Source organism: Hyperolius riggenbachi, chromosome 9 (assembly GCF_040937935.1).
Source record: "Hyperolius riggenbachi isolate aHypRig1 chromosome 9, aHypRig1.pri, whole genome shotgun sequence".
Taxonomy (NCBI): domain Eukaryota; kingdom Metazoa; phylum Chordata; class Amphibia; order Anura; family Hyperoliidae; genus Hyperolius; species Hyperolius riggenbachi.
The window spans coordinates 116,835,490-116,907,578 of NC_090654.1; positions in this window are offsets into that span (position 1 = coordinate 116,835,490).

Below are 72,089 nucleotides of genomic sequence, written 5' to 3' on the forward strand. Positions count from 1 at the left end.
AGTAGCCTATGAGCAGTGACAGTCAGTGAGTGTCCTAGTACAGTTACAGTATATAACTACAATACAAAATACAATCAATCAGTACTAAAGGACAGCAGAAATACTGGTATAGATGAGAAATAAACAGAGGACAGGAGAGAACAGCTGCCCACACAGGCAAGGCCCTGAGGCCTAAAGCTGTAAGCCTGCAGCAGCTGTCTGAGTCTCTCTCTATGTAACACAAAAGCTACTAACTAAAATACAATGTCTATCTAACTAACAACAATATAGGTGTATATAGGAGGTGTATGTGAGCAAAAACGCTAGGTAAATGACCACAATAAAGCTCTTGCTAAGCCAACGCACAAAGGAGCAGATCTCTCTCTGTGCAAAGTCGGGCAAGGACGGAGAAACAGAACATGGCGGCCGCTATTTATAGGGTAGGGGCTGGCCAGGGTCCCCCTCAGTGATTGGCTGCCGTCAGAGGGCCTGGGAGCCCTCTGATTGGCTCTAAGGACATCAATCTGGGCTATGACGCTATTCGAGCTCGGTATTCGAGCTCGAATAGCGCTGTTAGCTCGAATAGCGCGAATAGTGAATGGGCTATTCGAGTGAACTCGAATAGCCCATTCGAATAGCTCCAGCTATTCGGAGCTCGAATACCGAGCTCGAATAGCTGAAAAAGAGCTCGAATATTCGAGCTACTCGAATATTCGAGCTCTGCTGAGCACCACTGGCGTCAGGTATATTGCTGAAATTGTTTTTGGTAGATCCCTAGTTAAGAGTAGTTGTTCATCGTCCATGCTAAGTGTAGGGGGAAATTTGCCAAACTATGAGGCATAGGCATGTCGGAGTTGGAGGTAGCGAAAAAAATTTGAATTTGGAAGACTGAATTGTGTTTTAAGGGAGTCAAATGGTAGGATGGGTTGTCCCTGTTGAATATGAGCCAGTGTTTAATCCCAAAACTGGCCCAAACTATCGGGTCTGGGATAGTCTGGAAGTGTTGAAGCTGCACATTGCCCCATAGTGGAGTATGGGGAGATAGCACTTGTTCCTTTGCCAGCGGGGCTCTAGCTGCCCCCCCCCCCCATGCCCTCCACGACGTTATCATAGCTTGCGTAGTCTTTGTGGAGCATTTGGGACCTCTATAAGGTAAGTTTGTTAGTTGCTCGTAGGAGCCCAGAATTGCAGCCTCCGCCGTAATTGCAGGGTTGTGATCATCTTGCGAGAACCACCAACGAGTTGTTACCAATAGGGAGGCCCAGAAGTATTTTTGAAAATGGGGCATAGCTAAACCACCTCTGTTTTTAGGTAGTTGTAGGATGTCCATAGCTATGCCTGGATGCTTACCCGCCCAAATAAATTTGAAAAGAATGGAATCCAGTTTCTTAAAAAATCTCTGTAGAAGCCAAATTGGAGAATGACGGAAGATATAAGTACATTTGGGTAAGTAAATCATCTTTATCAGATTTATTCAGCATATTAGAGTTAGTGGGAGTTTATCCCAAATCCTACATTTGGTCTCTAAGGATTGTACTATAGGATCAATATTCAAAGTCTGGTAAGTGTTAATATCCCTAGTAATCTGTACCCCCAGACAGGGACGGATCGGGGGGGGGGGGGGGGGTGTTCAGGCGGGTCTCTTGCCCCAGGCGCAGTTTGTTGAATTCTTAAAAAGGCGGCACAATTTGGATGGGGAAATAAACACTTGGCAGTTGGCAGCATTGATAGGTGGGCGCGGGAGCGTGATGCGTCGGCTTGTCTGGCTTATGTGTCGCTGGTAATGATGAGTGAGACTCGTCATTACCAGCAGGGAGATCTCTAGCTCCTCTGCGGCATTCGCCCTGTTCTATTCCCCCCCCCCCCATGTATAGCAATCACCCCCCTTCTTCTTTACTAACTCCCCCTTTGTTGCAATCCCCCCCCTTCTTCTCCTCCAAGGGTGGCAATTTACTGATCCCCAGTTTGTTGCAATCCTCCCTTTCATCCACCTCCGAGGGTGGCGATTTACTAAACCCCCCGTGTGGTGACCCCCCCCCCCCCCCCTGCAGCCAGCCCCTGTTTGGTGTAATAATACATACCGAGCCTTCGGTCCTGCGGATGGATGTCACACAAGCTCTGCGAAGCTCCATATTCCCTGCCGAGGACACAGACACTCTGCTTGGTGACGTCACTAAGCCGTATGTCTGTGTCCCGGCAGAGAAGAAGGAGCTGCGGAGCTTGTGTGACATCCACAGGATCGAAGGCTTGGTATGTAAAGTTACACCAGGCTGGGGATGGCTGCAGGGTGGTCGCCACATGGGGGAGTTCAGTAAATCGCCACCCTCGAACAGTAGGGATAATAGCATAGGCGCCAAAACCTGACCTTGCCCCAGGCGCAACTTGGTCTAGATCCGTCCCTGCCCCCAGATATTTAAATTGTGGAACTGACTTCAGTAAATAGGAAGAGGTGGAATTATTCAAGGAGGAAGGATCAAGGTGGAATAAAACTGACTTAGACCAATTAATTGTAATTCCAGAAATTTTCCCAAACATATTAAAAAGTTTAAGCGCGGCAGGCAGGGAGGAGTTGGAGTCACTGAGAAACAAAAGAACATCGTCAGCATATAGAGAAATGTTTTCCTCTAAGGTACCCAGTTTAAGGCCCTGGACAACATTGGTTTGTCTAACATAGGCAGTGATAGGCTCCATTGCAAGGGCGAAGAGCGCTGGCGATAGGGGACAGCCCTGTCTTGTACCTCTTTCCAGGTTAAAGGGCTTTGAAATGAGATCTTCCACTTTACAATTAACGTTGAACTTATTTGTAAATTATATATATATATATATATATATACTGTATATATATTTATTATTTTTTGGAGGTGGGGGTGAGTCCACACACATCTTTTCCCAGGACCAGACCCCTGATATAGATCATTTAGGTGCGATAAGCAATGATTAAGTTATGAGTGGGAAGAGTGCTAACAGGTGAAAATGGCTCTTGGTGGTAAGGGTAAAATGTGAAGTTAAGTTGTTAATGCATTTGGAAAAATATGTTTTCGCATGCATACCCATACATTTTTGCACAAATGCTTATCTATGCGAAAATGTGTTTTTGTGTATCCGTAGACGCCAAAACATGCATTGACATTTTTTCTCAGGCCCATATATGTTTTCTGAAAATTTTAATTTGTATTAAAATGTGACATTTTTTGCAAAAATTTTCCATTTTCATTCATCACTACCCACTGCACCTGCTTTTCGGCTGGCTTATCCACCGCCACTGATATGAACCCTTTCACATTCTATTATTTACTGTGGGTATTGAAGGATAAAAAAAGCCATTGACCAGCTGTCTGAGCCACAATGAGAGGCAGTATTTATGTTCGAAGGCTATCCCTCGTGAGCTCTGAATGTCCAAAAGTACACCAGCCGTCCTAGGGGATATAGGGCTAAAAATGCTCTTTGAAATGAGATCACACACCATTTTCTCTCTCCTCTCTTTTTCTCTTTTAAATATATCATATCTGCCATAGTCAGTCATGTCACCTATCTATCTCCTCAGTTTCTCAGTGTCAGAAAACAGCAGCCCCTTTTAATAAGGTTTACCAACCATAATAAGAAGAGGGACACACCATATTTATACCAACTATCACTATGTCTTTGTACCCTGGGAAAGTCTGAAGCTAATACAAAATTTCACCCAAGGTGGTCCTTATCAGCTGCCCAGCTGAGTTTAACCTAGTATGTGTACGCTGCTTTACAGGGGTTCTCTAAAGAATCTGACCTGCAATGTGACGTTGACTTCAACAAAAAAGAAAGAAAGAGTTTAAAGGAGCCTCCGGTTCATCCAAAAAAAATACAAAAAAATCTTTATTGTAGACCAGTACACAGTAATCAACTCACAATTAATATCACTTAAAACTTAAGGATCCCCAGAGTGCCCCAACCACCCCTCATACACTTCCAGTCATACACATCAGTCACGCCACCACTGAGGCAGACACACAAAAAAATTTCCTCACCGCTGAGCCCTGGGATGATGGCACTTTGGTGATGGCTGCCGACTGAGTGTGAAGTGGGGTGCCAGAATCAGAGCAGGAGGAGGAAGATATGTCACGCTTCCATGCGAAAGCTGAGGAAGATGAGGTGTTCTGTGTTAAATAGTCAACTACGTCCTGACAATATTGGGGTTTGATGGTACATGCCTCATTCTGAACACTGTACTTTGGTCGAGGGCCGCACAAAATCACGACAGCGCGACCTCGAAATGACCTGCCGGGTGGCCTGCCTCTGGTTCTGTCTCTGCCTTTTGTTTTGTCCATATTGGGGGGATGAAGTGAAAGGTATGCACTGACTTGACTAATACAATGTGCAGTCACACAGGTGCAGTGAAAGGTATACACTGACTGCTGGTATAATACAATGTGCAGTCACAGATGCAGTGAAAGGTATGCAGTGACTGTTATTATAATACAATGTGCAGTCAGTCACACAGGTACAGTGAAAAGGTTGCAGTGACTGCTGCGGGTATAACAATGTGCAGTCAGTCACACAGGTGCAGTGAAAGGTATGCACAGACAGGTATATAAAACAGCGTGCGGTCACATAGGTGCAGTGAAAGGTATGCACAGACTGGTATATAAAACAGCGTGTGGTCACTAGTGTTGGGCGAACAGTGTTCGCCACTGTTCGGGTTCTGCAGAACATCACCCTGTTCGGGTGATGTTCGAGTTCGGCCGAACACCTGATGGTGTTCGGCCAAACCGTTCGGCCACATGGCCGAACTAAGAGCGCATGGCCGAACGTTCCCCGAACGTTCGGCTAGCGCTGTGATTGGCCGAACGGGTCACGTGGTTCGGACCCGAACGCGCTCTGATTGGCCGAACGGGTCACGCGGTTCGGACCCGAATGCGCTCTGATTGGCCGAACGTGTCACGTGGTTCGGGTAAATAAATACCCGAACCACGTCATTTCTCCGCCATTTGTCTGTGGGTTTAGCTTTGGGTAGGCAGGCAGGGTAGTTCTCTCTCCAGCCGGACTAGCCAGGGTCCCCCCCAGTCATTGTGTCGCTGCTGGGAACAGTAGTACACCGCTCAGCCACTGTGATGATCCGCTCAGCTGGCTGCACAGGCAGACAGCTGTTTGTCCATTCCTCTAGTCTGTGGGCTGCAGGTCTCTGGAACAGAGACCTGTCTTTTCATTGCAAGTTTCTGTTCTGTTCTCTTGCTGGGGAATTTGCATACATTCGTTATGCAAATCCCCTACCTGCCTTCTTTGATGACTGGCACTATAAGAGCTTTATGTTTCCCAGAATGCTTTGCTGGTCATTTCCCTTCCTTGCTCAGTTCCTGATGGACACTGCTGGAGTGTCAGCCATTGCTATCTAGTATAGTTAATTCCTGGGGGTTGCTTTTGGCTTCCCTTTTAGCCCAGTCAGGTTGTATTATCTGTATTGCCTGTTCTGTCTTGTCTTGCCTGTTTGCCATTGTCCTGTCCCTATGGTGGTTGACAGGAAATGGTTCTGATCTATGTTCTTGGAGTATAGCTGGTGCAGCGGTTGCTACCAGCTATCTCTTCTGTTCCGTTTCCTGGGATCGCGCTAGCTACTTTGTGCTAGCGCTGGGGATCCTTCTGTTCTGTTTCCTGGGATCGCGCTAGCTACTTTGTGCGAGCGCTGGGGATCCTTCTGTTCTGTCTTGTCGGTCGCGATTGCGCTGTCACCAACGGCGGTTGATAGCGAATCGTTCTGTCTTGCTGAGATCGCACTAGCCGCTAGCGTTAGCGGCTGTGGATCTTTCTGATCTATGTTCCTGCTTGGATCACACTTGCTCTGGCGGAAGAGCGGTGGATCCTTCCTGCCTAGTTCTTGTTTTTCGTGTGTCTGTCTTGTCCGCTGCGCTTGCTACAGGCTCGGTGAGGTAACCGTTAAGCAAGCGCTCGCGTCCCCTGTTTCATGTTTGTCTGTTTATGGTTAGTTAGGCGTGCTTGTCTCTATTGTGCTTATCACGTGGAGATCGCGCATAACCGCGTGCACTGTTGCGAATGAGTGCGGTGTTCGCGGTTAGCTAGCGGTTGTTATTTTCCGTATCTCCTTATTGTATTTGCTGTGCCTTTGCTACCCTTGTATTCTATTCTGTTCTGCCTTGTGTCACGTCTCGCGATCGCACCTCTCGCGATCGCGTTCCTATTTCGTATCTGCTGTTGTGTGTGTGCGCGGTCGCGGAGTGGCGACTGGATTGGCGCACACACATACAACCTATCCCTTTTGCTCAATCTCATTCACAATCGCCTCTCTTGCGATTGCATTCTGCGCTTCGTACAATTCCTGTCTGGCACTTGTGGAGGTACAGAGGATTGGTTCCTCTGCACTCCCCAGCGCCATCTGCCGACAGAAATTTCCCTCTACAGGTGCGTAGCACCTTTTGCTGGGTTCCTGCAAATTATACGCTTGTGGAGGATCTCCGCCGTGTCAGCGCACGCGTTGTGCGCTGATCACGGGGAAAGTTCCACAATCGTGACAGAATGACCAGCCCAACCCAAAACCCCAGTGTAGATGGAATTTCCGATTTGTACGATTTTGTCGAATATGGCTCTTGTACCTTTAAGAGATTTAAAAAACTTGAACCTGAATCAGCAGACGAATTTTTGTCTGAGTGTACGAAACTGTTAGCGAACCCTGAATTCCAATGCACCCCAGTGTCTACCTGGCCCCCCCAAATGGTCTACATTCTGTTGGGGGGCGAAATGTCAATGTGGGGTTATGATGTGTTAGATCATACCACCCTGAGTCAAAGACCCCTGGAATTCTTGGCCTTTTTAATTCACAATTGGCTGAGATTACCTCAATTACCATACCCCCTTAATGAGTTGTTGTCAGCAGCTCAATCAGCTGTTCCATCTACTCTTTCATCCATAAAGCAGCCATCCAAAGCCTCTAAGTCTAAACGTAAAAGATCTAGGAAGGCTTCCCAGCGGAAAGATCCGTTGCCCATGGCAACCACAGATAGAGAGGTTATTTCTGTCAAGTCTGAAATGGGCAAAACCATGCATGATGATAATGATGTTTATAATGCATCTGCTGATCAGTTTCCAGGTTTTTTGCCCCAATCCAAAGCTTATGTGGATCCTGCTATAGGTAGGATCGCACACTATATTAAAGCAGTCAAAAAATCTGTGCTCGTTCCTGATCCCCACCCATATGGAGATTATTTAGATACTGGGTTGTTCGAACCGCCATTTGCCTCATGGGAAATCGGGGCCTTGGTGGAGGAATTTGATTTGGATTGGAAAGCCTTTTGCGATTTTTACATCGCAAAAAGCGCGGATGTCCTGAACGATTGTCTTGACTCTGTGTGCCTTTTGATTGATTCTGATGAATGTGACAAGAGTGTTGTGGATCTGGTGATGTATGTGTGGCAGATCATTTTGGATGAATTACACACACACCAATTAATTGATCCCAATAAAGAGGTAAAAGATTCCCGTTCTGTTCCTGCTCCAGTTCCATCTGTAGACTGTGCGCACTATGATTGTTCATCCTTTGTTAAGTGTGCATGGGAGCCCCCGTTTGAGAAATGGGAGATCGAGCTCCTGGTCTATGAATTGGAATGTGATTGGAGATCGTTTTGCAATCAATACCGTTCTAAAAACGAAGCAGTTTTGTATGCGTGCATTGAGTCTGCGTGCACTTTAATCAAAACTGGTGAATGTATCTCTGACTTTGTGACTCCGCTGTTTGACGTGTGGAGAATGATTTTGGATGAAGTACATGCGCTTCAATCTGCTAAAAACACATTGTCAGCGGACGATTGTTCCAATCCTCTGGATTTAAAGAAAGTGAGTTTTGAATGCATTCCCTTTCCCAAAGCAACTGAGTGTTTGAAGTCTGAGTGCAAGTCGTTCAGAGCAGTTGCTTGTGTGGAAGTTGAACCAGTGCGGTCTCATGTCGCCACCGCACGTATGGCTGCAAAAAGTCTGTGTGGTCCTGTGTCTAAGGAAGACAGATTTTTTCCCTCAGGATCTCTAAGATCGTCCGTTTGTGAGCCTGCCATGGGGAAAATTCCTAAGTTATGCAACTTTAAGAAAATTATTGATGTGTCTAATAAAGTTTCTCCTGTTGTTGTCGCCACTTCTTTTGCAAATGAATCTATGTCTTATTCTGTTCGCACCTGTGCAGGCCTGTTGCCTGATGACAGTTGCTCCAGTGTTTCTGTCCTAGATGCCTTGCAGTCTGCTCCGCAGATCGCGGAGGTTTGCGATATGGAAGCGTCAGTTTCGCAACCTAAAGCGATCGTGGATCCGCAAATTTTGCGTTCTGACTCCTCGGATTCGACCTTGTTAGCCGAATCTAAGAGTGAGACAGCGCTTCGGTTTTGCGAATCTGATGCTGAAGCTTCTTTGCCTTGTCCAGAGAAGCTTTCTCTGAACCTGCCCTGTACCATGAATGAAGGCATGATGTCCACTTGCATTGACATTTGCGAGTCTGATTCTGAAGAAAGTATTGACTCTCCACTCAGTACTCTGGATGAGTCAATATTGCCTTGTACAATATCTCCTGCCCTGCCCCTAGAGGCTCGTCTAGGTATTGCTGCTATTTTTACCTGTCTTTCTGCAGTTTTGGAGTTGCAAGCTAGTTTGATTACTACGCAGAGTTCTGGGTGCAGCGAGATTAAAGTTAGGGAGTCAGTGTGTGGTCCAGTGAATATTCCTGTACGTTCCACTCATGATGATGAAATTCAGTCTCAGTTTATGGTGGAACCTTCCCTGGGACATCTGCCCTGTTCTCAAAGTAAAGTTCCAGTTTTGCCCTGTAACGTGGATAGTACAGAATCCTTCTTACACAACTTGAAAAATGATGTTCCTGAGGTCTTGTTTGATGATCTGAAGGTCTCCGAGTTCCTCCCAAAGGGTGCAGAACTTGAAGGAGATGTCTCCTGCCCCCCAGGTCCTTCTGAGGTGTTGCCCACTTCAGTAGGCATTGCTGCCTTGCTGACTACTTTTGCAGCTCTTGTGGAGCTTCATTCATGTGTAGTCAATGATGATATTACAGTTACAGAAAATTCTGAATTTGAGTCTTCTTTTGAAAGACCAGTACCTGTGACCTTTACTCGTGATGATTTTCTGCCCGGTACTGGTTTTGGTCTTGTCGTGTCGGACTCTGAGGTTGGCAGTTCCCCGACATGTCCTGAGGTTTCTCCTGTACTAGTGTACCCCGATGTGCTCTGTGACCCAGAAAGCCCTAATGTGCCTCGGTTACCAGCGTACTCAGATGCTTCCTCAGTGGAGACATGTTCTGATATAGCCTGCCTGCTTGCATGCCCAGAAGTGGTCCCTGAAAGTCCTGATCTTGATGGGTGTCCTGCTAATTTTGAGTCTGGAATGATCATAGGTTCCATAGGGGTTCTTGGTGGTTCTCCATGTGAGCCTGGTGAGCGTTCTGGCTTCTTGGGATCTCTGCGGAGCTTCAAGGCGTTCTGGGAGATTCCGGGAAAGGTTTTGCTTGGTGCCCTGAATACGATCAGCAATGGCTTTGGTGTTGTAAGGGACACTTCGAACAGGTATTGCGGCAGGTTTGGTATTCTTGGACGCTCCTTGGAAGGTGGTGGGTATTGTCTGGAGGGTGTCGATGGCTTCTTCTCTGGTGTCCACAGTCCTGATGGGTGTTACGCTGAGATTTGTAGTGCTGATGGGCATGTTTCGGTGGCTTCTGCTTCCGATGAGCTCGGTTTCGGATGGACTGACTCTGGAATTGGGCCTTGTCGGGCTGTCCTGACCTTCATGAGTCTTCAGTTAGAATTTTGTGATGTTACCAGTCTTGAGGGATGTCTGGAATCCATCCCTAGAAGGGGGGGTACTGTGATGATCCGCTCAGCTGGCTGCACAGGCAGACAGCTGTTTGTCCATTCCTCTAGTCTGTGGGCTGCAGGTCTCTGGAACAGAGACCTGTCTTTTCATTGCAAGTTTCTGTTCTGTTCTCTTGCTGGGGAATTTGCATACATTCGTTATGCAAATCCCCTACCTGCCTTCTTTGATGACTGGCACTATAAGAGCTTTATGTTTCCCAGAATGCTTTGCTGGTAATTTCCCTTCCTTGCTCAGTTCCTGATGGACACTGCTGGAGTGTCAGCCATTGCTATCTAGTATAGTTAATTCCTGGGGGTTGCTTTTGGCTTCCATTTAGCCCAGTCAGGTTGTATTATCTGTATTGCCTGTTCTGTCTTGTCTTGCCTGTTTGCCATTGTCCTGTCCCTATGGTGGTTGACAGGAAATGGTTCTGATCTATGTTCTTGGAGTATAGCTGGTGCAGCGGTTGCTACCAGCTATCTCTTCTGTTCCGTTTCCTGGGATCGCGCTAGCTACTTTGTGCTAGCGCTGGGGATCCTTCTGTTCTGTTTCCTGGGATCGCGCTAGCTACTTTGTGCGAGCGCTGGGGATCCTTCTGTTCTGTCTTGTCGGTCGCGATTGCGCTGTCACCAACGGCGGTTGATAGCGAATCGTTCTGTCTTGCTGAGATCGCACTAGCCGCTAGCGTTAGCGGCTGTGGATCTTTCTGATCTATGTTCCTGCTTGGATCACACTTGCTCTGGCGGAAGAGCGGTGGATCCTTCCTGCCTAGTTCTTGTTTTTCGTGTGTCTGTCTTGTCCGCTGCACTTGCTACAGGCTCGGTGAGGTAACCGTTAAGCAAGCGCTCGCGCCCCCTGTTTCATGTTTGTCTGTTTATGGTTAGTTAGGCGTGCTTGTCTCTATTGTGCTTATCACGTGGAGATCGCGCATAACCGCGTGCACTGTTGCGAATGAGTGCGGTGTTCGCGGTTAGCTAGCGGTTGTTATTTTCCGTATCTCCTTATTGTATTTGCTGTGCCTTTGCTACCCTTGTATTCTATTCTGTTCTGCCTTGTGTCACGTCTCGCGATCGCACCTCTCGCGATCGCGTTCCTATTTCGTATCTGCTGTTGTGTGTGTGCGCGGTCGCGGAGTGGCGACTGGATTGGCGCACACACATACAACCTATCCCTTTTGCTCAATCTCATTCACAATCGCCTCTCTTGCGATTGCATTCTGCGCTTCGTACAATTCCTGTCTGGCACTTGTGGAGGTACAGAGGATTGGTTCCTCTGCACTCCCCAGCGCCATCTGCCGACAGAAATTTCCCTCTACAGGTGCGTAGCACCTTTTGCTGGGTTCCTGCAAATTATACGCTTGTGGAGGATCTCCGCCGTGTCAGCGCACGCGTTGTGCGCTGATCACGGGGAAAGTTCCACAATCGTGACAGCCACACTATATAGCATTGTGTTTACTGCCACTCTGTGTACACCGCTCAAAACCACTGTATAGCATTGTGCTCTGTGTCGCTGCTGGGAACAGTAGTACACCGCTCGCTCAGCCACACTATATAGCATTGTGTTTACTGCCACTCTGTGTCTGCTGGGAACAGTAGTACACCGCTCGCTCAGCCACACTATATAGCATTGTGTTTACTGCCACTCTGTGTCTGCTGGGAACAGTAGTACACCGCTCGCTCAGCCACACTATATAGCATTGTGTTTACTGCCACTCTGTGTCTGCTGGGAACAGTAGTACACCGCTCGCTCAGCCACACTATATAGCATTGTGTTTACTGCCACTCTGTGTACACCGCTCACCCAGCACTATATAGCATTGTGTTTACTGCCACTCTGTGTCTGCTGGGAACAGTAGTACACCGCTCACCCGCCACTGCATAGCATTGTGCTCTGTGTCGCTGCTGACAATAGTGGTACACCGCTCACCCAGCACTGTATAGCATTGTGCTCTGTGTCGCTGCTGGGAACAGTAGTACACCGCTCGCTCAGCCACACTATATAGCATTGTGTTTACTGCCACTCTGTGTACACCGCTCACCCAGCACTATATAGCATTGTGTTTACTGCCACTCTGTGTCTGCTGGAAACAGTAGTACACCGCTCACCCGCCACTGCATAGCATTGTGCTCTGTGTCGCTGCTGACAGTAGTGGTACACCGCTCACTCAGCACTGTATAGCATTGTGCTCTGTGTCGCTGCTGGGAACAGTAGTACACCGCTCGCTCAGCCACACTATATAGCATTGTGTTTACTGCCACTCTGTGTACACCGCTCACCCAGCACTATATAGCATTGTGTTTACTGCCACTCTGTGTCTGCTGGGAACAGTAGTACACCGCTCACCCGCCACTGCATAGCATTGTGCTCTGTGTCGCTGCTGACAATAGTGGTACACCGCTCACCCAGCACTGTATAGCATTGTGCTCTGTGTCGCTGCTGGGAACAGTAGTACACCGCTCGCTCAGCCACACTATATAGCATTGTGTTTACTGCCACTCTGTGTCTGCTGGGAACAGTAGTACACCGCTCACCCTGTATAGCATTGTGCTCTGTGTCGCTGCTGGGAATAGTAGTACACCACTCACCCACACTATATAGCATTGTGTTTACTGCCACTCTGTGTACACCGCTCACCCAGCACTATATATAGCATTGTGTTTACTGCCACTCTGTGTCTGCTGGGAACAGTAGTACACCGCTCGTTCAGCCACACTATATAGCATTGTATTTACTGCCACTCTGTGTCTGCTGGGAACAGTAGTACACCGCTCGCTCAGCCACACTATATAGCATTGTGTTTACTGCCACTCTGTGTCTGCTGGGAACAGTAGTACACCGCTCGCTCAGCCACACTATATAGCATTGTGTTTACTGCCACTCTGTGTCTGCTGGGAACAGTAGTACACCGCTCACCCGCCACTGTATAGCATTGTGGTCTGTGTCGCTGCTGGCAATAGTGGTACACCGCTCACCCGCCACTGTATAGCATTGTGCTCTGTGTCGCTGCTGGCAATAGTGGTACACCGCTCACCCACCACTGTATAGCATTTCTGTACTGCCACTGTACTGCTGCAAGTCAGCGTGTACTTTAAGGATAAGTGAAATGAGGAAGAAATCCGGTGAAAGAGGGAGGGGCAAGGGAAGAGGTGTTTCCCCTGACGGTTCACGTACAGGCCACAGGGGAGCACCCAAGAAAACCCACTCAATACCGCCCATGTTGTCCAGGACAACAACCCTCACAAATCCAAAAGAACAGGACCAGATAATTACTTGGATGACCTCTCAAGCGTCCAGCAGTGGGTTAAGCAGCACCAGCACATCACGCACGAGGTCCGAGTCCTCAGCCAGTTACAAGGAGCCAGTGGGCACAAAGCTGACACAACCGGCAGCGGCACCACGCACACAACTGCCAGATAACCAAGCCGATGAATTACCTCAGGACACAATGGGGTATTCGCAGGAGCTATTCCCAGCCCAACAAACTTCCACCTTTGAAAGGTCAATGGAGGAACAGCCAGAAATGTTGTGCCCGGATTCACAACCATTAACTGTGGGAAATGCACCGCGCACTGAAATACAAGGCGAGTCCGAGGACTTTGAAACCCAAATCCCAGAGCAAGTTGGGCAGGAGGGGTTGCAATTGCAGGAGGTCGGCCGAGAAGATCTGGAAGACGACGTTGGAGTGAGCTGCGCAGAGGTTATTCTGGGGAGCTCTACTCCACGGCGGCGGCCCCCCACAATGACATATGACGAGTTTGAGAAAAATTAAAAACAATGGTGCATGAGCCAGCCTGGGGCCCCGGGAACTCTCACTGCCCGGGGCCCCAGAACCAACATCTAACACCATATGTGAGCGCAGCCAAAACCTTGGAGCTGCCACCTCCAAGGCCTGTCTCCTACTGATCTAAAACTTACCAAACACACAATTGGAGAAACTCACTCCCAAACAGTTCTCTGCTGCTTTATAAAGCCTGCAGGCTGCTTATAAGCCAATGAGAAGTGCACACATAATACACCTAGCTTGCAGTGATAATCAAGCAGAAGCTGAGCAAGTCAGCCAATTAGTTGGAGAGGGCTTCAGTTGCATATAGACAATGGCTATATGACCAGCAGGGGGCACCAGCGTGCAGGATATTCCCTCTCATCTGCCCCCCTCCTAACTAAACTGCATGGGATACTACAATAATTAAAAACAATGGTGCATGAGCCAGCCTGGGGCCCCGGGAACTCTCACTGCCCGGGGCCCCAGAACCAACATCTAACACCATATGTGAGCGCAGCCAAAACCTTGGAGCTGCCACCTACAAGGCCTGTCTCCTACTGCTCTAAAACTTACCAAACACACAATTGGAGAAACTCACTCCCAAACAGTTCTCTGCTGCTTTATAAAGCCTGCAGGCTGCTTATAAGCCAATGAGAAGTGCACACATAATACACCTAGCTTGCAGTGATAATCAAGCAGAAGCTGAGCAAGTCAGCCAATTAGTTGGAGAGGGCTTCAGTTGCATATAGACAATGGCTATATGACCAGCAGGGGGCACCAGCGTGCAGGATATTCCCTCTCATCTGCCCCCCTCCTAACTAAACTGCATGGGATACTACAATATTTAAAAACAATGGTGCATGAGCCAGCCTGGGGCCCCGGGAACTCTCACTGCCCGGGGCCCCAGAACCAACATCTAACACCATATGTGAGCGCAGCCAAAACCTTGGAGCTGCCACCTCCAAGGCCTGTCTCCTACTGCTCTAAAACTTACCAAACACACAATTGGAGAAACTCACTCCCAAACAGTTCTCTGCTGCTTTATAAAGCCTGCAGGCTGCTTATAAGCCAATGAGAAGTGCACACATAATACACCTAGCTTGCAGTGATAATCAAGCAGAAGCTGAGCAAGTCAGCCAATTAGTTGGAGAGGGCTTCAGTTGCATATAGACAATGGCTATATGACCAGCAGGGGGCACCAGCGTGCAGGATATTCCCTCTCATCTGCCCCCCTCCTAACTAAACTGCATGGGATACTACAATAATTAAAAACAATGGTGCATGAGCCAGCCTGGGGCCCCGGGAACTCTCACTGCCCGGGGCCCCAGAACCAACATCTAACACCATATGTGAGCGCAGCCAAAACCTTGGAGCTGCCACCTCCAAGGCCTGTCTCCTACTGATCTAAAACTTACCAAACACACAATTGGAGAAACTCACTCCCAAACAGTTCTCTGCTGCTTTATAAAGCCTGCAGGCTGCTTATAAGCCAATGAGAAGTGCACACATAATACACCTAGCTTGCAGTGATAATCAAGCAGAAGCTGAGCAAGTCAGCCAATTAGTTGGAGAGGGCTTCAGTTGCATATAGACAATGGCTATATGACCAGCAGGGGGCACCAGCGTGCAGGATATTCCCTCTCATCTGCCCCCCTCCTAACTAAACTGCATGGGATACTACAATAATTAAAAACAATGGTGCATGAGCCAGCCTGGGGCCCCGGGAACTCTCACTGCCCGGGGCCCCAGAACCAACATCTAACACCATATGTGAGCGCAGCCAAAACCTTGGAGCTGCCACCTCCAAGGCCTGTCTCCTACTGCTCTAAAACTTACCAAACACACAATTGGAGAAACTCACTCCCAAACAGTTCTCTGCTGCTTTATAAAGCCTGCAGGCTGCTTATAAGCCAACGAGTTTGAGGAGATGGAAGAGGAGGGTATGGACAATGTGGACATAGACCCAGATTTTGTATGTGAACGACAACATCGCCGTCGTAGCAGCACAGATGAGTCTGTTGAATAACCCACTGCTGCACGAGTTCGCCTTGTGCCACAAGGTAGGCGGCGCGAAATTTCAGGCACCACAAGCGTGGAAGTTCCTTTGAGACGCAAAAGAGGCGCAAACAGAAATCGCCAGCAAGGCAGGTGCTCCAAAGTCTGGCCTTTCTTTGAAGACTGCACTGAGGATGGTACCATGGCGATTTGCAAGGTGTGCAAGACCCACCTGAGCAGGGGGAAAAGTATTAACAACCTCTCCACCACCAGCATGAGCCGCCACATGCTATCCAAACATCCCACTCTGTGGGCAAACGCGGCAGGACAGGGTACCAGCAACACTGCCTCCCTTGGGGTCACCAGACTCACCACCAGACCCGCCTCAGCAGCAGCAGTAGCCCAGCCATTGCGTGGTTCACAACATTCACAAACATCAGACGACGCTGACACTGTCACTTTCCGGAGTAGTGCTCTTGAGGTCTCCCAGTCTTTATCAAACACAACAACCAACAGCCCTTCAGTGTGCAGCCCTACGGTTCAGTTGTCTGTCTCGGAGATGTTTGAGCGCAAGAGGAAATTGCCAGCAAATGACCCCCGGGTTGTGGCAGTAACAGCCAGCATAGCCAAGCTTCTGGCCTGCGAAATGCTGCCATATCGAGTGGTGGAGACAAACAGCTTCAAGGGCATGATGTCAGTGGCCATCCCACGTTACGTGGTTCCCAGCCGCTACCACTTTGCGCGCTCTGCAGTGCCTGAGTTGCATGAGCACGTGGTCAGCAAAATAACCCGAAGCTTGAAGAATGCCGTTGCCTGCAAGGTTCACCTCACCACTGACACCTGGACGAGTGCGTTCGGCCAGGGTCGATACATCTCCCTTACCGCGCACTGGGTGAACCTTGTGGAGCCTGGCAGTGATTCCTCACCTGCTACGGCGCGGGTGTTGCCCACGCCGCAAACAGCTGCACCGCCGTCCCTCCCACTGGATAACAACAGCAGCACCTACCTCTCTGACTCCTTCTCCTCCAACGCATCGCAAAGCTGTACCTCATCCGGAAACGCTAACCCAGCACCAGCAGCAGTAGGATCGTGGAAGCAGTGCAGCACAGCTGTTGGCATGCGTCAGCACGCGTTGCTGAAGCTGATCTGCCTTGGGGATAAGCAGCACACAGGGGAGGAAATTTGGAGGGGAATAAAGGAACAGACGGATTTGTGGCTGGCACCGCTGGACCTGAAACCGGGCATGGTTGTGTGTGATAATGGGAGTAATCTCATTCGCGCTTTAAGGTTGGCTAAGCTGACACACATCCCTTGCCTGGCGCACGTGATGAACCTAGTAGTTCAGCGGTTCCTGAGGACATACCCAGGCGTGGCCGATCTTCTGTTGAAGGTGCGACGAGTGGCCAAGCATTGTAGAAATTCCAGTACTGCTTCGGGGGCACTCGCCAAGATGCAGGAGCGCTTCAATCTCCCCCACCATCGCTTGCTGTGTGATGTCCCTACGCGCTGGAATTCTACGCTGCACATGCTAGCCCGCTTTTGCGAGCAGAAGAGTGCAGTGGTCCAGTACATGACGGCGCAGTACCGAGGCGCATCCGGACAGCTGCCAAGCTTCTGTGGATCCGATTGGGCCAACATGTTGGACCTCTGCCAAGTCCTCCAAAATTTTGAGCAATCCACGTTGCTTGTGAGCAGTGACAACTCTTCAGTCAGCATTACCATACCACTGCTGTGTTTACTGAAGAGGTCAATGTTGAAAATCAAGGAAACAGCTGTCATGATGCAACAGGGGGAATCAGAAGGAGAAAACGATCAGCGTGATGGTACCAACATCAGGCCATTTGCCACAGGAAACGCTGGCCCCAGCAGCTATGACGAAGAAGAGGAGAAGGAACAGCTGGAGTTGGAGCAGGAATTTCATGCCACCACTGACGAGGGCCAGAGCGGTGCACGTTGGACTTCCACAATTCAGCGCGAAAGGTCAGCAGAAGCAGACCAGGAAGAAGGTGACGACTATGATGCATCACAACAATCACAACGCCCACAAGAGGATGATGATGGTTCTGGCAGGACTCTGGCACACATGGCTCAATTCATGCTAGACTGCATTGAACGCGACCCACGCATTGTGCGCATTCAGGACAACACCAATTACTGGGTTTATACCCTTCTGGATCCACGGTACAAACACAATGTTCCAAAACTGCTTGAAGAATCAGACAGGTCAAAATGGAAGAATACCAGCAGGCCCTTGTGGAGACTTTAGAGAGGAGATTGACATCCTCCCCCTCCTCTAGCCAGTTGTACGCCAACAGACTGACTTCCGCAAACCCAGGACGACCAGGAGGGCAGCAAACAACACAAGCCGCAGCTAGTGCACAAAAGGGAATGGTATCGGCAGTGTCCTTGGAGTGGGAACATTTTCTGACACCTATGCAGCAGCCCACAGAACAGCAAGCGTGCAGATCCACCTCCAACACCGATCACCTGGAGAAGATGGTCAAGGACTACATGTCAGATGGCGTAGCTGTGTTGAACAATCCATCTGCGCCCTTCAACTATTGGGTATCGAAGCTAGACACCTGGCACGAACTGGCAATGTACGCAATAGAGGTGCTGGCTTGCCCGGCAGCCAGCGTTATGTCGGAACGCTGTTTCAGTGCTGCCCGAGGCATCGTCACAGATCGGCGTATCCGCCTCTCCACAGAAAATGCAGACCGTCTGACTCAAATTAAAATGAATCAATCCTGGATTGGAAACGACTACGCAACACTCCAGGACCCCAACCAGTTAACATGAACAATGAACATCTGTGATGGGTTAGCGTTGCCGGACCCTTGTTACGGAACCTCTCATCTGTATTACATTTATGACTGCATGGCGGCAAAAAGCATTGCTATATCCGCACGCTTTTTGTCCTCATGCAAGGCCTGGGTTGTTGTGTCTCAAAAAGCGTGGCCTTCTCCTCCTGTGCCTGCTCCTGTTTCATCACGTGTGCTGCTGCTGCTGGGTTAGCGTTTCCGGTCCCTGTTTATGGAACCTCTTATCTTTATTACATTTATGACTGCATGGCGGTAAAAAGCATGCTATCCGCACGCTTCTTGTCCTCATGCAAGGCCTGGGTTGTTGTGTCTCAAAGCGTGGCCTTCTCCTCCTGCGCCTGCTCCTGTTCCATCACGTGTGCTGCTGCTGCTGGGTTAGCGTTGCCGGTCCCTGTTTATGGAACCTCTTATCTTTATTACATTTATGACTACATGGCGGTAAAAAGCATGCTATCCGCACGCTTCTTGTCCTCATGCAAGGCCTGGGTTGTTGTGTCTCAAAGCGTGGCCTTCTCCTCTTGCGCCTCCTCCTGTTCCATCACGTGTGCTGCTGTTGCTGGGTTAGCGTTGTCGGTCCCTGTTTATGGAACCTCTTATCTTTATTACATTTATGACTGCATGGCGGTAAAAAGCATGCTATCCGCACGCTTTTTGTTCTCATGCAAGGCCTGGGTTGTTGTGTCTCAAAAAGCGTGGCCTTCTCCTCCTGCGCCTGCTCCTGTTCCATCACGTGTGCTGCTGCTGCTGGGTTAGCGTTTCCGGTCCCTGTTTATGGAACCTCTTATCTTTATTACATTTATGACTGCATGGCGGTAAAAAGCATGCTATCCGCACGCTTCTTGTCCTCATGCAAGGCCTGGGTTGTTGTGTCTCAAAAAGCGTGGCCTTCTCCTCCTGCGCCTGCTCCTGTTCCATCACGTGTGCTGCTGCTGCTGGGTTAGCGTTTCCGGTCCCTGTTTATGGAACCTCTTATCTTTATTACATTTATGACTGCATGGCGGTAAAAAGCATGCTATCCGCACGCTTCTTGTCCTCATGCAAGGCCTGGGTTGTTGTGTTTCAAAGCGTTGCCTTCTCCTCCTGCGCCTGCTCCTGTGCCATCACGTGTGCTGCTGCTGCTGGGTTAGCGTTGCCGGTCCCTGTTTATGGAACCTCTTATCTTTATTACATTTATGACTACATGGCGGTAAAAAGCATGCTATCCGCACGCTTCTTGTCCTCATGCAAGGCCTGGGTTGTTGTGTCTCAAAGCGTGGCCTTCTCCTCCTGCGCCTCCTCCTGTTCCATCACGTGTGCTGCTGCTGCTGGGTTAGCGTTGCCGGTCCCTGTTTATGGAACCTCTTATTTTTATTACATTTATGTCTGCATGGCGGTAAAAAGCATGCTATCCGCACGCTTCTTGTCCTCATGCAAGGCCTGGGTTGTTGTGTCTCAAAAAGCGTGGCCTTCTCCTCCTGCGCCTGCTCCTGTTCCATCACGTGTGCTGCTGCTGCTGGGTTAGCGTTTCCGGTCCCTGTTTATGGAACCTCTTATCTTTATTACATTTATGACTGCATGGCGGTAAAAAGCATGCTATCCGCACGCTTCTTGTCCTCATGCAAGGCCTGGGTTGTTGTGTCTCAAAGCGTGGCCTTCTCCTCCTGCGCCTCCTCCTGTTCCATCACGTGTGCTGCTGCTGCTGGGTTAGCGTTGCCGGTCCCTGTTTATGGAACCTCTTATCTTTATTACATTTATGACTGCATGGCGGTAAAAAGCATGCTATCCGCACGCTTCTTGTCCTCATGCAAGGCCTGGGTTGTTGTGTCTCAAAGCGTGGCCTTCTCCTCCTGCGCCTCCTCCTGTTCCATCACGTGTGCTGCTGCTGCTGGGTTAGCGTTGCCGGTCCCTGTTTATGGAACCTCTTATCTTTATTACATTTATGACTGCATGGCGGTAAAAAGCATGCTATCCGCACGCTTCTTGTCCTCATGCAAGGCCTGGGTTGTTGTGTCTCAAAGCGTGGCCTTCTCCTCCTGCGCCTCCTCCTGTTCCTTCACGTGTGCTGCTGCTGATGGGTTAGCGTTGCCGGTCCCTGTTTATGGAACCTCTTATCTTTATTACATTTATGACTGCATGGCGGTAAAAAGGAGGCTATCCGCACGCTTCTTGTCCTCATGCAAGGCCTGGGTTGTTGTGTCTCAAAGCGTGGCCTTCTCCTCCTGCACCTCCTCCTGTTCCATCACGTGTGCTGCTGCTGCTGGGTTAGCGTTGCCGGACCCTGTTTATGGAACCTCTTATCTTTATTACATTTATGACTGCATGGCGGTAAAAAGCATGCTATCCGCACGCTTCTTGTCCTCATGCAAGGCCTGGGTTGTTGTGTCTCAAAGCGTGGCCTTCTCCTCCTGCGCCTCCTCCTGTTCCATCACGTGTGCTGCTGCTGCTGGGTTAGCGTTGCCGGTCCCTGTTTATGGAACCTCTTATCTTTATTACATTTATGACTGCATGGCGGTAAAAAGCATGCTATCCGCACGCTTCTTGTCCTCATGCAAGGCCTGGGTTGTTGTGTCTCAAAAGGCGTGGCCTTCTCCTCCTGCGCCTGCTCCTGTTCCATCACGTGTGCTGCTGCTGCTGGGTTAGCGTTGCCGGTCCCTGTTTATGGAACCTCTTATCTTTATTACATTTAAGACTGCATGGCAGTAAAAAGCATGCTATCCGCACGCTTCTTGTCCTCATGCAAGGCCTGGGTTGTTGTGTCTCAAAGCGTGGCCTTCTCCTCCTGCGCCTCCTCCTGTTCCATCACGTGTGCTGCTGCTGCTGGGTTAGCGTTTCCGGTCCCTGTTTATGGAACCTCTTATCTTTATTACATTTATGACTGCATGGCGGTAAAAAGCATGCTATCCGCACGCTTCTTGTCCTCATGCAAGGCCTGGGTTGTTGTGTCTCAAAGCGCGGCCTTCTCCTCCTGCGCCTCCTCCTGTTCCATCACGTGTGCTGCTGCTGCTGGGTTAGCGTTGCCGGTCCCTGTTTATGGAACCTCTTGTCTTTATTACATTTATGACTGCATGGCGGTAAAAAGCATTGCTATCCGCACGCTTCTTGTCCTCATGCAAGGCCTGGGTTGTTGTGTCTCAAAGCGTGGCCTTCTCCTCCTGCGCCTCCTCCTGTTCCGTAACGTGTGCTGCTGCTGCTGGGTTAGCATTGCCGGTCCCTGTTTATGGAACCTCTTATCTTTATTACATTTATGACTGCATGGCGGTAAAAAGCATGCTATCCGCACGCTTCTTGTCCTCATGCAAGGCCTGGGTTGTTGTGTCTCAAAAAGAGTGGCCTTCTCCTCCTGCGCCTGCTCCTGTTCCATCACGTGTGCTGCTGCTGCTGGGTTAGCGTTTCCGGTCCCTGTTTATGGAACCTCTTATCTTTATTACATTTATGACTGCATGGCGGTAAAAAGCATGCTATCCGCACGCTTCTTGTCCTCATGCAAGGCCTGGGTTGTTGTGTCTCAAAGCGCGGCCTTCTCCTCCTGCGCCTCCTCCTGTTCCATCACGTGTGCTGCTGCTGCTGGGTTAGCGTTGCCGGTCCCTGTTTATGGAACCTCTTGTCTTTATTACATTTATGACTGCATGGCGGTAAAAAGCATGCTATCCGCACGCTTCTTGTGCTCATGCAAGGCCTGGGTTGTTGTGTCTCAAAGCGTGGCCTTCTCCTCCTGCGCCTCCTCCTGTTCCATCACGTGTGCTGCTGCTGCTGGGTTAGCGTTGCCGGTCCCTGTTTATGGAACCTCTTATCTTTATTACATTTATGACTGCATGGCGGTAAAAAGCTTGCTATCCGCACGCTTCTTGTCCTCATGCAAGGCCTGGGTTGTTGTGTCTCAAAAAGCGTGGCCTTCTCCTCCTGCGCCTCCTCCTGTTCCATCACGTGTGCTGCTGCTGCTGGGTTAGCGTTTCCGGTCCCTGTTTATGGAACCTCTTATCTTTATTACATTTATGACTGCATGGCGGTAAAAAGCATGCTATCCGCACGCTTCTTGTCCTCATGCAAGGCCTGGGTTGTTGTGTCTCAAAGCGTGGCCTTCTCCTCCTGCGCCTCCTCCTGTTCCATCACGTGTGCTGCTGCTGCTGGGTTAGCGTTGCCGGTCCCTGTTTATGGAACCTCTTATCTTTATTACATTTATGACTGCATGGCGGTAAAAAGCATGCTATCCGCACGCTTCTTGTCCTCATGCAAGGCCTGGGTTGTTGTGTCTCAAAGCGTGGCCTTCTCCTCCTGCGCCTCCTCCTGTTCCATCACGTGTGCTGCTGCTGCTGGGTTAGCGTTGCCGGTCCCTGTTTATGGAACCTCTTATCTTTATTACATTTATGACTGCATGGCGGTAAAAAGCATGCTATCCGCACGCTTCTTGTCCTCATGCAAGGCCTGGGTTGTTGTGTCTCAAAAAGCGTGGCCTTCTCCTCCTGCGCCTCCTCCTGTTCCATCATGTGTGCTGCTGCTGCTGGGTTAACGTTGCCGGTCCCTGTTTATGGAACCTCTTATCTTTATTACATTTATGACTGCATGGCGGTAAAAAGCATGCTATCCGCACGCTTCTTGTCCTCATGCAAGGCCTGGGTTGTTGTGTCTCAAAGCGTGGCCTTCTCCTCCTGCGCCTCCTCCTGTTCCATCACGTGTGCTGCTGCTGCTGGGTTAGCGTTGCCGGTCCCTGTTTATGGAACCTCTTATCTTTATTACATTTATGACTGCATGGCGGTAAAAAGCATGCTATCCGCACGCTTCTTGTCCTCATGCAAGGCCTGGGTTGTTGTGTCTCAAAAAGCGTGGCCTTCTCCTCCTGCGCCTCCTCCTGTTCCATCACGTGTGCTGCTGCTGCTGGGTTAGCGTTTCCGGTCCCTGTTTATGGAACCTCTTATCTTTATTACATTTATGACTGCATGGCGGTAAAAAGCATGCTATCCGCACGCTTCTTGTCCTCATGCAAGGCCTGGGTTGTTGTGTCTCAAAGCGCGGCCTTCTCCTCCTGCGCCTCCTCCTGTTCCATCACGTGTGCTGCTGCTGCTGGGTTAGCGTTGCCGGTCCCTGTTTATGGAACCTCTTGTCTTTATTACATTTATGACTGCATGGCGGTAAAAAGCATGCTATCCGCACGCTTCTTGTCCTCATGCAAGGCCTGGGTTGTTGTGTCTCAAAGCGTGACCTTCTCCGCCTGCGCCTCCTCCTGTTCCATCACGTGTGCTGCTGCTGCTGGGTTAGCGTTGCCGGTCCCTGTTTATGGAACCTCTTATCTTTATTACATTTATGACTGCATGGCGGTAAAAAGCATGCTATCCGCACGCTTCTTGTCCTCATGCAAGGCCTGGGTTGTTGTGTCTCAAAAAGCGTGACCTTCTCCTCCTGCGCCTGCTCCTGTTCCATCACGTGTGCTGCTGCTGCTGGGTTAGCGTTTCCGGTCCCTGTTTATGGAACCTCTTATCTTTATTACATTTATGACTGCATGGCGGTAAAAAGCATGCTATCCGCACGCTTCTTGTCCTCATGCAAGGCCTGGGTTGTTGTGTCTCAAAGCGCGGCCTTCTCCTCCTGCGCCTCCTCCTGTTCCATCATGTGTGCTGCTGCTGCTGGGTTAGCGTTGCCGGTCCCTGTTTATGGAACCTCTTGTCTTTATTACATTTATGACTGCATGGCGGTAAAAAGCATGCTATCCGCACGCTTCTTGTCCTCATGCAAGGCCTGGGTTGTTGTGTCTCAAAAGCGTGGCCTTCTCCTCCTGCGCCTCCTCCTGTTCCATCACATGTGCTGCTGCTGCTGGGTTAGCGTTTCCGGTCCCTGTTTATGGAACCTCTTATCTTTATTACATTTATGACTGCATGGCGGTAAAAAGCATGCTATCCGCACGCTTCTTGTCCTCATGCAAGGCCTGGGTTGTTCTGTCTCAAAGCGTGGCCTTCTCCTCCTGCGCCTCCTCCTGTTCCATCACGTGTGCTGCTGCTGCTGGGTTAGCGTTGCCGGTCCCTGTTTATGGAACCTCTTATCTTTATTACATTTATGACTGCATGGCGGTAAAAAGCATGCTATCCGCACGCTTCTTGTCCTCATGCAAGGCCTGGGTTGTTGTGTCTCAAAAAGCGTGGCCTTCTCCTCCTGCGCCTGCTCCTGTTCCATCACGTGTGCCGCTGCTGCTGGGTTAGCGTTTCCGGTCCCTGTTTATGGAACCTCTTATCTTTATTACATTTATGACTGCATGGCGGTAAAAAGCATGCTATCCGCACGCTTCTTGTCCTCATGCAAGGCCTGGGTTGTTGTGTCTCAAAGCGTGGCCTTCTCCTCCTGCGCCTCCTCCTGTTCCATCACGTGTGCTGCTGCTGCTGGGTTAGCGTTGCCGGTCCCTGTTTATGGAACCTCTTATCTTTATTACATTTATGACTGCATGGCGGTAAAAAGCATGCTATCCGCACGCTTCTTGTCCTCATGCAAGGCCTGGGTTGTTGTGTCTCAAAAAGCGTGGCCTTCTCCTCCTGTGCCTCCTCCTGTTCCATCATGTGTGCTGCTGCTGCTGGGTTAACGTTGCCGGTCCCTGTTTATGGAACCTCTTATCTTTATTACATTTATGACTGCATGGCGGTAAAAAGCATGCTATCCGCACGCTTCTTGTCCTCATGCAAGGCCTGGGTTGTTGTGTCTCAAAGCGTGGCCTTCTCCTCCTGCGCCTCCTCCTGTTCCATCACGTGTGCTGCTGCTGCTGGGTTAGCGTTGCCGGTCCCTGTTTATGAAACCTCTTATCTTTATTACATTTATGACTGCATGGCGGTAAAAAGCATGCTATCCGCACGCTTCTTGTCCTCATGCAAGGCCTGGGTTGTTGTGTCTCAAAAAGCGTGGCCTTCTCCTCCTGCACCTCCTCCTGTTCCATCACGTGTGCTGCTGCTGCTGGGTTAGCGTTTCCGGTCCCTGTTTATGGAACCTCTTATCTTTATTACATTTATGACTGCATGGCGGTAAAAAGCATGCTATCCGCACGCTTCTTGTCCTCATGCAAGGCCTGGGTTGTTGTGTCTCAAAGCGTGGCCTTCTCCTCCTGCGCCTGCTCCTGTTCCATCACGTGTGCTGCTGCTGCTGGGTTAACGTTGCCGGTCCCTGTTTATGGAACCTCTTATCTTTATTACATTTATGACTGCATGGCGGTAAAAAGCATGCTATCCGCACGCTTCTTGTCCTCATGCAAGGCCGGGGTTGTTGTGTCTCAAAAAGCATGGCCTTCTCCTCCTGCGCCTGCTCCTGTTCCATCACGTGTGCTGCTGCTGCTGGGTTAGCGTTTCCGGTCCCTGTTTATGGAACCTCTTATCTTTATTACATTTATGACTGCATGGCGGTAAAAAGCATGCTATCCGCACGCTTCTTGTCCTCATGCAAGGCCTGGGTTGTTGTGTCTCAAAGCGTGGCCTTCTCCTCCTGCGCCTCCTCCTGTTCCATCACGTGTGCTGCTGCTGCTGGGTTAGCGTTGCCGGTCCCTGTTTATGGAACCTCTTATCTTTATTACATTTATGACTGCATGGCGGTAAAAAGCATGCTATCCGCACGCTTCTTGTCCTCATGCAAGGCCTGGGTTGTTGTGTCTCAAAAAGCGTGGCCTTCTCCTCCTGTGCCTCCTCCTGTTCCATCATGTGTGCTGCTGCTGCTGGGTTAACGTTGCCGGTCCCTGTTTATGGAACCTCTTATCTTTATTACATTTATGACTGCATGGCGGTAAAAAGCATGCTATCCGCACGCTTCTTGACCTCATGCAAGGCCTGGGTTGTTGTGTCTCAAAGCGTGGCCTTCTCCTCCTGCGCCTCCTCCTGTTCCATCACGTGTGCTGCTGCTGCTGGGTTAGCGTTGCCGGTCCCTGTTTATGAAACCTCTTATCTTTATTACATTTATGACTGCATGGCGGTAAAAAGCATGCTATCCGCACGCTTCTTGTCCTCATGCAAGGCCTGGGTTGTTGTGTCTCAAAAAGCGTGGCCTTCTCCTCCTGCGCCTCCTCCTGTTCCATCACGTGTGCTGCTGCTGCTGGGTTAGCGTTTCCGGTCCCTGTTTATGGAACCTCTTATCTTTATTACATTTATGACTGCATGGCGGTAAAAAGCATGCTATCCGCACGCTTCTTGTCCTCATGCAAGGCCTGGGTTGTTGTGTCTCAAAGCGTGGCCTTCTCCTCCTGCGCCTGCTCCTGTTCCATCACGTGTGCTGCTGCTGCTGGGTTAACGTTGCCGGTCCCTGTTTATGGAATCTCTTATCTTTATTACATTTATGACTGCATGGCGGTAAAAAGCATGCTATCCGCACGCTTCTTGTCCTCATGCAAGGCCGGGGTTGTTGTGTCTCAAAAAGCATGGCCTTCTCCTCCTGCGCCTGCTCCTGTTCCATCACGTGTGCTGCTGCTGCTGGGTTAGCGTTTCCGGTCCCTGTTTATGGAACCTCTTATCTTTATTACATTTATGACTGCATGGCGGTAAAAAGCATGCTATCCGCACGCTTCTTGTCCTCATGCAAGGCCTGGGTTGTTGTGTCTCAAAGCGTGGCCTTCTCCTCCTGCGCCTCCTCCTCTTCCATCACGTGTGCTGCTGCTGCTGGGTTAGCGTTGCCGGTCCCTGTTTATGGAACCTCTTATCTTTATTACATTTATGACTGCATGGCGGTAAAAAGCATGCTATCCGCACGCTTCTTGTCCTCATGCAAGGCCTGGGTTGTTGTGTCTCAAAGCATGGCCTTCTCCTCCTGCGCCTCCTCCTGTTCCATCACGTGTGCTGCTGCTGCTGGGTTAGCGTTGCCGGTCCCTGTTTATGGAACCTCTTATCTTTATTACATTTATGACTGCATGGCGGTAAAAAGCATGCTATCCGCACGCTTCTTGTCCTCATGCAAGGCCTGGGTTGTTGTGTCTCAAAAAGCGTGGCCTTCTCCTCCTGCGCCTCCTCCTGTTCCATCACGTGTGCTGCTGCTGCTGGGTTAGCGTTGCCGGTCCCTGTTTATGGAACCTCTTATCTTTATTACATTTATGACTGCATGGTGGTAAAAAGCATGCTATCCGCACGCTTCTTGTCCTCATGCAAGGCCTGGGTTGTTGTGTCTCAAAGCGTGGCCTTCTCCTCCTGCGCCTCCTCCTGTTCCATCACGTGTGCTGCTGCTGCTGGGTTAGCGTTGCCGGTCCCTGTTTATGGAACCTCTTATCTTTATTACATTTATGACTGCATGGCGGTAAAAAGCATGCTATCCGCACGCTTCTTGTCCTCATGCAAGGCCTGGGTTGTTGTGTCTCAAAAAGCGTGGCCTTCTCCTCCTGCACCTGCTCCTGTTCCATCACGTGTGCTGCTGCTGCTGGGTTAGCGTTTCCGGTCCCTGCTTATGGAACCTCTTATCTTTATTACATTTATGACTGCATGTCGGTAAAAAGCATGCTATCCGCACGCTTCTTGTCCTCATGCAAGGCCTGGGTTGTTGTGTCTCAAAAGCGTGGCCTTCTCCTCCTGTGCCTGCTCCTGTTCCATCACGTGTGCTGCTGCTGCTGGGTTAGCGTTTCCGGTCCCTGTTTATGGAACCTCTTATCTTTATTACATTTATGACTGCATGGCGGTAAAAAGCATGCTATCCGCACGCTTCTTGTCCTCATGCAAGGCCTGGGTTGTTGTGTCTCAAAGCGTGGCCTTCTCCTCCTGCGCCTGCTCCTGTTCCATCACGTGTGCTGCTGCTGCTGGGTTAGCGTTGCCGGTCCCTGTTTATGGAACCTCTTATCTTTATTACATTTATGACTACATGGCGGTAAAAAGCATGCTATCCGCACGCTTCTTGTCCTCATGCAAGGCCTGGGTTGTTGTGTCTCAAAGCGTGGCCTTCTCCTCCTGCGCCTCCTCCTGTTCCATCACGTGTGCTGCTGCTGCTGGGTTAGCGTTGCCGGTCCCTGTTTATGGAACCTCTTATCTTTATTACATTTATGTCTGCATGGCGGTAAAAAGCATGCTATCCGCATGCTTCTTGTCCTCATGCAAGGCCTGGGTTGTTGTGTCTCAAAAAGCGTGGCCTTCTCCTCCTGCGCCTCCTCCTGTTCCATCACGTGTGCTGCTGCTGCTGGGTTAGCGTTTCCGGTCCCTGTTTATGAAACCTCTTATCTTTATTACATTTATGACTGCATGGCGGTAAAAAGCATGCTATCCGCACGCTTCTTGTCCTCATGCAAGGCCTGGGTTGTTGTGTCTCAAAGCGTGGCCTTCTCCTCCTGCGCCTGCTCCTGTTCCATCACGTGTGCTGCTGCTGCTGGGTTAGCGTTGCCGGTCCCTGTTTATGGAACCTCTTATCTTCATTACATTTATGACTGCATGGCGGTAAAAAGCATGCTATCCGCACGCTTCTTGTCCTCATGCAAGGCCTGGGTTGTTGTGTCTCAAAGCGTGGCCTTCTCCTCCTGCGCCTCCTCCTGTTCCATCACGTGTGCTGCTGCTGCTGGGTTAGCGTTGCCGGTCCCTGTTTATGGAACCTCATATCTTTATTACATTTATGACTGCATGGCGGTAAAAAGCATGCTATCCGCACGCTTCTTGTCCTCATGCAAGGCCTGGGTTGTTGTGTCTCAAAAAGCGTGGCCTTCTCCTCCTGCGCCTGCTCCTGTTCCATCACGTGTGCTGCTGCTGCTGGGTTAGCGTTTCCGGTCCCTGTTTATGAAACCTCTTATCTTTATTACATTTATGACTGCATGGCGGTAAAAAGCATGCTATCCGCATGCTTCTTGTCCTCATGCAAGGCCTGGGTTGTTGTGTCTCAAAGCGTGGCCTTCTCCTCCTGCGCCTGCTCCTGTTCCATCACGTGTGCTGCTGCTGCTGGGTTAGCGTTTCCGGTCCCTGTTTATGGAACCTCTTATCTTTATTACATTTATGACTGCATGGCGGTAAAAAGCATGCTATCCGCACGCTTCTTGTCCTCATGCAAGGCCTGGGTTGTTGTGTCTCAAAGCGTGGCCTTCTCCTCCTGCGCCTCCTCCTGTTCCATCACGTGTGCTGCTGCTGCTGGGTTAGCGTTGCCGGTCCCTGTTTATGGAACCTCATATCTTTATTACATTTATGACTGCATGGCGGTAAAAAGCATGCTATCCGCACGCTTCTTGTCCTCATGCAAGGCCTGGGTTGTTGTGTCTCAAAGCGTGTCCTTCTCCTCCTGCGCCTCCTCCTGTTCCATCACGTGTGCTGCTGCTGCTGGGTTAGCGTTGCCGGTCCCTGTTTATGGAACCTCATATCTTTATTACATTTATGACTGCATGGCGGTAAAAAGCATGCTATCCGCACGCTTCTTGTCCTCATGCAAGGCCTGGGTTGTTGTGTCTCAAAGCGTGTCCTTCTCCTCCTGCGCCTCCTCCTGTTCCATCACGTGTGCTGCTGCTGCTGGGTTGGCGTTGCCGGTCCCTGTTTATGGAACCTCTTATCTTTATTACATTTATGACTGCATGGCGGTAAAAAGCATGCTATCCGCACGCTTCTTGTCCTCATGCAAGGCCTGGGTTGTTGTGTCTCAAAGCGTGGCCTTCTCCTCCTGCGCCTCCTCCTGTTCCATCACGTGTGCTGCTGCTGCTGGGTAGTGTTGGGCGAACAGTGTTCGCCACTGTTCGGGTTCTGCAGAACATCACCCTGTTCGGGTGATGTTCGAGTTCGGCCGAACACCTGACGGTGCTCGGCCAAACCGTTCGGCCATATGGCCGAACTAAGAGCGCATGGCCGAACGTTCCCCGAACGTTCGGCTAGCGCTGTGATTGGCCGAACGGGTCACGTGGTTCGGACCCGAACGCGCTCTGATTGGCCGAACGGTCACGTGGTTCGGGTAAATAAATACCCGAACCACGTCATATCTCCGCCATTTGTCTGTGGGTTTAGCTTTGGGTAGGCAGGCAGGGTAGTTCGCGCTCCAGCCACGCTAGCCAGGGTCCCCCCTGTCATTGTGTCACTGCTGGGAACAGTAGTACACCGCTTGCTCAGCCACACTATATAGCATTCTGTTTACTGCCACTCTGTGTACCTCGCTCAGCCACACTATATAGCATTCTGTTTACTGCCACTCTGTGTCTGCTGGGAATAGTAGTACACCGCTTGCTCAGCCACACTATATAGCATTCTGTTTACTGCCACTCTGTGTACCTCGCTCAGCTACACTATATAGCATTCTGTTTACTGCCACTCTGTGTCTGCTGGGAATAGTGGTACACCGCTCGCTCAGCCACACTATATAGCATTCTGTTCACTGTTCTGTGTCTGCTTGGAATAGTGGTACACCGCTCGCTCAGCCACACTATATAGCATTCTGTTTACTGTTCTGTGTCTGCTGGGAATAGTGGTACACCGCTCGCTCAGCCACACTATATAGCATTCTGTTTACTGTTCTGTGTCTGCTGGGAATAGTGGTACACCGCTCGCTCAGCCACACTATATAGCATTCTGTGCACTGTTCTGTGTCTGCTGGGAATAGTGGTACACCGCTCGCTCAGCCACACTATATAGCATTCTGTTCACTGTTCTGTGTCTGCTGGGAATAGTGGTACACCGCTCGCTCAGCCACACTATATAGCATTCTGTTTACTGTTCTGTGTCTGCTGGGAATAGTGGTACACCGCTCGCTCATCCACACTATATAGCATTCTGTTCACTGTTCTGTGTCTGCTGGGAATAGTGGTACACCGCCCGCTCAGCCACACTATATAGCATTCTGTTCACTGTTCTGTGTCTGCTGGGAATAGTGGTACACCGCTCGCTCAGCCACACTATATAGCATTCTGTTCACTGTTCTGTGTCTGCTGGGAACAGTAGTACACCGCTCGCTCAGCCAGAGTATATAGCATTGTGTTTACTGCCACTCTGTGTACACCGCTCAGCCAGACTATATACCATTGTTTACTGACACTCTGTGTACACCGCTCAGCCAGACTATATACCATTGTTTACTGACACTCTGTGTACACCGCTCAGCCAGACTATATACCATTGTTTACTGCCACTCTGATTCTGCTGGGAACAGTAGTACACCGCTCGCTCAGCCAGACTATATAGCATTGTGTTTACTGCCACTCTGTGTACACCGCTCAGCCAGACTATATACCATTGTTTACTGACACTCTGTGTACACCGCTCAGCCAGACTATATACCATTGTTTACTGAAACTCTGTGTACACCGCTCAGCCAGACTATATACCATTGTTTACTGCCACTCTGATTCTGCTGGGAACAGTAGTACACCGCTCGCTCAGCCAGACTATATACCATTGTTTACTGACACTATATAGCAGACTATATAGCATTGTGTGTACACCGCTCAGCCAGACTATATACCATTGTTTACTGACACTCTGTGTACACCGCTCAGCCAGACTATATACCATTGTTTACTGCCACTCTGATTCTGCTGGGAACAGTAGTACACCGCTCGCTCAGCCAGACTATATACCATTGTTTACTGACACTCTGTGTACACCGCTCAGCCAGACTATATACCATTGTTTACTGCCACTCTGATTCTGCTGGGAACAGTAGTACACCGCTCGCTCAGCCAGACTATATACCATTGTTTACTGACACTCTGTGTACACCGCTCAGCCAGACTATATACCATTGTTTACTGCCACTCTGATTCTGCTGGGAACAGTAGTACACCGCTCGCTCAGCCAGACTATATACCATTGTTTACTGACACTATATAGCAGACTATATAGCATTGTGTGTACACCGCTCAGCCAGACTATATACCATTGTTTACTGACACTCTGTGTACACCGCTCAGCCAGACTATATACCATTGTTTACTGCCACTCTGATTCTGCTGGGAACAGTAGTACACCGCTCGCTCAGCCAGACTATATACCATTGTTTACTGACACTCTGTGTACACCGCTCAGCCAGACTATATACCATTGTTTACTGCCACTCTGATTCTGCTGGGAACAGTAGTACACCGCTCGCTCAGCCAGACTATATAGCATTGTGTTTACTGCCACTCTGTGTACACCGCTCAGCCACACTATATAGCATTGCGTACTCTGCCAGTCAGTGTGTATATTGCTGGGATCAGTAATACTTCACTCACCGTCAACCACTATATGAGCTCAACATGAGTTCCCCAGAGACCTCCGCTGTGAGCAGCACTCCCAACAACAGCAACAGCCAACGCCCCACGCAAGCTATAACATCCACCCCAGCAGCCAGTGGTCAGCAGCAGCCCTCCCCGGAGGAGAACGTTGTGTCCATCAGTCCGTCGCCAGAGCGATTAATGAGGGCTGCCATTGAGGAGATGATGGGGCCTGATGTGGAGGAGGAGGTCTGGCTCAGGCCAGCATCCCAAGTTAATGTTGAGGACGATGAGGGGTCTGTGTCTGGGGATGTTGGGGTGGCAGAGGTGGTGGGTGGGTCAGACTCAGGAGAAGAGTTGTATGATGAGGATGATGATCGGGACCATCTGTATGTGCCTCAGAGTCCGACCCCGGAAAACATGTTGTATCGTGTGTTTAGGTACTAAAATCTGCGTTCCCTCCCAGTAGTGTTGGGCGAACAGTGTTTGCCACTGTTCGGGTTCTGCAGAACATCACCCTGTTCGGGGTGACTATATAGCAGACTATATAGCATTGTGTTTAATGCCACTCTGTGTACACGGCTCAGCCACACTATATAGCATTGTGTTTACTTCCACTCTGTGTCTGCTGGGAACAGTAGTACACCGCTCACCCGCCACTGTATAGCATTGTGCTCTGTGTCACTGCTGACAATAGTGGTACACCGCTCACCCACCACTGTATAGCATTTCTGTACTGCCACTGTACTGCTGCCAGTCAGCGTGTACTTTAAGGATAAGTGAAATGAGGAAGAAATCCGGTGAAAGAGGGAGGGGCAAGGGAAGAGGTGTTTCCCCTGACGGTTCACGTACAGGCCACAGGGGAGCACCCAAGAAAACCCACTCAATACTGCCCATGTTGTCCAGGACAACAACCCTCACAGATCCAAAAGAACAGGACCAGATAATTACTTGGATGACCTCTCAAGCGTCCAGCAGTGGGTTAAGCAGCACCAGCACATCACGCACGAGGTCCGAGTCCTCAGCCAGTTAAAGTCTGGGCTTTCTTTGAAGACTGCACTGAGGATGTTACCATGGCGATTTGCAAGGTGTGCAAGACCCGCCTGAGCAGGGGGAAAAGTATTAACAACCTCTCCACCACCAGCATGAGCCGCCACATTCTATCCAAACATCCCACTCTGTGGGCAAACGCGGCAGGACAGGGTACCACCAGCAACACTGCCTCCCTTGGGTTCACCAGACTCACCACCAGACCCGCCTCAGCAGCAGCAGTAGCCCAGCCATTGCGTGGTTCACAACATTCACAAACATCAGACGATGCTGACACTGTCACTTTCCGGACTAGTGCTCTTGAGGTCTCCCAGTGTTCATCAAACACAACAACCAACAGCCCTTCGGTGTGCAGCGCTACGGTTGAGTTGTCTGTCTCTGAGATGTTTGAGCACAAGAGGAAATTGCCAGCAAATGACCCCCGGGCCGTGGCAGTAACAGCCAGCCAGCATAGCCAAGCTTCTGGCCTGCGAAATGCTGCCATATCGAGTGGTGGAGACAAACAGCTTCAAGGGCATGATGTCAGTGGCCATCCCACGTTACGTTGTTCCCAGCCGCTACCACTTTGCGCGCTCTGCAGTGCCTGAGTTGCATGAGCACGTGGTCAGCTAAATAGCCCGAAGCTTGAAGAATGCCGTTGCCTGCAAGGTTCACCTCACCACTGACACCTGGACGAGTGCGTTCGGCCAGGGTCGATACATCTCCCTTACCGCGCACTGGGTGAACCTTGTGGAGCCTGGCAGCGATTCCTCACCTGCTACGGCGCGGGTGTTGCCCACGCCGCAAACAGCTGGATAACAACAGCAGCACCTACCTCTCTGACTCCTTCTCCTCCAACGCATCTCAAAGCTGTACCTCATCCGGAAATGCTAACCCAGCACCAGCAGCAGTAGGATCGTGGAAGCAGTGCAGCACAGCTGTTGGCATGCGTCAGCAAGCGTTGCTGAAGCTGATCTGCCTTGGGGATAAGCAGCACACAGGGGAGGAAATTTGGAGGGGAATAAAGGAACAGACGGATTTGTGGCTGGCACCGCTGGACCTGAAACCGGGCATGAAGCTAGACACCTGGCACGAACTGGCAATGTACGCAATAGAGGTGCTGGCTTGCCCGGCAGCCAGCGTTATGTCGGAACGCTGTTTCAGTGCTGCCGGAGGCATCATCACAGATCGGCGTATCCGCCTCTCCACAGAAAATGCAGACCGTCTGACTCAAATTAAAATGAATCAATCCTGGATTGGAAACGACTACGCAACACTCCTGGACCCCAACCAAGTAACATGACCGATGAACATCTGGGATGGTTTAGCGTTTCCGGTCCCTGTTTATTGAACCTCTCATCTGTATTACATTTATGACTGCATGGCGGCAAAAAGCATTGCTGCTATATCCGCACGCTTTTTGTCCTCATGCAAGGCCTGGGTTGTTGTGTCTCACAAAGCGTGGCCTTCTCCTCCTGCGCCTCCTCCTGTTCCATCACGTGTGCTGCTGCTGCTGCTGCTGCTGCTGCTGCTGGGTTACCGTTGCCGGTCCCTGTTTATGGAACCTCTTATCTTTATTACATTTATGACTACATGGCGGTACAAAGCATGCTATCCGCACGCTTTTTGTCCTCATGCAAGGCCTGGGTTGTTGTGTCTCACAAAGCGTGGCCTTCTCCTCCTGCGCCTCCTCCTGTTCCATCACGTGTGCTGCTGCTGCTGCTGCTGCTGCTGGGTTACCGTTGCCGCGTGGTCCCTGTTTATGGAACCTCTTATCTTTATTACATTTATGACTACATGGCGGTACAAAGCATGCTATCCGCACGCTTTTTGTCCTCATGCAAGGCCTGGGTTGTTGTGTCTCACAAAGCGTGGCCTTCTCCTCCTGCGCCTCCTGCTGTTCCATCACGTGTGCTGCTGCTGCTGCTGCTGCTGCTGGGTTACCGTTGCCGCGTGGTCCCTGTTTATTGAACCTCTTATCTTTATTACATTTATGACTACATGGCGGTACAAAGCATGCTATCCGCACGCTTTTTGTCCTCATGCAAGGCCTGGGTTGTTGTGTCTCACAAAGCGTGGCCTTCTCCTCCTGCGCCTCCTCCTGTTCCATCACGTGTGCTGCTGCTGCTGCTGCTGCTGGGTTAGCGTTGCCGCGTGGTCCCTGTTTATTGAACCTCTTATCTTTATTACATTTATGACTACATGGCGGTACAAAGCATGCTATCCGCACGCTTTTTGTCCTCATGCAAGGCCTGGGTTGTTGTGTCTCACAAAGCGTGGCCTTCTCCTCCTGCGCCTCCTCCTGTTCCATCACGTGTGCTGCTGCTGGGTTAGCGTTGCCGCGTGGTCCCTGTTTATTGAACCACTTATCTTTATTACATTTATGACTGCATGGTGGTACAAAGCATGCTATCCGCACGCTTCTTGTCCTCATGCAAGGCCTGGGTTGTTGTGTCTCAAAGCGTGGCCTTCTCCTCCTGCGCCACCCTCCTCCTGTTCCATCACGTGTGCTGCTGCTGGGTTAGCATTACCGGTCCCTTTTCCTGGAACCTCTTATATGTATTACATTTATGACTGCATGCCGACAAAAAGCATGTTACCTGTGCAAAGAAAACAGACATTTCCCGCATTTAAAAGACAGTTTTCCCTTTGAAACTTTAAAATCGATTTTCTCAAAAACTATAAGCTCTTTTTGCTAAATTTTTTTTCCTCTTGTACCCACTCCCAAGGTGCACATACCCTGTAAATTTGGGGTATGTAGCATGTAAGGAGGCTTTACAAACCACAAAAGTTCGGGTCCCCATTGACTTCCATTATGTTCGGAGTTCGGGTCGAACACCCGAACATCGCGGCCATGTTCGGCCTGTTCGGCCCGAACCCGAACATCTAGATGTTCGCCCAACACTACTGCTGGGTTAGCGTTGCCGGTCCCTGTTTATGGAACCTCTTATCTTTATTACATTTATGACTGCATGGCGGTAAAAAGCATGCTATCCGCACGCTTCTTGTCCTCATGCAAGGCCTGGGTTGTTGTGTCTCAAAGCGTGGCCTTCTCCTCCTGCGCCTCCTCCTGTTCCATCACGTGTGCTGCTGCTGCTGGGTTAGCGTTGCCGGTCCCTGTTTATGGAACCTCTTATCTTTATTACATTTATGACTGCATGGCGGTAAAAAGCATGCTATCCGCACGCTTCTTGTCCTCATGCAAGGCCTGGGTTGTTGTGTCTCAAAAAGCGTGGCCTTCTCCTCCTGTGCCTCCTCCTGTTCCATCATGTGTGCTGCTGCTGCTGGGTTAACGTTGCCGGTCCCTGTTTATGGAACCTCTTATCTTTATTACATTTATGACTGCATGGCGGTAAAAAGCATGCTATCCGCACGCTTCTTGACCTCATGCAAGGCCTGGGTTGTTGTGTCTCAAAGCGTGGCCTTCTCCTCCTGCGCCTGCTCCTGTTCCATCACGTGTGCTGCTGCTGCTGGGTTAACGTTGCCGGTCCCTGTTTATGGAACCTCTTATCTTTATTACATTTATGACTGCATGGCGGTAAAAAGCATGCTATCCGCACGCTTCTTGTCCTCATGCAAGGCCGGGGTTGTTGTGTCTCAAAAAGCATGGCCTTCTCCTCCTGCGCCTGCTCCTGTTCCATCACGTGTGCTGCTGCTGCTGGGTTAGCGTTTCCGGTCCCTGTTTATGGAACCTCTTATCTTTATTACATTTATGACTGCATGGCGGTAAAAAGCATGCTATCCGCACGCTTCTTGTCCTCATGCAAGGCCTGGGTTGTTGTGTCTCAAAGCGTGGCCTTCTCCTCCTGCGCCTCCTCCTGTTCCATCACGTGTGCTGCTGCTGCTGGGTTAGCGTTGCCGGTCCCTGTTTATGGAACCTCTTATCTTTATTACATTTATGACTGCATGGCGGTAAAAAGCATGCTATCCGCACGCTTCTTGTCCTCATGCAAGGCCTGGGTTGTTGTGTCTCAAAAAGCGTGGCCTTCTCCTCCTGTGCCTCCTCCTGTTCCATCATGTGTGCTGCTGCTGCTGGGTTAACGTTGCCGGTCCCTGTTTATGGAACCTCTTATCTTTATTACATTTATGACTGCATGGCGGTAAAAAGCATGCTATCCGCACGCTTCTTGACCTCATGCAAGGCCTGGGTTGTTGTGTCTCAAAGCGTGGCCTTCTCCTCCTGCGCCTCCTCCTGTTCCATCACGTGTGCTGCTGCTGCTGGGTTAGCGTTGCCGGTCCCTGTTTATGAAACCTCTTATCTTTATTACATTTATGACTGCATGGCGGTAAAAAGCATGCTATCCGCACGCTTCTTGTCCTCATGCAAGGCCTGGGTTGTTGTGTCTCAAAAAGCGTGGCCTTCTCCTCCTGCGCCTCCTCCTTTTCCATCACGTGTGCTGCTGCTGCTGGGTTAGCGTTTCCGGTCCCTGTTTATGGAACCTCTTATCTTTATTACATTTATGACTGCATGGCGGTAAAAAGCATGCTATCCGCACGCTTCTTGTCCTCATGCAAGGCCTGGGTTGTTGTGTCTCAAAGCGTGGCCTTCTCCTCCTGCGCCTGCTCCTGTTCCATCACGTGTGCTGCTGCTGCTGGGTTAACGTTGCCGGTCCCTGTTTATGGAACCTCTTATCTTTATTACATTTATGACTGCATGGCGGTAAAAAGCATGCTATCCGCACGCTTCTTGTCCTCATGCAAGGCCGGGGTTGTTGTGTCTCAAAAAGCATGGCCTTCTCCTCCTGCGCCTGCTCCTGTTCCATCACGTGTGCTGCTGCTGCTGGGTTAGCGTTTCCGGTCCCTGTTTATGGAACCTCTTATCTTTATTACATTTATGACTGCATGGCGGTAAAAAGCATGCTATCCGCACGCTTCTTGTCCTCATGCAAGGCCTGGGTTGTTGTGTCTCAAAGCGTGGCCTTCTCCTCCTGCGCCTCCTCCTCTTCCATCACGTGTGCTGCTGCTGCTGGGTTAGCGTTGCCGGTCCCTGTTTATGGAACCTCTTATCTTTATTACATTTATGACTGCATGGCGGTAAAAAGCATGCTATCCGCACGCTTCTTGTCCTCATGCAAGGCCTGGGTTGTTGTGTCTCAAAGCATGGCCTTCTCCTCCTGCGCCTCCTCCTGTTCCATCACGTGTGCTGCTGCTGCTGGGTTAGCGTTGCCGGTCCCTGTTTATGGAACCTCTTATCTTTATTACATTTATGACTGCATGGCGGTAAAAAGCATGCTATCCGCACGCTTCTTGTCCTCATGCAAGGCCTGGGTTGTTGTGTCTCAAAAAGCGTGGCCTTCTCCTCCTGCGCCTCCTCCTGTTCCATCACGTGTGCTGCTGCTGCTGGGTTAGCGTTGCCGGTCCCTGTTTATGGAACCTCTTATCTTTATTACATTTATGACTGCATGGTGGTAAAAAGCATGCTATCCGCACGCTTCTTGTCCTCATGCAAGGCCTGGGTTGTTGTGTCTCAAAGCGTGGCCTTCTCCTCCTGCGCCTCCTCCTGTTCCATCACGTGTGCTGCTGCTGCTGGGTTAGCGTTGCCGGTCCCTGTTTATGGAACCTCTTATCTTTATTACATTTATGACTGCATGGCGGTAAAAAGCATGCTATCCGCACGCTTCTTGTCCTCATGCAAGGCCTGGGTTGTTGTGTCTCAAAAAGCGTGGCCTTCTCCTCCTGCACCTGCTCCTGTTCCATCACGTGTGCTGCTGCTGCTGGGTTAGCGTTTCCGGTCCCTGCTTATGGAACCTCTTATCTTTATTACATTTATGACTGCATGTCGGTAAAAAGCATGCTATCCGCACGCTTCTTGTCCTCATGCAAGGCCTGGGTTGTTGTGTCTCAAAAGCGTGGCCTTCTCCTCCTGTGCCTGCTCCTGTTCCATCACGTGTGCTGCTGCTGCTGGGTTAGCGTTTCCGGTCCCTGTTTATGGAACCTCTTATCTTTATTACATTTATGACTGCATGGCGGTAAAAAGCATGCTATCCGCACGCTTCTTGTCCTCATGCAAGGCCTGGGTTGTTGTGTCTCAAAGCGTGGCCTTCTCCTCCTGCGCCTGCTCCTGTTCCATCACGTGTGCTGCTGCTGCTGGGTTAGCGTTGCCGGTCCCTGTTTATGGAACCTCTTATCTTTATTACATTTATGACTACATGGCGGTAAAAAGCATGCTATCCGCACGCTTCTTGTCCTCATGCAAGGCCTGGGTTGTTGTGTCTCAAAGCGTGGCCTTCTCCTCCTGCGCCTCCTCCTGTTCCATCACGTGTGCTGCTGCTGCTGGGTTAGCGTTGCCGGTCCCTGTTTATGGAACCTCTTATCTTTATTACATTTATGTCTGCATGGCGGTAAAAAGCATGCTATCCGCATGCTTCTTGTCCTCATGCAAGGCCTGGGTTGTTGTGTCTCAAAAAGCGTGGCCTTCTCCTCCTGCGCCTCCTCCTGTTCCATCACGTGTGCTGCTGCTGCTGGGTTAGCGTTTCCGGTCCCTGTTTATGAAACCTCTTATCTTTATTACATTTATGACTGCATGGCGGTAAAAAGCATGCTATCCGCACGCTTCTTGTCCTCATGCAAGGCCTGGGTTGTTGTGTCTCAAAGCGTGGCCTTCTCCTCCTGCGCCTGCTCCTGTTCCATCACGTGTGCTGCTGCTGCTGGGTTAGCGTTGCCGGTCCCTGTTTATGGAACCTCTTATCTTGATTACATTTATGACTGCATGGCGGTAAAAAGCATGCTATCCGCACGCTTCTTGTCCTCATGCAAGGCCTGGGTTGTTGTGTCTCAAAGCGTGGCCTTCTCCTCCTGCGCCTCCTCCTGTTCCATCACGTGTGCTGCTTCTGCTGGGTTAGCGTTGCCGGTCCCTGTTTATGGAACCTCATATCTTTATTACATTTATGACTGCATGGCGGTAAAAAGCATGCTATCCGCACGCTTCTTGTCCTCATGCAAGGCCTGGGTTGTTGTGTCTCAAAAAGCGTGGCCTTCTCCTCCTGCGCCTGCTCCTGTTCCATCACGTGTGCTGCTGCTGCTGGGTTAGCGTTTCCGGTCCCTGTTTATGAAACCTCTTATCTTTATTACATTTATGACTGCATGGCGGTAAAAAGCATGCTATCCGCATGCTTCTTGTCCTCATGCAAGGCCTGGGTTGTTGTGTCTCAAAGCGTGGCCTTCTCCTCCTGCGCCTGCTCCTGTTCCATCACGTGTGCTGCTGCTGCTGGGTTAGCGTTTCCGGTCCCTGTTTATGGAACCTCTTATCTTTATTACATTTATGACTGCATGGCGGTAAAAAGCATGCTATCCGCACGCTTCTTGTCCTCATGCAAGGCCTGGGTTGTTGTGTCTCAAAGCGTGGCCTTCTCCTCCTGCGCCTCCTCCTGTTCCATCACGTGTGCTGCTGCTGCTGGGTTAGCGTTGCCGGTCCCTGTTTATGGAACCTCATATCTTTATTACATTTATGACTGCATGGCGGTAAAAAGCATGCTATCCGCACGCTTCTTGTCCTCATGCAAGGCCTGGGTTGTTGTGTCTCAAAGCGTGTCCTTCTCCTCCTGCGCCTCCTCCTGTTCCATCACGTGTGCTGCTGCTGCTGGGTTGGCGTTGCCGGTCCCTGTTTATGGAACCTCTTATCTTTATTACATTTATGACTGCATGGCGGTAAAAAGCATGCTATCCGCACGCTTCTTGTCCTCATGCAAGGCCTGGGTTGTTGTGTCTCAAAGCGTGGCCTTCTCCTCCTGCGCCTCCTCCTGTTCCATCACGTGTGCTGCTGCTGCTGGGTAGTGTTGGGCGAACAGTGTTCGCCACTGTTCGGGTTCTGCAGAACATCACCCTGTTCGGGTGATGTTCGAGTTCGGCCGAACACCTGACGGTGCTCGGCCAAACCGTTCGGCCATATGGCCGAACTAAGAGCGCATGGCCGAACGTTCCCCGAACGTTCGGCTAGCGCTGTGATTGGCCGAACGGGTCACGTGGTTCGGACCCGAACGCGCTCTGATTGGCCGAACGGTCACGTGGTTCGGGTAAATAAATACCCGAACCACGTCATATCTCCGCCATTTGTCTGTGGGTTTAGCTTTGGGTAGGCAGGCAGGGTAGTTCGCGCTCCAGCCACGCTAGCCAGGGTCCCCCCTGTCATTGTGTCACTGCTGGGAACAGTAGTACACCGCTTGCTCAGCCACACTATATAGCATTCTGTTTACTGCCACTCTGTGTACCTCGCTCAGCCACACTATATAGCATTCTGTTTACTGCCACTCTGTGTCTGCTGGGAATAGTAGTACACCGCTTGCTCAGCCACACTATATAGCATTCTGTTTACTGCCACTCTGTGTACCTCGCTCAGCCACACTATATAGCATTCTGTTTACTGCCACTCTGTGTCTGCTGGGAATAGTGGTACACCGCTCGCTCAGCCACACTATATAGCATTCTGTTCACTGTTCTGTGTCTGCTTGGAATAGTGGTACACCGCTCGCTCAGCCACACTATATAGCATTCTGTTTACTGTTCTGTGTCTGCTGGGAATAGTGGTACACCGCTCGCTCAGCCACACTATATAGCATTCTGTTTACTGTTCTGTGTCTGCTGGGAATAGTGGTACACCGCTCGCTCAGCCACACTATATAGCATTCTGTGCACTGTTCTGTGTCTGCTGGGAATAGTGGTACACCGCTCGCTCAGCCACACTATATAGCATTCTGTTCACTGTTCTGTGTCTGCTGGGAATAGTGGTACACCGCTCGCTCAGCCACACTATATAGCATTCTGTTTACTGTTCTGTGTCTGCTGGGAATAGTGGTACACCGCTCGCTCATCCACACTATATAGCATTCTGTTCACTGTTCTGTGTCTGCTGGGAATAGTGGTACACCGCCCGCTCAGCCACACTATATAGCATTCTGTTCACTGTTCTGTGTCTGCTGGGAATAGTGGTACACCGCTCGCTCAGCCACACTATATAGCATTCTGTTCACTGTTCTGTGTCTGCTGGGAACAGTAGTACACCGCTCGCTCAGCCAGAGTATATAGCATTGTGTTTACTGCCACTCTGTGTACACCGCTCAGCCAGACTATATACCATTGTTTACTGACACTCTGTGTACACCGCTCAGCCAGACTATATACCATTGTTTACTGACACTCTGTGTACACCGCTCAGCCAGACTATATACCATTGTTTACTGCCACTCTGATTCTGCTGGGAACAGTAGTACACCGCTCGCTCAGCCAGACTATATAGCATTGTGTTTACTGCCACTCTGTGTACACCGCTCAGCCAGACTATATACCATTGTTTACTGACACTCTGTGTACACCGCTCAGCCAGACTATATACCATTGTTTACTGAAACTCTGTGTACACCGCTCAGCCAGACTATATACCATTGTTTACTGCCACTCTGATTCTGCTGGGAACAGTAGTACACCGCTCGCTCAGCCAGACTATATACCATTGTTTACTGACACTATATAGCAGACTATATAGCATTGTGTGTACACCGCTCAGCCAGACTATATACCATTGTTTACTGACACTCTGTGTACACCGCTCAGCCAGACTATATACCATTGTTTACTGCCACTCTGATTCTGCTGGGAACAGTAGTACACCGCTCGCTCAGCCAGACTATATACCATTGTTTACTGACACTCTGTGTACACCGCTCAGCCAGACTATATACCATTGTTTACTGCCACTCTGATTCTGCTGGGAACAGTAGTACACCGCTCGCTCAGCCAGACTATATACCATTGTTTACTGACACTCTGTGTACACCGCTCAGCCAGACTATATACCATTGTTTACTGCCACTCTGATTCTGCTGGGAACAGTAGTACACCGCTCGCTCAGCCAGACTATATACCATTGTTTACTGACACTATATAGCAGACTATATAGCATTGTGTGTACACCGCTCAGCCAGACTATATACCATTGTTTACTGACACTCTGTGTACACCGCTCAGCCAGACTATATACCATTGTTTACTGCCACTCTGATTCTGCTGGGAACAGTAGTACACCGCTCGCTCAGCCAGACTATATACCATTGTTTACTGACACTCTGTGTACACCGCTCAGCCAGACTATATACCATTGTTTACTGCCACTCTGATTCTGCTGGGAACAGTAGTACACCGCTCGCTCAGCCAGACTATATAGCATTGTGTTTACTGCCACTCTGTGTACACCGCTCAGCCACACTATATAGCATTGCGTACTCTGCCAGTCAGTGTGTATATTGCTGGGATCAGTAATACTCCACTCACCGTCAACCACTATATGAGCTCAACATGAGTTCCCCAGAGACCTCCGCTGTGAGCAGCACTCCCAACAACAGCAACAGCCAACGCCCCACGCAAGCTATAACATCCACCCCAGCAGCCAGTGGTCAGCAGCAGCCCTCCCCGGAGGAGAACGTTGTGTCCATCAGTCCGTCGCCAGAGCGATTAATGAGGGCTGCCATTGAGGAGATGATGGGGCCTGATGTGGAGGAGGAGGTCTGGCTCAGGCCAGCATCCCAAGTTAATGTTGAGGACGATGAGGGGTCTGTGTCTGGGGATGTTGGGGTGGCAGAGGTGGTGGGTGGGTCAGACTCAGGAGAAGAGTTGTATGATGAGGATGATGATCGGGACCATCTGTATGTGCCTCAGAGTCCGACCCCGGAAAACATGTTGTATCGTGTGTTTAGGTACTAAAATCTGCGTTCCCTCCCAGTAGTGTTGGGCGAACAGTGTTTGCCACTGTTCGGGTTCTGCAGAACATCACCCTGTTCGGGGTGACTATATAGCAGACTATATAGCATTGTGTTTAATGCCACTCTGTGTACACGGCTCAGCCACACTATATAGCATTGTGTTTACTTCCACTCTGTGTCTGCTGGGAACAGTAGTACACCGCTCACCCGCCACTGTATAGCATTGTGCTCTGTGTCACTGCTGACAATAGTGGTACACCGCTCACCCACCACTGTATAGCATTTCTGTACTGCCACTGTACTGCTGCCAGTCAGCGTGTACTTTAAGGATAAGTGAAATGAGGAAGAAATCCGGTGAAAGAGGGAGGGGCAAGGGAAGAGGTGTTTCCCCTGACGGTTCACGTACAGGCCACAGGGGAGCACCCAAGAAAACCCACTCAATACTGCCCATGTTGTCCAGGACAACAACCCTCACAGATCCAAAAGAACAGGACCAGATAATTACTTGGATGACCTCTCAAGCGTCCAGCAGTGGGTTAAGCAGCACCAGCACATCACGCACGAGGTCCGAGTCCTCAGCCAGTTAAAGTCTGGGCTTTCTTTGAAGACTGCACTGAGGATGTTACCATGGCGATTTGCAAGGTGTGCAAGACCCGCCTGAGCAGGGGGAAAAGTATTAACAACCTCTCCACCACCAGCATGAGCCGCCACATTCTATCCAAACATCCCACTCTGTGGGCAAACGCGGCAGGACAGGGTACCACCAGCAACACTGCCTCCCTTGGGTTCACCAGACTCACCACCAGACCCGCCTCAGCAGCAGCAGTAGCCCAGCCATTGCGTGGTTCACAACATTCACAAACATCAGACGATGCTGACACTGTCACTTTCCGGACTAGTGCTCTTGAGGTCTCCCAGTGTTCATCAAACACAACAACCAACAGCCCTTCGGTGTGCAGCGCTACGGTTGAGTTGTCTGTCTCTGAGATGTTTGAGCACAAGAGGAAATTGCCAGCAAATGACCCCCGGGCCGTGGCAGTAACAGCCAGCCAGCATAGCCAAGCTTCTGGCCTGCGAAATGCTGCCATATCGAGTGGTGGAGACAAACAGCTTCAAGGGCATGATGTCAGTGGCCATCCCACGTTACGTTGTTCCCAGCCGCTACCACTTTGCGCGCTCTGCAGTGCCTGAGTTGCATGAGCACGTGGTCAGCTAAATAACCCGAAGCTTGAAGAATGCCGTTGCCTGCAAGGTTCACCTCACCACTGACACCTGGACGAGTGCGTTCGGCCAGGGTCGATACATCTCCCTTACCGCGCACTGGGTGAACCTTGTGGAGCCTGGCAGCGATTCCTCACCTGCTACGGCGCGGGTGTTGCCCACGCCGCAAACAGCTGGATAACAACAGCAGCACCTACCTCTCTGACTCCTTCTCCTCCAACGCATCTCAAAGCTGTACCTCATCCGGAAATGCTAACCCAGCACCAGCAGCAGTAGGATCGTGGAAGCAGTGCAGCACAGCTGTTGGCATGCGTCAGCAAGCGTTGCTGAAGCTGATCTGCCTTGGGGATAAGCAGCACACAGGGGAGGAAATTTGGAGGGGAATAAAGGAACAGACGGATTTGTGGCTGGCACCGCTGGACCTGAAACCGGGCATGAAGCTAGACACCTGGCACGAACTGGCAATGTACGCAATAGAGGTGCTGGCTTGCCCGGCAGCCAGCGTTATGTCGGAACGCTGTTTCAGTGCTGCCGGAGGCATCATCACAGATCGGCGTATCCGCCTCTCCACAGAAAATGCAGACCGTCTGACTCAAATTAAAATGAATCAATCCTGGATTGGAAACGACTACGCAACACTCCTGGACCCCAACCAAGTAACATGACCGATGAACATCTGGGATGGTTTAGCGTTTCCGGTCCCTGTTTATTGAACCTCTCATCTGTATTACATTTATGACTGCATGGCGGCAAAAAGCATTGCTGCTATATCCGCACGCTTTTTGTCCTCATGCAAGGCCTGGGTTGTTGTGTCTCACAAAGCGTGGCCTTCTCCTCCTGCGCCTCCTCCTGTTCCATCACGTGTGCTGCTGCTGCTGCTGCTGCTGCTGCTGCTGGGTTACCGTTGCCGGTCCCTGTTTATGGAACCTCTTATCTTTATTACATTTATGACTACATGGCGGTACAAAGCATGCTATCCGCACGCTTTTTGTCCTCATGCAAGGCCTGGGTTGTTGTGTCTCACAAAGCGTGGCCTTCTCCTCCTGCGCCTCCTCCTGTTCCATCACGTGTGCTGCTGCTGCTGCTGCTGGGTTACCGTTGCCGCGTGGTCCCTGTTTATGGAACCTCTTATCTTTATTACATTTATGACTACATGGCGGTACAAAGCATGCTATCCGCACGCTTTTTGTCCTCATGCAAGGCCTGGGTTGTTGTGTCTCACAAAGCGTGGCCTTCTCCTCCTGCGCCTCCTCCTGTTCCATCACGTGTGCAGCTGCTGCTGCTGCTGCTGCTGCTGGGTTACCGTTGCCGCGTGGTCCCTGTTTATTGAACCTCTTATCTTTATTACATTTATGACTACATGGCGGTACAAAGCATGCTATCCGCACGCTTTTTGTCCTCATGCAAGGCCTGGGTTGTTGTGTCTCACAAAGCGTGGCCTTCTCCTCCTGCGCCTCCTCCTGTTCCATCACGTGTGCTGCTGCTGCTGCTGCTGCTGGGTTAGCGTTGCCGCGTGGTCCCTGTTTATTGAACCTCTTATCTTTATTACATTTATGACTACATGGCGGTACAAAGCATGCTATCCGCACGCTTTTTGTCCTCATGCAAGGCCTGGGTTGTTGTGTCTCACAAAGCGTGGCCTTCTCCTCCTGCGCCTCCTCCTGTTCCATCACGTGTGCTGCTGCTGGGTTAGCGTTGCCGCGTGGTCCCTGTTTATTGAACCACTTATCTTTATTACATTTATGACTGCATGGTGGTACAAAGCATGCTATCCGCACGCTTCTTGTCCTCATGCAAGGCCTGGGTTGTTGTGTCTCAAAGCGTGGCCTTCTCCTCCTGCGCCACCCTCCTCCTGTTCCATCACGTGTGCTGCTGCTGGGTTAGCATTACCGGTCCCTTTTCCTGGAACCTCTTATATGTATTACATTTATGACTGCATGCCGACAAAAAGCATGTTACCTGTGCAAAGAAAACAGACATTTCCCGCATTTAAAAGACAGTTTTCCCTTTGAAACTTTAAAATCGATTTTCTCAAAAACTATAAGCTCTTTTTGCTAAATTTTTTTTTCCTCTTGTACCCACTCCCAAGGTGCACATACCCTGTAAATTTGGGGTATGTAGCATGTAAGGAGGCTTTACAAACCACAAAAGTTCGGGTCCCCATTGACTTCCATTATGTTCGGAGTTCGGGTCGAACACCCGAACATCGCGGCCATGTTCGGCCTGTTCGGCCCGAACCCGAACATCTAGATGTTCGCCCAACACTACTGCTGGGTTAGCGTTGCCGGTCCCTGTTTATGGAACCTCTTATCTTTATTACATTTATGACTGCATGGCGGTAAAAAGCATGCTATCCGCACGCTTCTTGTCCTCATGCAAGGCCTGGGTTGTTGTGTCTCAAAGCGTGGCCTTCTCCTCCTGCGCCTCCTCCTGTTCCATCACGTGTGCTGCTGCTGCTGGGTTAGCGTTGCCGGTCCCTGTTTATGGAACCTCTTATCTTTATTACATTTATGACTGCATGGCGGTAAAAAGCATGCTATCCGCACGCTTCTTGTCCTCATGCAAGGCCTGGGTTGTTGTGTCTCAAAGCGTGGCCTTCTCCTCCTGCGCCTCCTCCTGTTCCTTCACGTGTGCTGCTGCTGATGGGTTAGCGTTGCCGGTCCCTGTTTATGGAACCTCTTATCTTTATTACATTTATGACTGCATGGCGGTAAAAAGCATGCTATCCGCACGCTTCTTGTCCTCATGCAAGGCCTGGGTTGTTGTGTCTCAAAGCGTGGCCTTCTCCTCCTGCACCTCCTCCTGTTCCATCACGTGTGCTGCTGCTGCTGGGTTAGCGTTGCCGTACCCTGTTTATGGAACTTCTTATCTTTATTACATTTATGACTGCATGGCGGTAAAAAGCATGCTATCCGCACGCTTCTTGTCCTCATGCAAGGCCTGGGTTGTTGTGTCTCAAAGCGTGGCCTTCTCCTCCTGCGCCTCCTCCTGTTCCATCACGTGTGCTGCTGCTGCTGGGTTAGCGTTGCCGGTCCCTGTTTATGGAACCTCTTATCTTTATTACATTTATGACTGCATGGCGGTAAAAAGCATGCTATCCGCACGCTTCTTGTCCTCATGCAAGGCCTGGGTTGTTGTGTCTCAAAAGGCGTGGCCTTCTCCTCCTGCGCCTGCTCCTGTTCCATCACGTGTGCTGCTGCTGCTGGGTTAGCGTTGCCGGTCCCTGTTTATGGAACCTCTTATCTTTATTACATTTAAGACTGCATGGCAGTAAAAAGCATGCTATCCGCACGCTTCTTGTCCTCATGCAAGGCCTGGGTTGTTGTGTCTAAAAGCTTGGCCTTCTCCTCCTGCACCTCCTCCTGTTCCATCACGTGTGCTGCTGCTGCTGGGTTAGCGTTGCCGGTCCCTGTTTATGGAACCTCTTATCTTTATTACATTTATGACTGCATGGCGGTAAAAAGCATGCTATCCGCACGCTTCTTGTCCTCATGCAAGGCCTGGGTTGTTGTGTCTCAAAAAGCGTGGCCTTCTCCTCCTGCGCCTGCTCCGGTTCCATCACGTGTGCTGCTGCTGCTGGGTTAGCGTTTCCGGTCCCTGTTTATGGAACCTCTTATCTTTATTACATTTATGACTGCATGGCGGTAAAAAGCATGCTATCCGCATGCTTCTTGTCCTCATGCAAGGCCTGGGTTGTTGTGTCTCAAAAAGCGTGGCCTTCTCCTCCTGCGCCTGCTCCTGTTCCATCACGTGTGCTGCTGCTGCTGGGTTAGCGTTTCCGGTCCCTGTTTATGGAACCTCTTATCTTTATTACATTTATGACTGCATGGCGGTAAAAAGCATGCTATCCGCACGCTTCTTGTCCTCATGCAAGGCCTGGGTTGTTGTGTCTCAAAGCGCGGCCTTCTCCTCCTGCGCCTCCTCCTGTTCCATCACGTGTGCTGCTGCTGCTGGGTTAGCGTTGCCGGTCCCTGTTTATGGAACCTCTTGTCTTTATTACATTTATGACTGCATGGCGGTAAAAAGCATTGCTATCCGCACGCTTCTTGTCCTCATGCAAGGCCTGGGTTGTTGTGTCTCAAAGCGTGGCCTTCTCCTCCTGCGCCTCCTCCTGTTCCATCACGTGTGCTGCTGCTGCTGGGTTAGCGTTGCCGGTCCCTGTTTATGGAACCTCTTATCTTTATTATATTTATAACTGCATGGCGGTAAAAAGCATGCTATCCGCACGCTTCTTGTCCTCATGCAAGGCCTGGGTTGTTGTGTCTCAAAAAGCGTGGCCTTCTCCTCCTGCGCCTGCTCCTGTTCCATCACGTGTGCTGCTGCTGCTGGGTTAGCGTTTCCGGTCCCTGTTTATGGAACCTCTTATCTTTATTACATTTATGACTGCATGGCGGTAAAAAGCATGCTATCCGCACGCTTCTTGTCCTCATGCAAGGCCTGGGTTGTTGTGTCTCAAAGCGCGGCCTTCTCCTCCTGCGCCTCCTCCTGTTCCATCACGTGTGCTGCTGCTGCTGGGTTAGCGTTGCCGGTCCCTGTTTATGGAACCTCTTGTCTTTATTACATTTATGACTGCATGGCGGTAAAAAGCATGCTATCCGCACGCTTCTTGTCCTCATGCAAGGCCTGGGTTGTTGTGTCTCAAAGCGTGGCCTTCTCCTCCTGCGCCTCCTCCTGTTCCATCACGTGTGCTGCTGCTGCTGGGTTAGCGTTGCCGGTCCCTGTTTATGGAACCTCTTATCTTTATTACATTTAAGACTGCATGGCGGTAAAAAGCTTGCTATCCGCACGCTTCTTGTCCTCATGCAAGGCCTGGGTTGTTGTGTCTCAAAAAGCGTGGCCTTCTCCTCCTGCGCCTCCTCCTGTTCCATCACGTGTGCTGCTGCTGCTGGGTTAGCGTTTCCGGTCCCTGTTTATGGAACCTCTTATCTTTATTACATTTATGACTGCATGGCGGTAAAAAGCATGCTATCCGCACGCTTCTTGTCCTCATGCAAGGCCTGGGTTGTTGTGTCTCAAAGCGTGGCCTTCTCCTCCTGCGCCTCCTCCTGTTCCATCACGTGTGCTGCTGCTGCTGGGTTAGCGTTGCCGGTCCCTGTTTATGGAACCTCTTATCTTTATTACATTTATGACTGCATGGCGGTAAAAAGCATGCTATCCGCACGCTTCTTGTCCTCATGCAAGGCCTGGGTTGTTGTGTCTCAAAGCGTGGCCTTCTCCTCCTGCGCCTCCTCCTGTTCCATCACGTGTGCTGCTGCTGCTGGGTTAGCGTTGCCGGTCCCTGTTTATGGAACCTCTTATCTTTATTACATTTATGACTGCATGGCGGTAAAAAGCATGCTATCCGCACGCTTCTTGTCCTCATGCAAGGCCTGGGTTGTTGTGTCTCAAAAAGCGTGGCCTTCTCCTCCTGCACCTCCTCCTGTTCCATCATGTGTGCTGCTGCTGCTGGGTTAACGTTGCCGGTCCCTGTTTATGGAACCTCTTATCTTTATTACATTTATGACTGCATGGCGGTAAAAAGCATGCTATCCGCACGCTTCTTGTCCTCATGCAAGGCCTGGGTTGTTGTGTCTCAAAGCGTGGCCTTCTCCTCCTGCGCCTCCTCCTGTTCCATCACGTGTGCTGCTGCTGCTGGGTTAGCGTTGCCGGTCCCTGTTTATGGAACCTCTTATCTTTATTACATTTATGACTGCATGGCGGTAAAAAGCATGCTATCCGCACGCTTCTTGTCCTCATGCAAGGCCTGGGTTGTTGTGTCTCAAAAAGCGTGGCCTTCTCCTCCTGCGCCTGCTCCTGTTCCATCACGTGTGCTGCTGCTGCTGGGTTAGCGTTTCCGGTCCCTGTTTATGGAACCTCTTATCTTTATTACATTTATGACTGCATGGCGGTAAAAAGCATGCTATCCGCACGCTTCTTGTCCTCATGCAAGGCCTGGGTTGTTGTGTCTCAAAAGCGTGGCCTTCTCCTCCTGTGCCTGCTCCTGTTCCATCACGTGTGCTGCTGCTGCTGGGTTAGCGTTTCCGGTCCCTGTTTATGGAACCTCTTATCTTTATTACATTTATGACTGCATGGCGGTAAAAAGCATGCTATCCGCACGCTTCTTGTCCTCATGCAAGGCCTGGGTTGTTGTGTCTCAAAGCGTGGCCTTCTCCTCCTGCGCCTGCTCCTGTTCCATCACGTGTGCTGCTGCTGCTGGGTTAGCGTTGCCGGTCCCTGTTTATGGAACCTCTTATCTTGATTACATTTATGACTGCATGGCGGTAAAAAGCATGCTATCCGCACGCTTCTTGTCCTCATGCAAGGCCTGGGTTGTTGTGTCTCAAAGCGTGGCCTTCTCCTCCTGCGCCTCCTCCTGTTCCATCACGTGTGCTGCTGCTGCTGGGTTAGCGTTGCCGGTCCCTGTTTATGGAACCTCATATCTTTATTACATTTATGACTGCATGGCGGTAAAAAGCATGCTATCCGCACGCTTCTTGTCCTCATGCAAGGCCTGGGTTGTTGTGTCTCAAAAAGCGTGGCCTTCTCCTCCTGCGCCTGCTCCTGTTCCATCACGTGTGCTGCTGCTGCTGGGTTAGCGTTTCCGGTCCCTGTTTATGAAACCTCTTATCTTTATTACATTTATGACTGCATGGCGGTAAAAAGCATGCTATCCGCATGCTTCTTGTCCTCATGCAAGGCCTGGGTTGTTGTGTCTCAAAGCGTGGCCTTCTCCTCCTGCGCCTGCTCCTGTTCCATCACGTGTGCTGCTGCTGCTGGGTTAGCGTTTCCGGTCCCTGTTTATGGAACCTCTTATCTTTATTACATTTATGACTGCATGGCGGTAAAAAGCATGCTATCCGCACGCTTCTTGTCCTCATGCAAGGCCTGGGTTGTTGTGTCTCAAAGCGTGGCCTTCTCCTCCTGCGCCTCCTCCTGTTCCATCACGTGTGCTGCTGCTGCTGGGTTAGCGTTGCCGGTCCCTGTTTATGGAACCTCATATCTTTATTACATTTATGACTGCATGGCGGTAAAAAGCATGCTATCCGCACGCTTCTTGTCCTCATGCAAGGCCTGGGTTGTTGTGTCTCAAAGCGTGTCCTTCTCCTCCTGCGCCTCCTCCTGTTCCATCACGTGTGCTGCTGCTGCTGGGTTAGCGTTGCCGGTCCCTGTTTATGGAACCTCATATCTTTATTACATTTATGACTGCATGGCGGTAAAAAGCATGCTCTCCGCACGCTTCTTGTCCTCATGCAAGGCCTGGGTTGTTGTGTCTCAAAGCGTGTCCTTCTCCTCCTGCGCCTCCTCCTGTTCCATCACGTGTGCTGCTGCTGCTGGGTTGGCGTTGCCGGTCCCTGTTTATGGAACCTCTTATCTTTATTACATTTATGACTGCATGGCGGTAAAAAGCATGCTATCCGCACGCTTCTTGTGCTCATGCAAGGCCTGGGTTGTTGTGTCTCAAAGCGTGGCCTTCTCCTCCTGCGCCTCCTCCTGTTCCATCACGTGTGCTGCTGCTGCTGGGTTAGCGTTGCCGGTCCCTGTTTATGGAACCTCTTATCTTTATTACATTTATGACTGCATGGCAGTAAAAAGCATGCTATCCGCACGCTTCTTGTCCTCATGCAAGGCCTGGGTTGTTGTGTCTCAAAAAGCGTGGCCTTCTCCTCCTGCGCCTCCTCCTGTTCCATCACGTGTGCTGCTGCTGCTGGGTTAGCGTTTCCGGTCCCTGTTTATGGAACCTCTTATCTTTATTACATTTATGACTGCATGGCGGTAAAAAGCATGCTATCCGCACGCTTCTTGTCCTCATGCAAGGCCTGGGTTGTTGTGTCTCAAAGCGTGGCCTTCTCCTCCTGCGCCTCCTCCTGTTCCATCACGTGTGCTGCTGCTGCTGGGTTAACGTTGCCGGTCCCTGTTTATGGAACCTCTTATCTTTATTACATTTATGACTGCATGGCGGTAAAAAGCATGCTATCCGCACGCTTCTTGTCCTCATGCAAGGCCTGGGTTGTTGTGTCTCAAAGCGTGGCCTTCTCCTCCTGCGCCTCCTCCTGTTCCATCACGTGTGCCTGCTGCTGCTGGGTTAGCGTTGCCGGTCCCTGTTTATGGAACCTCTTATCTTTATTACATTTATGACTGCATGGCGGTAAAAAGCATGCTATCCGCACGCTTCTTGTCCTCATGCAAGGCCTGGGTTGTTGTGTCTCAAAGCGTGGCCTTCTCCTCCTGCGCCTCCTCCTGTTCCATCACGTGTGCCTGCTGCTGCTGGGTTAGCGTTGCCGGTCCCTGTTTATGGAACCTCTTATCTTTATTACATTTATGACTGCATGGCAGTAAAAAGCATGCTATCCGCACGCTTCTTGTCCTCATGCAAGGCCTGGGTTGTTGTGTCTCAAAAAGCGTGGCCTTCTCCTCCTGCGCCTCCTCCTGTTCCATCACGTGTGCTGCTGCTGCTGGGTTAGCGTTTCCGGTCCCTGTTTATGGAACCTCTTATCTTTATTACATTTATGACTGCATGGCGGTAAAAAGCATGCTATCCGCACGCTTCTTGTCCTCATGCAAGGCCTGGGTTGTTGTGTCTCAAAGCGTGGCCTTCTCCTCCTGCGCCTCCTCCTGTTCCATCACGTGTGCCTGCTGCTGCTGGGTTAGCGTTGCCGGTCCCTGTTTATGGAACCTCTTATCTTTATTACATTTATGACTGCATGGCGGTAAAAAGCATGCTATCCGCACGCTTCTTGTCCTCATGCAAGGCCTGGGTTGTTGTGTCTCAAAAAGCGTGGCCTTCTCCTCCTGCGCCTGCTCCTGTTCCATCACGTGTGCTGCTGCTGCTGGGTTAGCGTTTCCGGTCCCTGTTTATGGAACCTCTTATCTTTATTACATTTATGACTGCATGGCGGTAAAAAGCATGCTATCCGCACGCTTCTTGTCCTCATGCAAGGCCTGGGTTGTTGTGTCTCAAAGCGTGGCCTTTTCCTCCTGCGCCTCCATCTGTTCCATCACGTGTGCTGCTGCTGCTGGGTTAGCGTTGCCGGTCCCTGTTTATGGAACCTCTTATCTTTATTACATTTATGACTGCATGGCGGTAAAAAGCATGCTATCCGCACGCTTCTTGTCCTCATGCAAGGCCTGGGTTGTTGTGTCTCAAAAAGCATGGCCTTCTCCTCCTGCGCCTGCTCCTGTTCCATCACGTGTGCTGCTGCTGCTGGGTTAGCGTTTCCGGTCCCTGTTTATGGAACCTCTTATCTTTATTACATTTATGACTGCATGGCGGTAAAAAGCATGCTATCCGCACGCTTCTTGTCCTCATGCAAGGCCTGGGTTGTTGTGTCTCAAAGCGTGGCCTTCTCCTCCTGCGCCTCCTCCTGTTCCATCACGTGTGCTGCTGCTGCTGGGTTAGCATTGCCGGTCCCTGTTTATGGAACCTCTTATCTTTATTACATTTATGACTGCATGGCGGTAAAAAGCATGCTATCCGCACGCTTCTTGTCCTCATGCAAGGCCTGGGTTGTTGTGTCTCAAAGCGTGGCCTTCTCCTCCTGCGCCTCCTCCTGTTCCATCACGTGTGCTGCTGCTGCTGGGTTAGCGTTGCCGGTCCCTGTTTATGGAACCTCTTATCTTTATTACATTTATGACTGCCTGGTGGTAAAAAGCATGCTATCCGCACGCTTCTTGTCCTCATGCAAGGCCTGGGTTGTTGTGTCTCAAAACGTGGCCTTCTCCTCCTGCGCCTCCTCCTGTTCCATCACGTGTGCTGCTGCTGCTGGGTTAGCGTTGCCGGTCCCTGTTTATGGAACCTCTTATCTTTATTACATTTATGACTGCATGGCGGTAAAAAGCATGCTATCCGCACGCTTCTTGTCCTCATGCAAGGCCTGGGTTGTTGTGTCTCAAAAAGCGTGGCCTTCTCCTCCTGCGCCTGCTCCTGTTCCATCACGTGTGCTGCTGCTGCTGGGTTAGCGTTTCCGGTCCCTGTTTATGGAACCTCTTATCTTTATTACATTTATGACTGCATGGCGGTAAAAAGCATGCTATCCGCACGCTTCTTGTCCTCATGCAAGGCCTGGGTTGTTGTGTCTCAAAAAGCATGGCCTTCTCCTCCTGCGCCTGCTCCTGTTCCATCACGTGTGCTGCTGCTGCTGGGTTAGCGTTTCCGGTCCCTGTTTATGGAACCTCATATCTTTATTACATTTATGACTGCATGGCGGTAAAAAGCATGCTATCCGCACGCTTCTTGTCCTCATGCAAGGCCTGGGTTGTTGTGTCTCAAAGCGTGTCCTTCTCCTCCTGCGCCTCCTCCTGTTCCATCACGTGTGCTGCTGCTGCTGGGTTGGCGTTGCCGGTCCCTGTTTATGGAACCTCTTATCTTTATTACATTTATGACTGCATGGCGGTAAAAAGCATGCTATCCGCACGCTTCTTGTCCTCATGCAAGGCCTGGGTTGTTGTGTCTCAAAGCGTGGCCTTCTCCTCCTGCGCCTCCTCCTGTTCCATCACGTGTGCTGCTGCTGCTGGGTTAGCGTTGCCGGTCCCTGTTTATGGAACCTCTTATCTTTATTACATTTATGACTGCATGGCGGTAAAAAGCATGCTATCCGCACGCTTCTTGTCCTCATGCAAGGCCTGGGTTGTTGTGTCTCAAAGCGTGGCCTTCTCCTCCTGCGCCTCCTCCTGTTCCATCACGTGTGCTGCTGCTGCTGGGTTAGCGTTGCCGGTCCCTGTTTATGGAACCTCTTATCTTTATTACATTTATGACTGCATGGCGGTAAAAAGCATGCTATCCGCACGCTTCTTGTCCTCATGCAAGGCCTGGGTTGTTGTGTCTCAAAAAGCGTGGCCTTCTCCTCCTGCGCCTGCTCCTGTTCCATCACGTGTGCTGCTGCTGCTGGGTTAGCGTTTCCGGTCCCTGTTTATGAAACCTCTTATCTTTATTACATTTATGACTGCATGGCGGTAAAAAGCATGCTATCCGCACGCTTCTTGTCTTTCATGCAAGGCCTGGGTTGTTGTGTCTCAAAGCGTGGCCTTCTCCTCCTGCGCCTCCTCCTGTTCCATCACGTGTGCTGCTGCTGCTGGGTTAGCGTTGCCGGTCCCTGTTTATGGAACCTCTTATCTTTATTACATTTATGACTGCATGGCAGTAAAAAGCATGCTATCCGCACGCTTCTTGTCCTCATGCAAGGCCTGGGTTGTTGTGTCTCAAAGCGTGGCCTTCTCCTCCTGCGCCTCCTCCTGTTCTATCACGTGTGCTGCTGCTGCTGGGTTAGCGTTGCCGGTCCCTGTTTATGGAACCTCTTATCTTTATTACATTTATGACTGCATGGCGGTAAAAAGCATGCTATCCGCACGCTTCTTGTCCTCATGCAAGGCCTGGGTTGTTGTGTCTCAAAAAGCGTGGCCTTCTCCTCCTGCGCCTGCTCCTGTTCCATCACGTGTGCTGCTGCTGCTGGGTTAGCGTTTCCAGTCCCTGTTTATGGAACCTCTTATCTTTATTACATTTATGACTGCATGGCGGTAAAAAGCATGCTATCCGCACGCTTCTTGTCCTCATGCAAGGCCTGGGTTGTTGTGTCTCAAAGCGTGGCCTTCTCCTCCTGCGCCTGCTCCTGTTCCATCACGTGTGCTGCTGCTGCTGGGTTAGCGTTTCCGGTCCCTGTTTATGGAACCTCTTATCTTTATTACATTTATGACTGCATGGCGGTAAAAAGCATGCTATCCGCACGCTTCTTGTCCTCATGCAAAGCCTGGGTTGTTGTGTCTCAAAGCGTGGCCTTCTCCTCCTGCGCCTCCTCCTGTTCCATCACGTGTGCTGCTGCTGCTGGGTTAGCGTTTCCGGTCCCTGTTTATGGAACCTCTTATCTTTATTACATTTATGACTGCATGGCGGTAAAAAGCATGCTATCCGCACGCTTCTTGTCCTCATGCAAGGCCTGGGTTGTTGTGTCTCAAAGCGTGGCCTTCTCCTCCTGCACCTCCTCCTGTTCCATCACGTGTGCTGCTGCTGCTGGGTTAGCGTTGCCGGTCCCTGTTTATGGAACCTCTTATCTTTATTACATTTATGACTGCATGGCGGCAAAATGCATGCTATCCGCACGCTTCTTGTCCTCATGCAAGGCCTGGGTTGTTGTGTCTCAAAGCGTGGCCTTCTCCTCCTGCGCCTGCTCCTGTTCCATCACGTGTGCTGCTGCTGGGTTAGCGTTTCCGGTCCCTGTTTATGGAACCTCTTATCTTTAGTACATTTATGACTGCATGGCAGTAAAAAGCATGCTATCCGCACGCTTCTTGTCCTCATGCAAGGCCTGGGTTGTTGTGTCTCAAAGCGTGGCCTTCTCCTCCTGCGCCTCCTCCTGTTCTATCACGTGTGCTGCTGCTGCTGGGTTAGCGTTGCAGGTCCCTGTTTATGGAACCTCTTATCTTTATTACATTTATGACTGCATGGCGGTAAAAAGCATGCTATCCGCACGCTTCTTGTCCTCATGCAAGGCCTGGGTTGTTGTGTCTCAAAAAGCGTGGCCTTCTCCTCCTGCGCCTGCTCCTGTTCCATCACGTGTGCTGCTGCTGCTGGGTTAGCGTTTCCGGTCCCTGTTTATGGAACCTCTTATCTTTATTACATTTATGACTGCATGGCGGTAAAAAGCATGCTATCCGCACGCTTCTTGTCCTCATGCAAGGCCTGGGTTGTTGTGTCTCAAAGCGTGGCCTTCTCCTCCTGCGCCTGCTCCTGTTCCATCACGTGTGCTGCTGCTGCTGGGTTAGCGTTTCCGGTCCCTGTTTATGGAACCTCTTATCTTTATTACATTTATGACTGCATGGCGGTAAAAAGCATGCTATCCGCACGCTTCTTGTCCTCATGCAAGGCCTGGGTTGTTGTGTCTCAAAGCGTGGCCTTCTCCTCCTGCACCTCCTCCTGTTCCATCACGTGTGCTGCTGCTGCTGGGTTAGCGTTGCCGGTCCCTGTTTATGGAACCTCTTATCTTTATTACATTTATGACTGCATGGCGGCAAAATTCATGCTATCCGCACGCTTCTTGTCCTCATGCAAGGCCTGGGTTGTTGTGTCTCAAAGCGTGGCCTTCTCCTCCTGCGCCTGCTCCTGTTCCATCACGTGTGCTGCTGCTGGGTTAGCGTTTCCGGTCCCTGTTTATGGAACCTCTTATCTTTATTACATTTATGACTGCATGGCGGTAAAAAGCATGCTATCCGCACGCTTCTTGTCCTCATGTAAGGCCTGGGTTGTTGTGTCTCAAAAAGCGTGGCCTTCTCCTCCTGCGCCTGCTCCTGTTCCATCACGTGTGCTGCTGCTGCTGGGTTAGCGTTTCCGGTCCCTGTTTATGGAACCTCTTATCTTTATTACATTTATGACTGCATGGCGGTAAAAAGCATGCTATCCGCACGCTTCTTGTCCTCATGCAAGGCCTGGGTTGTTGTGTCTCAAAGCGTGGCCTTCTCCTCCTGCGCCTGCTCCTGTTCCATCACGTGTGCTGCTGCTGCTGGGTTAGCGTTTCCGGTCCCTGTTTATGGAACCTCTTATCTTTATTACATTTATGACTGCATGGCGGTAAAAAGCATGCTATCCGCACGCATCTTGTCCTCATGCAAGGCCTGGGTTGTTGTGTCTCAAAGCGTGGCCTTCTCCTCCTGCGCCTCCTCCTGTTCCATCACGTGTGCTGCTGCTGCTGGGTTAGCGTTGCCGGTCCCTATTTATGGAACCTCTTATCTTTATTACATTTATGACTGCATGGCGGTAAAAAGCATGCTATCCGCACGCTTCTTGTCCTCATGCAAGGCCTGGGTTGTTGTGTCTCAAAGCGTTGCCTTCTCCTCCTGCGCCTCCTCCTGTTCCATCACGTGTGCTGCTGCTGCTGGGTTAGCGTTGCCGGTCCCTGTTAATGGAACCTCTTATCTTTATTAAATTTATGACTGTATGGCGGTAAAAAGCATGCTATCCGCACGCTTCTTGTCCTCATGCAAGGCCTGGGTTGTTGTGTCTCAAAGCGTGGCCTTCTCCTCCTGCGCCTCCTCCTGTTCCATCACGTGTGCTGCTGGTGCTGGGTTAGCGTTGCCGGTCCCTGTTTATGGAACCTCTTATCTTTATTACATTTATGTCTGCATGGCGGTAAAAAGCATGCTATCCGCACGCTTCTTGTCCTCATGCAAGGCCTGGGTTGTTGTGTCTCAAAGCGTGGCCTTCTCCTCCTGCGCCTCCTCCTGTTCCATCACGTGTGCTGCTGCTGCTGGGTTAGCGTTGCCGGTCCCTGTTTATGGAACCTCTTATCTTTATTACATTTATGACTGCATGGCGGTAAAAAGCATGCTATCCGCACGCTTCTTGTCCTCATGCAAGGCCTGGGTTGTTGTGTCTCAAAGCGTGGCCTTCTCCTCCTGCGCCTCCTCCTGTTCCATCACGTGTGCTGCTGCTGCTGGGTTAGCGTTGCCAGTCCCTGTTTATGGAACCTCTTATCTTTATTACATTTATGACTGCATGGCGGTAAAAAGCATGCTATCCGCACGCTTCTTGTCCTCATGCAAGGCCTGGGTTGTTGTGTCTCAAAAAGCGTGGCCTTCTCCTCCTGCGCCTCCTCCTGTTCCATCTCGTGTGCTGCTGCTGCTGGGTTAGCGTTTCCGGTCCCTGTTTATGGAACCTCTTATCTTTATTACATTTATGACTGCATGGCGGTAAAAAGCATGCTATCCGCACGCTTCTTGTCCTCATGCAAGGCCTGGGTTGTTGTGTCTCAAAGCGTGGCCTTCTCCTCCTGCGCCTTCTCCTGTTCCATCACGTGTGCTGCTGCTGCTGGGTTAGCGTTGCCGGTCCCTGTTTATGGAACCTCTTATCTTTATTACATTTATGACTGCATGGCGGTAAAAAGCATGCTATCCGCACGCTTCTTGTCCTCATGCAAGGCCTGGGTTGTTGTGTTTCAAAAAGCATGGCCTTCTCCTCCTGCGCCTGCTCCTGTTCCATCACGTGTGCTGCTGCTGCTGGATTAGCGTTTCCGGTCCCTGTTTATGGAACCTCTTATCTTTATTACATTTATGACTGCATGGCGGTAAAAAGCATGCTATCCGCACGCTTCTTGTCCTCATGCAAGGCCTGGGTTGTTGTTTCTCAAAGCATGGCCTTCTCCTCCTTCGCCTCCTCCTGTTCCATCACGTGTGCTGCTGCTGCTGGGTTAGCGTTGCCGGTCCCTGTTTATGGAACCTCTTATCTTTATTACATTTATGACTGCATGGCGGTAAAAAGCATGCTATCCGCACGCTTCTTGTCCTCATGCAAGGCCTGGGTTGTTGTGTCTCAAAAAGCGTGGCCTTCTCCTCCTGCGCCTGCTCCTGTTCCATCACGTGTGCTGCTGCTGCTGGGTTAGCGTTTCCGGTCCCTGTTTATGGAACCTCTTATCTTTATTACATTTATGACTGCATGGCGGTAAAAAGCATGCTATCCGCACGCTTCTTGTCCTCATGCAAGGCCTGGGTTGTTGTGTCTCAAAGCGTGGCCTTCTCCTCCTGCGCCTCCTCCTGTTCCATCACGTGTGCTGCTGCTGCTGGGTTAGCGTTGCCGGTCCCTATTTATGGAACCTCTTATCTTTATTACATTTATGACTGCATGGCGGTAAAAAGCATGCTATCCGCACGCTTCTTGTCCTCATGCAAGGCCTGGGTTGTTGTGTCTCAAAGCGTTGCCTTCTCCTCCTGCGCCTCCTCCTGTTCCATCACGTGTGCTGCTGCTGCTGGGTTAGCGTTGCCGGTCCCTGTTAATGGAACCTCTTATCTTTATTAAATTTATGACTGTATGGCGGTAAAAAGCATGCTATCCGCACGCTTCTTGTCCTCATGCAAGGCCTGGGTTGTTGTGTCTCAAAGCGTGGCCTTCTCCTCCTGCGCCTCCTCCTGTTCCATCACGTGTGCTGCTGGTGCTGGGTTAGCGTTGCCGGTCCCTGTTTATGGAACCTCTTATCTTTATTACATTTATGTCTGCATGGCGGTAAAAAGCATGCTATCCGCACGCTTCTTGTCCTCATGCAAGGCCTGGGTTGTTGTGTCTCAAAGCGTGGCCTTCTCCTCCTGCGCCTCCTCCTGTTCCATCACGTGTGCTGCTGCTGCTGGGTTAGCGTTGCCGGTCCCTGTTTATGGAACCTCTTATCTTTATTACATTTATGACTGCATGGCGGTAAAAAGCATGCTATCCGCACGCTTCTTGTCCTCATGCAAGGCCTGGGTTGTTGTGTCTCAAAGCGTGGCCTTCTCCTCCTGCGCCTCCTCCTGTTCCATCACGTGTGCTGCTGCTGCTGGGTTAGCGTTGCCAGTCCCTGTTTATGGAACCTCTTATCTTTATTACATTTATGACTGCATGGCGGTAAAAAGCATGCTATCCGCACGCTTCTTGTCCTCATGCAAGGCCTGGGTTGTTGTGTCTCAAAAAGCGTGGCCTTCTCCTCCTGCGCCTCCTCCTGTTCCATCTCGTGTGCTGCTGCTGCTGGGTTAGCGTTTCCGGTCCCTGTTTATGGAACCTCTTATCTTTATTACATTTATGACTGCATGGCGGTAAAAAGCATGCTATCCGCACGCTTCTTGTCCTCATGCAAGGCCTGGGTTGTTGTGTCTCAAAGCGTGGCCTTCTCCTCCTGCGCCTCCTCCTGTTCCATCACGTGTGCTGCTGCTGCTGGGTTAGCGTTGCCGGTCCCTGTTTATGGAACCTCTTATCTTTATTACATTTATGACTGCATGGCGGTAAAAAGCATGCTATCCGCACGCTTCTTGTCCTCATGCAAGGCCTGGGTTGTTGTGTTTCAAAAAGCATGGCCTTCTCCTCCTGCGCCTGCTCCTGTTCCATCACGTGTGCTGCTGCTGCTGGATTAGCGTTTCCGGTCCCTGTTTATGGAACCTCTTATCTTTATTACATTTATGACTGCATGGCGGTAAAAAGCATGCTATCCGCACGCTTCTTGTCCTCATGCAAGGCCTGGGTTGTTGTTTCTCAAAGCATGGCCTTCTCCTCCTTCGCCTCCTCCTGTTCCATCACGTGTGCTGCTGCTGCTGGGTTAGCGTTGCTGGTCCCTGTTTATGGAACCTCTTATCTTTATTACATTTATGACTGCATGGCGGTAAAAAGCATGCTATCCGCACGCTTCTTGTCCTCATGCAAGGCCTGGGTTGTTGTGTCTCAAAAAGCGTGGCCTTCTCCTCCTGCGCCTGCTCCTGTTCCATCACGTGTGCTGCTGCTGCTGGGTTAGCGTTTCCGGTCCCTGTTTATGGAACCTCTTATCTTTATTACATTTATGACTGCATGGCGGTAAAAAGCATGCTATCCGCACGCTTCTTGTCCTCATGCAAGGCCTGGGTTGTTGTGTCTCAAAAAGCGTGGCCTTCTCCTCCTGCGCCTGCTCCTGTTCCATCACGTGTGCTGCTGCTGCTGGGTTAGCGTTTCCGGTCCCTGTTTATGGAACCTCTTATCTTTATTACATTTATGACTGCATGGCGGTAAAAAGCATGCTTTCCGCACGCTTCTTGTCCTCATGCAAGGCCTGGGTTGTTGTGTCTCAAAGCGTGGCCTTCTCCTCCTGCGCCTCCTCCTGTTCCATCACGTGTGCTGCTGCTGCTGGGTTAGCGTTGCCGGTCCCTGTTTATGGAACCTCTTATCTTTATTACATTTATGACTGCATGGCAGTAAAAAGCATGCTATCCGCACGCTTCTTGTCCTCATGCAAGGCCTGGGTTGTTGTGTCTCAAAAAGCGTGGCCTTCTCCTCCTGCGCCTGCTCCTGTTCCATCACGTGTGCTGCTGCTGCTGGATTAGCGTTTCCGGTCCCTGTTTATGGAACCTCTTATCTTTATTACATTTATGACTGCATGGCGGTAAAAAGCATGCTATCCGCACGCTTCTTGTCCTCATGCAAGGCCTGGGTTGTTGTTTCTCAAAGCATGGCCTTCTCCTCCTGCGCCTCCTCCTGTTCCATCACGTGTGCTGCTGCTGCTGGGTTAGCGTTGCCGGTCCCTGTTTATGGAACCTCTTATCTTTATTACATTTATGACTGCATGGCGGTAAAAAGCATGCTATCCGCACGCTTCTTGTCCTCATGCAAGGCCTGGGTTGTTGTGTCTCAAAAAGCGTGGCCTTGGGGCGTGGCTTGACGCTCAACCGTGATGGCTGCTTAAACCAGAGCTCCTGATCCACACCCGCCTTCAGCTTATATTTCAGCGTGATATAACCACTCCACGATGAGCCAAAGATCCACCAGGAAACAACAAAACAACGGGGCAGAGACCAAGGCTTCAAACACCTTAATCGGCAAGACAGTCCCCGAGATATTCAAACCGCAGAAGCAGGGAACGCAGACTCCCAAGATGGCGCCGACTGCAGAACGGGCTGCCTCCCATCCTCCCTCCCCGGAATCAGATCCACGCTCAGGTACCCAAAAGACGGGCTCTCCATGTCAATCCCCGTCCCTTGCGACCCTCGCAGACATGAAAGCCATGGCCGAGGATATCAAACACTCCTTTCAGACAGCCATAGCAGACGTAAGAGCAGACATGGCGTCTTTCCACTCCAGGCTTAAGGCCCTAGAGACCGCAGAATCTAAGAGAGATACACAGATCGCGGCGATACAAAAATCTTCCAAACAACATGACATGAGACTTACCGAGCATGCAAGGCACCTAGAGGACCTCGATAACCGAGGCAGGCGCTGCAATATCCGGATCAAGGGTCTCCCAGAGACTGTCGGATCTGACCAGATCACGCAGGCCTTGGCGGCCATCTTTAACAACTTACTACAGCGCCCGGCAGATACACAAATCACCTTCGTCCGAGCTCACAGAGCCCTTAAACCCAGAGGCTCCGACCTGGACCAAATCAGAGATGTGATATGCTGCCTGGAATCATTTAAGCTCAAAGAGGACATAATGCGGATGGCGAGAACACAGGACGAAATCAAGTTTAATGATAATACGATCCAACTGTTCCAGGACCTCTCATTAATCACCCTCACCAAGCGAAGAGTTCTGAAGCCATTACTGCAGGCTATACGAACAAAAGGCCTCACTTATAGATGGCGCTTCCCGTTCGCACTCACTGTAACTACAAATGGGAAACTTTTCTCTCTACGATCGTATGATGGACTCTCAGGTTTCTGCACTGATCTAGACTTGGACCAAATTGATGTTCCAAACTGGGATTTCGTATCACCAAACGCAAAATTGGATTCTCTCCCCGCTAAACAGATCCGGGGCGACACAATGAGCTCCCGTACGCGTCACAGATCCAATAGCGAAGACAGCAACAGAGAAAGCAGGAAGAAATCCTCTCCTAACCCGGCAGACACGGACTCATCTGGAGAAGAGTGATGGTGATGTATTAGCAGACTAACTGTTGTTTCTTGCTCCCTCTCTCTACGTGCTCGATAACCCCTACATTACCTATGTCAATGAGACTGAACTTGCCTCTTTAAGCGGATTTAGACTTCCCTTCCTTGATTTTTACTAGCACACCTGTAATACACTTTGATCCCATGGTGCCCCCCCCCCCCCCGGAGATGTGCCTCTCTCACCCTCACCAGGTGACATTAGCTACCCTCTACATCCTGGAACATATACACAGCTCTGGTGGCACCTACGGCTACACGGCAAATCCATCTAATGCTATGCCACTACCTAAGCTTTGGTATTTCCTTGTCGTTTATACTGTTGTTCTCATGATATATGCTGTTTTTGATATATTATTGTTTTTCTAGATAGATAAGAATCGTTATATATATTGCTAAGATATTACTAATGGAGTACAAAACTCTTATCTGTACCAGAGTTACGGGAGGGGTGCTGGTGGGGGGGGGGAGGGGGGGGGGGAGAGAAGCAAAACTTGTTTGAGCCACCTGGGGGACAGCAGACTCCTAGACCCTATATATCACATTGTGGGGGTGGCTTGGCGTGGACCTGCTAGAACATTGTCTCGGCGGATCCGCGAGAAGCCCATCCATACATTCCTTACCCCTAAATTTTAACTAGGTCCTGGACTCGCTGCAACCCTACGTGATCCAACTGTAGGGAGGAAAGGCTATAACTATAATGAATAATAATACATATAGAGGGTCAAAAATTACACTTTAGGCTACACAATTTCAAACTAGATACTCGTCTAGTCACTTAAAGATTAAATTGGTTATACACTAATTTCTGTTACTCAATGGCGGGTGTTGGACCGCAACCTCTCTGGCTAAATATATCTTTTTACATTCTCTCTCTGCAAGCTATCCGGCTTATCGGAGATAGAATTGATTGCACTATCAGGACTAGCAATCAGGTTGGTCGTTGTCCTATCCCCACACAGTGTTTCTTTTATAAACACTGACCTCAGATCCCACGACAGTGTTAGGTGTGACTTTATAAGCCTCACCTACGTAGGGAATTTTCTCTATTCCTAGATAAACTTTTGGAGTTCACTACAGATCTGACCAATCACCCCGATCGAGATTACCCACTCGAGGAGACCGCACGACACAAACGTAAACTCACCTCTTCTTGACAGAATACTGATCTGGACATACAGTACATCCATCTGTACCCCGAATCTCACTTATGTCCTATTTAATATTGATAAACTTCTTCCTATACATATTACTTCGATACATATCTACCTCTCTACTTACTTGGCCTCTTGAAGGAGAGACTGTCCTCGAAGTAAACGACAAAATGTCTGACGCTACAAACACAAACCAAAGTCAGCTAACTTGGAAATTCCTATCTCTTAATGTTAATGGATTAAATACTCCACACAAAAGGACGTTGGTTTTTGACTTTCTTAAAAAAGAAAAAACTCAATTTGCATTTCTGCAAGAGACCCACTTCAGAGAGTCCCATACACCGAAATACTTTGGTAAGGAATACCCGACTGCATATCATGCCACCGCACCCTCCTCCAAAACTAAAGGTGTTTCCTTATTCATCCACAGAACTATCCCTTTTGAGGCAGAAGAAACTCTCAGTGACCCTGAAGGGAGATTTCTGTTTGTAAGGGGGAAAGCAAACAATAGCCTCCTCACACTAGCTTCCATCTATGCCCCAAACAGGCAGCAGCCTTCATTCATCGCCACCACCTTACACAAATTATCACTCTTCTCCTCGGGTATACTAATTCTGGGAGGGGACTTCAACATCCCACTTCATCCCCTAACAGACTGCTCCAATGGAACTTCCACACTATCCTATAGAGCTTTGAAATCTATTAAAACCAGTCTACAAAAACTGACACTCATGGATCCCTGGCGGATACAACATCCGAAAGAAAAAGATTTTACTTTTTTCTCGCCCCTACACCAGAAATATTCACGCATTGATTACTTTTTCATAGCGCAAAGAGATTTGACACTGGTCTCCGATGCAACGATAGGAAACAAGACCATTTCAGACCACTCTCCCATCTCCCTAACATTGACATTTCCAGAAAGAATAACTAAAACATGGTGTTGGAGACTAAATCCATACCTACTTGCAGACAAATCTAGATTGGCAAAAATTTCGTCAAATCTAGAAACCTTTTTCACCGATCATACTAACTCTGACACTTCTAAACTGACAATCTGGGAAGCACACAAACCTGTCATAAGAGGCCAGTTAATACAAATGGGAGCTAAATTAAAAAGAGAGAAAGAAGAGGGTATCATTAAACTATCCAACGAGATTAATAAACTAGAAAAAACACATAAACTCACGCTGGCCTCCCAAACCCTAGTAGAACTTACTAACTGCAGATCCAATCTGGCTAAACTCCTATCTGTTGAAGCTAAAAGAAAAGTAATGGCTAGCAAGAAGATATTTTACGAAATGGGGAACAAGAGTGGGAAATATCTAGCGAGGTCCCTGAGACAAAAAACGCTTCAATCCCACATATCCTCCATTATTGACACCAAAAAGCAACCTCTCTACAGATCGGAGGATATAGTAGAGGAATTCCGCACTTTCTACCACTCCCTATATAACCTCCAAAACACCCACCCAGATAAAAGACCTCACCCCAAAAGATCAGCCAAAATAATAGACTATCTTACAACACACTCCACACCACTTCCCCTATCTGAAGATGATCTTAAAGAATTGGAAGCTCCCATCACTACAGATGAATTCCTCACTGCAGTCAGATCATTAAAACCAGGCAAGGCACCTGGGCCAGATGGGTTTACTGCCCAATACTACAAGGCCTTTGCTCCCATTTTGGCACCTGCCTTCACAGAAGCCTTCAACTCACTGGCTCCTTCGACTACTCCCTCCCCCCAATTCCTCGAGGCACACATCACTGTGATCCCCAAGCCTGGGAAGGATGCCAAGTCTTGCTCAAATTACAGACCGATCTCCTTGCTGAATGTGGACGCCAAACTGCTGGCAAAAATTCTGTCGCTTAGACTGCTGCCTTTCATTGCAGACTACATTAAACCAGACCAAACAGGCTTTGTTCCTGGGCGAGAAGCTAAGGATAACGTGATGAGGGCAGTAGGAGCGATAGCCCTAGCTAGAAAACGTGCTATCAAAACCTTTTTCCTATCAACAGATGCCGAAAAGGCGTTTGACAGGGTGGCCTGGGATTTCTCCCAGGCCGCCCTGTCCCGCCTGGGACTAGGCCCTAAAATCAGGAACTGGATAGACTTACTATACTCAAACCCCTCAGCAAGAGTAAAAGCTAACGGCGTACTCTCATCTCCATTCACCATTTCCAACAGCACCAGGCAGGGGTGCCCCCTATCACCCTTGATATACATCATCACCCTAGAACCTTTTCTAAATGCAATAAGAGCTGACCCCTCTATCAAGGGTATACAGACAGGCCACACAAACCATGTAGTTGCAGCATTTGCTGACGACCTACTCTTCTTCCTACAAAACCCCCTCATCTCCCTCCCTAATCTGATGAAACAATTCGAGGAATTTGGTGACCTCTCCAACCTCAAAATAAACTTCCACAAATCTAGAGCACTTAATATATCCTTAGACCCCAAAATAGTAGAACACTGCCAAGCCCAATTCGCTTTCTCCTGGTCTACAAAATCTCTCAAATATCTAGGTGTTGAAATTCCTCAGAATCTGCAAGAGATTTTCAACATTAACTACACTCCATTGGGGGCAAACATAACAGCGGAACTCAACACCTGGGGTCTTAAGAAACATCTTCTGTGGTTTGGAAGAATAGCCTCAGTCAAAATGACTCTGCTCCCTAAATTTCTATACTTGAGCCAATGTCTACCAATTGCGCTCCCTAAACTGTTTATCAAGAAGATACAATCTGAGATCACCAAATTTATCTGGGGACATAAACCACCTCGTATTAAACATGCAACCCTTATTCTCCCCAAGGAACTGGGTGGAATGGGCTTACCAGATCTACAAACATATCATTTAGCATCACAACTCTGCAGAGTTATTGAATGGTCTAATCCAAATACTACTAAACTATGGGTTCATTTAGAACAAGATCTCTTAGGAGCCCCATCTGCAACTTTGGGATGGGCAGATACCCAACCCAAAACAGAGAAACAAATCGATCACCCCTTAATAGAGGCATCCATTCTAGCAATGAGAAGAGCACTCCCAAAGAGGGGCTTGGCATCCTTCCCTGGAAAACTCACCCCACTCACGAACAATCCCAACTTCACACCATCTCAAAACATACCATTTCTACATAACTGGCCTGACACTGACTGTCCTAGAACTCTTGAATTTTTTTCTGGAGGAACAATTAAAACTAGAGAGGAAATGAATTGCATGAGACCTGATAGCCAGTTATCCCACTGGCAATACTTACAAATTCGCCACTTCCTCCAATCCTTGAGTAGCAAAATAGACTGGTCCAAACAGCTATCCCACTTTGAACGATTGGTGCTCTCTGCGGGCCCCCACCGCCACATGGTCTCCCAACTATACCAAATACTGCTTACGGAACCTCAACCCCAGAGATGTAGGTTTAGGGAGGAATGGGAGAGAGATCTAGGAGGCGAATTCACTGAAGAGCAATGGCAGAAAATCCTTGCTATGAATCATAAGGGATCCATGAGTGTCAACACCCAAGAAACAGGGTACAAACTGGTAACCAGATGGTATAGAACCCCCAAAAGACTGCACAGGATGTTTCCCAATACCTCACCTTGCTGCTGGAGATGCGGATCTTCCGATGGTTCAATGCTACACATCTTCTGGTCATGCCATATGATCCAGAATTTCTGGTTGCAGGTTAATAACCTGATCGGAAAAATTACCACTGCTAAACTGCCCATGACTCCTGGAACCTTTCTTCTACATGACACCACAGACTCGATCAAAACATATAAAAAATCCTTATCTCTTCACCTCATTAACGCAGCCAGATCTCTGATCCCGGCCTTCTGGAAAAAAACTGAGGTCCCATCCATTAGGGACTGGATTAGGAAAGTTGAGTCGGTGGAGTCATTGGAGGAACTGGTCGCCATTTCACATGACAAAATGGAACGGCACATGTTCGTGTGGTCTCTTTGGGTGGAATTTCAATGCTCAGATGCATACAAGGCTATAATGATTTAATACTTGTTCAGAAAGCCACTGAGACACCCCCAATATATGGGAATTCGAGAGTTAGATAAAAAGCTCCTCTAAGACATATCTCTTCCTAAGTAGGTCCTGAAAGATATGCTCTCCCGGGGTGATAGAATTGCACAAACATAGCTACGCTTAAATTGTGAACTCCAAACTTTCAACTTTCTACTAAAACATAATGTTGTCTCCCACACATTATTCTAAATTCAAGCTAAATAAATCCAATACTGATCAAAGATCTCATCTTTCCTACAATAAGCCTATGGAATTTTTTCAGGTGACAACATTGTGCTGATGTTAATGTTAATATAATCATTGTTTTATGTATCCTGCAAATAGATGTATGTAATGTGATATTCAACAGATGTAAATCCTGTCTATACTTATATCTTATGTAATCATCTTTGATACGCATTTCTTGTTATATGACTTGAACTTTAATAAAAATTAATAGTGAAAAAAAAAAAAGCGTGGCCTTCTCCTCCTGCGCCTGCTCCTGTTCCATCACGTGTGCTGCTGTTGCTGGGTTAGCGTTTCCGGTCCCTGTTTATGGAACCTCTTATCTTTATTACATTTATGACTGCATGGCGGTAAAAAGCATGCTATCCGCACGCTTCTTGTCCTCATGCAAGGCCTGGGTTGTTGTGTCTCAAAAAGCGTGGCCTTCTCCTCCTGCGCCTGCTCCTGTTCCATCACGTGTGCTGCTGCTGCTGGGTTAGCGTTTCCGGTCCCTGTTTATGGAACCTCTTATCTTTATTACATTTATGACTGCATGGCGGTAAAAAGCATGCTATCCGCACGCTTCTTGTCCTCATGCAAGGCCTGGGTTGTTGTGTCTCAAAAAGCATGGCCTTCTCCTCCTGCGCCTGCTCCTGTTCCATCACGTGTGCTGCTGCTGCTGGATTAGCGTTTCCGGTCCCTGTTTATGGAACCTCTTATCTTTATTACATTTATGACTGCATGGCGGTAAAAAGCATGCTATCCGCACGCTTCTTGTCCTCATGCAAGGCCTGGGTTGTTGTTTCTCAAAGCAAGGCCTTCTCCTCCTGCGCCTCCTCCTGTTCCATCACGTGTGCTGCTGCTGCTGGGTTAGCGTTGCCGGTCCCTGTTTATGGAACCTCTTATCTTTATTACATTTATGACTGCATGGCGGTAAAAAGCATGCTATCCGCACGCTTCTTGTCCTCATGCAAGGCCTGGGTTGTTGTGTCTCAAAAAGCGTGGCCTTCTCCTCCTGCGCCTGCTCCTGTTCCATCACGTGTGCTGCTGCTGCTGGGTTAGCGTTTCCGGTCCCTGTTTATGGAACCTCTTATCTTTATTACATTTATGACTGCATGGCGGTAAAAAGCATGCTATCCGCACGCTTCTTGTCCTCATGCAAGGCCTGGGTTGTTGTGTCTCAAAAAGCGTGGCCTTCTCCTCCTGCGCCTGCTCCTGTTCCATCACGTGTGCTGCTGCTGCTGGGTTAGCGTTTCCGGTCCCTGTTTATGGAACCTCTTATCTTTATTACATTTATGACTGCATGGCGGTAAAAAGCATGCTATCCGCACGCTTCTTGTCCTCATGCAAGGCCTGGGTTGTTGTGTCTCAAAGCGTGGCCTTCTCCTCCTGCGCCTCCTCCTGTTCCATCACGTGTGCTGCTGCTGCTGGGTTAGCGTTGCCGGTCCCTGTTTATGGAACCTCTTATCTTTATTACATTTATGACTGCATGGCAGTAAAAAGCATGCTATCCGCACGCTTCTTGTCCTCATGCAAGGCCTGGGTTGTTGTGTCTCAAAAAGCGTGGCCTTCTCCTCCTGCGCCTGCTCCTGTTCCATCACGTGTGCTGCTGCTGCTGGATTAGCGTTTCCGGTCCCTGTTTATGGAACCTCTTATCTTTATTACATTTATGACTGCATGGCGGTAAAAAGCATGCTATCCGCACGCTTCTTGTCCTCATGCAAGGCCTGGGTTGTTGTTTCTCAAAGCATGGCCTTCTCTTCCTGCGCCTCCTCCTGTTCCATCACGTGTGCTGCTGCTGCTGGGTTAGCGTTGCCGGTCCCTGTTTATGGAACCTCTTATCTTTATTACATTTATGACTGCATGGCGGTAAAAAGCATGCTATCCGCACGCTTCTTGTCCTCATGCAAGGCCTGGGTTGTTGTGTCTCAAAAAGCGTGGCCTTCTCCTCCTGCGCCTGCTCCTGTTCCA